Source organism: Lathamus discolor, chromosome 5 (assembly GCF_037157495.1).
Source record: "Lathamus discolor isolate bLatDis1 chromosome 5, bLatDis1.hap1, whole genome shotgun sequence".
Lineage (NCBI taxonomy): Eukaryota > Metazoa > Chordata > Aves > Psittaciformes > Psittacidae > Lathamus > Lathamus discolor.
In genome coordinates, this window is record NC_088888.1 from 72,847,358 (window position 1) to 72,919,446 (window position 72,089).

The 72,089-nt window shown below is 38.9% G+C and overlaps 1 long non-coding RNA gene across 1 annotated transcript; it reads right to left on the reverse strand.

Annotated features, from left to right (window-relative positions):
• Positions 1–21,555: 21,555 nt before the first annotated feature.
• On the reverse strand, positions 21,556–39,296 carry LOC136014377 (uncharacterized). Its single transcript, XR_010612670.1, has 3 exons — positions 39,235–39,296; positions 23,054–23,145; positions 21,556–21,636 (listed from the first exon to the last, which is right to left on the reverse strand). It is a non-coding gene; the product is annotated as an uncharacterized LOC136014377 (long non-coding RNA).
• Between the last annotated feature and the right edge of the window lie 32,793 nt (positions 39,297–72,089).

The following is a 72,089-nucleotide window of genomic DNA, read 5'->3' on the forward strand; positions in this document are numbered from 1 at the left end:
AATGGTTAGAATGGTGGTGCCCTAGTCAGGGGTTTGGGTGTCTTGAACACGGGACCCATGTTTGTAGGCCAGGTCTACTGGGAGCTGGTGGAGCTGGTCTAAGGGGAAGAGCAGTTTTGGTGGGAGGCTAGCCAGACTGGTCAAGGATATTTTAAACTAGACGTGTTGGGGGACGGAGGCATCATTCCATCCCAACAACCCCAGTCAGTTGCCAGCACCTATAATAAATGCTTGGAGCAATGTAGAGATGTTCCAGCCATTCCAGCCAATGAGCTGGCTTCATTTGGAGCTTGGCTCAGATGCTTCTATACAAACACCCGTAGCATGGGGAACAAACAAGAGGAATTAGAGATGTGTGCACGTCTACGGGGTATGATATAATAGGCATCACAGAAACATGGTGGCATGGCTCCTATGACTGGAGTGTTGGAATGGAAGGTTACAGGCTCTTTAGAAAAGAAAGACGGGGAGGGGGAGTTGCCCTTTATGTTAGGGATAGGCTGGAGAGTATGGAACTCTGTCTGGGAGCAGGTGAGCAGTCAGCAGAGAGTTTGTGGGTCAGGGCTAAAGGGAGAATAGCTATGGAGGCCATTATTACGGGGATCTGTTACAGGCCGCCTGATCAAGGAGAACCTGTGGATGAAGCACTCTACAGACAGATAGGAAAAGCCTCACGCTCGCAGGCCCTTGTTCTCATGGGGGATTTCAACCACCCTGACATCTGTTGGAACGATGGCACAGCACGGCACAAGCAATCCAGGAGGTTCCTCGATTGTGTGGAAGACAACTTCCTTCTGCAAGTAATAGAGGAGCTGACAAGGAGAGGTGCCATGCTTGACCTTGTGCTCACCGACAGGGAAGGGCTTGTTGAGAATGTGGTACTACAGGGAAGCCTTGGATGCAGCGATCATGAGATGGTTGAATTTGAGATCCCCAGGAGAGTGAGAAGAGCGTGTAGCAAGCTCACTGCCCTGGACTTCAAAAGAGCAGACTTTGGCCTCTTCAGGAGCCTGCTTAGTAAGGTACCATGGGATATAGCCCTGGAGGGCAGGGGGGCCCAAGACTGTTGGTTGATATTCAAGGATCCCCTGCTACAAGCTCAGGAGTGCTGCATCCCAACTAGCAGGAAGTGTGGCAGGAGGGCCAGGAGACCTCCTTGGATGAATAAGGAGCTGCTGAGGAAAATCCAAGTGGAAAAAGAGGCTTATAAAAAGTGGAAGCAAGGACAGGCATCCTGGGAAGAGTACAGGGATGTTGTCCGGGAAGCTAGGGACCAGGTTAGCAAAGCTAAGGCCCAGTTAGAATTAAACTTGGCTAGAAATGTTAAGGATAACAGGAAGGGATTCTATAGGTCCATAGCAAATAAAAGACAGACTAGGGACAACGCAGCCCCCCTCCAGAATCTATCAGGAGATCTGGCTACCCTGGATTTGGAGAACGCTGAGATTCTGAATGACTTCTTTGCCTCGGTCTTCACTGGCAAAGACTCTGACCACTCCACCCAAGTCTTGGAAGGTAGAAGCAGGGACTGCGAGAATGATGACCCTATGCCCACTGTAGATGATCTGGTTCAAGACCATCTTAAGAACCTGAACGTACACAAGTCCATGGGAACTCATGAAATCCATCTGCAGAACATGAAGGAGCTGGCAAATGAAGTTGCTAAGCCACTGGCCATCATATTTGAAAAATCATGGCAGTCAGGTGAAGTTCCTGGTGGCTGGAAAAAGGGAAATATAACCCCCATTTTCAAGAAAAGGAAATTGGATGATCCAGAGAATTACAGACCAATCAGTCTCACAGATCTTGGAGCAGATTCTCAGGGAAGGCATGCTAAGGCACAAGAAAAACAACAAGGTGCTTGGTGACAGCCAGCATTGCTTCACTAAGGGGAAATCCTGCCTGACCAATTTGGTGGCCTTCTATGATGGGGCTATGGAACTGATGGACAGGGGTAGAGCAGTTGACATCATCTACCTGGACTTGTGCAAAGCGTTCGACACTGTCCCACACGACATCCTTGTCTCTAAATGGGAGAGACATCAACTGATAGATGGACCACTCGGTGAATAAAGAACTGGCTGGATGGCCGCACGCAAAGAATTGTGGTCAATGGCACCAGTAACAAGTGGTGCCCCTCAGGGATCGGTGATGGGACCGGTCTTGTTCAACATATTTCTCAGTGACATGGAGAGCGGGATTGAGGACGCCCTCAGCAACTTTGCCGATGACATCAAACTGTGTGGTTCGGCTGATACGCTGGAGGGAAGGGATGCCATCCAGAGGGACCTCGACATATTTGTGAGGTGGGCTGATGTCAACCTCATGAATTTTAACCATGACAAGTGCAAAGTCCCACACCAGTGTTGGAGCAATCCCAGGCACAGCTACAGGTTGGGCAGAGAAGAGATTCAGAGTGGCCCTGCAGAGAAGGACTTGGGGGTGCTGGTCAATGAGAAAATGAACATGAGCTGGCTTCAGTGTGCGCTCGCAGCCCAGAAAGCCAACCGTATCCTGGGCTGCATCAAAAGGAGCGTGATCAGCAGGTCGAAGGAGGTGACCCTGCCCCTCTGCTCTGCTCTTGTGAGACCTTACCTGCAGTATTGTGTGCAGTTCTGGTGTCCTCAACATAAAAAGGACATGGAACTGTTGGAACAAGTCCAGAGGAGGGCCACGAGGATGATCAGGGGACTGGAGCACCTCCCGTATGAAGACAGGCTGAGGAAGTTGGGGCTGTTCAGCCTGAAGAAGAGAAGGCTGCGTGGAGACCTCATAGCAGCCTTCCAGTATCTGAAGGGGGCCTACGTGGATGCTGGAGAAGAACTCTTCACTAGGGACTGTAGTGATAGTTCAGGGGGTAATGGGTTAAAACTTAAACAAGGGAAGTTTAGATTGGATATAAGGAAATAATTCTTTCCTGTTAGGGTGGTGAGACACTGGAATGGATTACCCAGGGAAGTTGTGAATGCTCCATCCCTGGCAGTGCTCAAGGCCAGGTTGGATGAAGCCTTGTGCGGGATGGTTTAGTGTGAGGTGTCCCTGCCCATGGCAGGGGGGCTGGAACTAGATGATCTTAAGGTCCTTTCCAACCCTAACTATTCTATGATTCTATGCGTATGTGCCTGCACATATATACACTACGCAGCAGAATAAGGTAGAAACAGAACTAGATAGTCATTTTGAACATCCTTTCTTTCCTGAGCTCTGAGGTGGGGTTACCTAAAATTGCCATATGAAAATTTCACAACAATTTTAATTTCTTACACACCAAAAATCTGGTAGATCATATTTTCTCATGGTGACAATCATAATCAAAAAAGCTGGAGCTTTTTGGCATGATCAGCCAAGCAATTGCCTGGCCTTCGAAGGAAGGCGAATACAGTACGGCACCCTAATGTTCCTACTGTTCTTAGATATGTTTTTTGCTGAATTTCTTTCCTGCTAAAAAAGAGAGCCACATTTTAAAATAATCTGAACATTTGAGTAGGATTAATGAGGTTTTGTATTAGTATAATTTTATGGTAGCAATCTGTATCTTATAATAAATATTATTTTGCAGTTTGTCTTTAGATTCATGTAATTCCAGAATTATTCTTTTCACTTACCAGAAAAGCTCAGGATATGCTTTCATATAACTGTGAATAAAACCCTTAAAAGTCTTAAAAATATTGCTTGCTTTCTTCCAATTTACACACCAGGAATCAATCCAAAAAAAGTCCAGACCCTTGTTGTATTGACAAAGAAAAAATTACTTTTTTTTTTTTTTTTTTTTTGTAAGTGCATGTGGGATTGAGGATCTGAGTGTGAGTTTAACCGAAATTTTTCACATCATCGCTCAATAATGTGCACTTTTGCCTTTAGGGATCTTGGGAAAAAAAATAAATCAATGGAATTATTTCATTTAGAAAAGCACCAGCTGTGCAAAAAATAATTTTCATCAAAAATTTAATAATGCAATACCTAAGCACTGCAGTCTTATTGGCATGATACATTATGATGGCTCCAAAGGCTCATGCATTGGGTACAGCTTATCACGTCAGAATTGTTCATGCTAGGAAACACCTACGGAGGCTTCAACATGAAAGCATGAGGGCTGGCCCAGGGGATTGTTAATCGGCTATAATGCTTTTGCCATCCATACTGCCACTGTTAACCAGCCCAATGTGGTAACTACGGAAAGGTGTTGCCACCTACTGACTGCTCAATAGGGCGCATGAAAGCGTTTGGTCTTCCCAGACCAGATTCAGCTGTGTGGCCACCTCTGTAGCAAACAAGAATCAGGGCATCTACTGCCACCTTCAACCGTGTCAGAAAGGCCAAGGTCTGTATGGCCACCTGTGGTAACTCCAAAATAGGCACCTGCAGCAGTAGGCTGATAGGATGTCCATAATACGGTTGCTTGGCCTGGCTTTTGTCACCCTAGAGGAAGATCAAAATTCCTCTTTTTTCCAAGTGTTAATTAACACTCATGTCAGGAAGGAAGGAAAGAAGTGGGGAGTAAACAATAATCAGATTAATGGAAACAAAGATGTCATATTTGAGGTTTGCTGAGAACAGTAAATCAAGAAGTGCTAGGGCATAGTCCCAGGCATCATGACTTAGTTATCTATATGATTCTGTGATAGCTAAATTGCTAGAACAGACACTTGCATTCTTTTGGCTGGTAGCAAGCAGCTTTCTGCCACTAGGCACTGCTCAGTTGTTAGTATGATCCAGAGCCCATAACAGTTTGAATGTGAACGCTATATCATTGGAAATGAACACCATATCATTGGGTATGAACACCATGATTTTACGTTCTGAGGGAATATTTACTGGTATTGACACATTCAAACACTTCCTTCTGGTGTAAGGGCAACAATGTTCTATGGTATTCTCTAGCCTTGTAGGACATCAATACTCTTTGAATCCCTATAGATATTAGTAGTGACATAATCAATATCTGCAGCAAATTAGTGTAAACTTCTGTAGATTCCATTATATCCACCATAATGTTGTACAGACTAAAGGTCTCAAATATGTTTAAATGATAAAAAGAGTTCCAAAGGAATTTGTGTGGTCTTCTGGATAAGAAGTATGTGTTTCAAAAGCTTTCAAGCTAACAATGCAAGCCAAGCTTGTTAAAAAAAAAAAAAAAAGTCCCAGAAGGACTTGTTCACATTTCGTGTGACGTTTTTCACTTTTTTTCTGTTTTTTGTTGAATATACATGCTCACATTAAAATATATTTCAAAAGCATATTTATTATGGAATGAAAAGGTTAATTTTTCATGAATTTCCACAGAGGCATGCCTCTATATTTATCTCAAAGAAAGAAAGATACGTAGGATCTAATTATTAAATAATCTTTCAGGGGGTAGAAGGGATGAATACAGGGCACAAATATGCGTTGCTCACAGGACTGTAATGTGAGCAAAAAAAATGAAGCTATAATCTTAAATTACATGATTCACTGCACATCTGCTGCTCTGTATCTAACAAATATTACCTAGGTGTTCATGAAGTATAGCTTCTGTTACTGCAGTTCTCTGAGAGATTTCTGTCTAGTCATCTTTTTAAAATAACTCTAACAGAAAAGAGAATGAATTGAGAAAAGAGTTCATTTGTGCTGACACTAACTACCAGAACCATTCATCTCTAAATATCAAAATGGAATTGAATATTATTTGTGTGTGAACTGGGCTAGCTAAATAATGAGATCACGGTGAAATTACCAGGCATGCGCCTTTGCTCTGTTCAGGAATTGGAGCTTAATCAGTGTGCCTAATTAAGATGTCAATGCTTTGCATATACTGTGTAATGTAATTTTCCTTCCAGCTGCAATTTGAAAATAAACATTATCTCCGTGTTAGTGATCTCATCTGTACTTCGGAAAGAAGTGTAGAAACACTGGCTTGTGATGTAAGACATTGCTGTCCACAAAGAAACAGATGTTATTAGAGACTGATTTACCTTGAGATGGGATGATCTTTAACGAATGTCAAATTGTCTTCTGGAGGTGTCTATTTGTCCCTATTCCACCACAGAAGCAGAGACACCTAGGGATATAATCACTTACCTGATGTAGGCATTTAAAGTCCAAATCAATTGCTCACTCACATCTGATATCTAGTGCAATTGCACTCCAGTGTCCTATTTGCTCTAGTTTGTGTTCCTCGGGAAAGTCACAGATGTGCAACAGGTGCTGTACTATATGTGACAACCCTGGAAGGACATCCTAGACATCCAAAGACATTTTCAGATGACAATTGAGGTCTGTGTGTACACAAAGACCTACTCAATTCAGCTGATCAAATAGCTGTTTGTTTTAGGATAAGCTGAATAGCTTTCTGCATCTACTGACTGAGCTGATTATGAACTTGCTTCACTACCCTAAATGTGGACTTTAATCTTCCCAAGAAAAGAATTTGAACCTAGAGCTCTTTCTTCCTTTGCATTCAGTCCAAACTCTCGGATAAAGCAACCACCACCCCTTCCACCTCCTCAGGATACCTACATGAAACTTTTGAGGTCTTCTGGGTGATTCGGAAGAGAAGCTGTATGTGCTGTTCTTGGAAGAACCAGCTCCTCAGCACTGGTTGAAGTGAGGGAAATGTCAGGCTATCATAATCAGGGTATAAGGGGTTGCAGGCAGAAATATCTTTAATGCTCAATGTTTCACATGGGCCAGCTACCCGGGCCAGCTCCCCAGTCCAGTATGCAAATCTTTGATCCACTACTCTAAAACACCTAATTCTTCTCTCGAACTGCACAGCAAGTCTTAAAGCCTAACTCTGGGCATTGGATTCCTTTCTAGGACACTTGGACCGTATATGTCTTGTAGTTACATCACTTTCAGATTCAAATAGATGAGGCAGCTTCCTGATTTATTTGATTTTAACTGCAGAGTAATGTAGAAAATAAGCATTAACTCTTGTTACCAAAATGATACAGCTGCAATAGCAGTATTAGACATGTTTGGTTTTTTCATAATAATTTAGAAGAAAGTTTTCATTCTGAAAAAAAAAGAAGTAATGAGAAATTAGTCAAACCCTGATCTGTAACTAGCAAATATTTTGAAATACATAACTGATTATGACTTTAGTTGTCACAATATCCTTTGCATGCTTTCACCAATGTGAAACATTTTTTCACCTCAAACTCTAAGTAGACTTTTAAGAAATGATGTGTCTAATACATTGTTGAAAATGGATTGTGGTGATGCACTGGGTTGTCTGAAATGTTTAAAACTTAGCTAGATAAAGAACATGAAGTTCTCAAACATGATTAAACTTTCCCTTGTCTTTTTCATTGATTTTTTTTTTTTATATTTTCAAGTGCAGAAACATTGTAGAATCATAGAGTTTGTTTAATAAAAATGGCACTGGAAATGACCTCACTCCTGGCGAAATCTGCAGGCAGTTCTCCAGAGCAAGACAAATTCAGCAATAGATGGAAGGAAAGGAATTCTATTTTCTTTTGATTCGGAAGTGACTACGAATGGGTTGCTTGCCTCGTTATGCACAGAAAACTGTTCTGTTTCTTAATTAACAATATATTTCCCCATTACTCCTTCATTCAGTGGATAATTGGAAAAGTGAACAAAAGTTACTATGACCAACATATTAATGAAGTATCCAGTGATTTCACATAGTTCATCATATAATAATAATCAGGTTTTCATTACTCTTCTTTTAAAGTAGTTCAAGCTTCAAGCCTTGCTACTTTTATATAACATTTTTGTGAGGCAGGATGATGTGGCAGATATGCATGCTCTCTGTTGTATATACTGATGTTCTGATATATGCTGTGGCTCTATAAGAATCATGCCTCTCCTGATATGATTAGCTGCCCTTGAAATATAGTCTCTGCAACTGCATCTGTAATGTTACATAAAACTTAACAGCTCATCCAGCTGACATGGCACAGCTCACATTCATACATATAAATGCTTCCAATTTCCCAAGAGAGGCTGGCTTCCTGCGATTTGCTTACTGAGATCGACCCTGGCCCATGGTTAGTCCCAGTAGCCAGCAGCTTAACAGTATAAAAATATAAGTCCTAACAGCCAGGTGCCAGGCCTTGGTACTGTTTAGTTTACTGGGACAGCCATTCCAGAGGAAAAGTGGGAACTGGAATAAGAGGTGCTTTGCTGCATCAGACTGGCCCATGAGTATTATTTCTCTACCAGTGACAGCAGGAGATGTTATTGTAGGGAAGCGCAAAGCATTGGCCAGTTTCTGTACCCTAAAACCCTTAGATTCTCCAATATCCACAGCTATTTTATTTGCTTTTATCACCATTGTTCAACAGCTTCTAGACTGTTTGTAGACATCATTTTTGTAGGCATCTTGTTTGTAGACATGGAGAGGGACTTTTTATAAGATCATGTAGGGATAATACAAGGGGGAACGGCTTTAAATTGAAGGAGTGTAGATTTAGATTAGATTAGACATTAGGAAGAAGTTCTTTAGTGTGAAGGTGGTGAGGCACTGGAACAGGTTGCCCAGAGACATTATGAATGCCCCATCCCTCACAGTGTTCAAGGCCAGATTGGATGGGGCTTTGAGCAACCTGGTCTAGTGGGATGTGTCCTTGTCCATAGCAGGGGGCTGGAACTAGATGATCTTAAAAGGTCCCTTCCAACCTAAACCATCCACACAGCTCGTTCACTCACTCCACCCCCTTTTTTCTCCCTCTCTCTTTCCTCCCCCCTACCCCCACCCCTTCCTGCTCCCTGAGGGATGGGAAGGAGAATTGAGAGAATGCAACTCCCATGGGTTGAGATAAGAACAGCCCAGCAACTAAGGTATAACACAAATCACTGCTGCTGCCACCAATGATAATAATGATAAGAGAAAAAAATGAGAAGAGAATACAATACCACCGCCGAACGAGTTCGACCTCCCCTGGAGAGAGCCCGTGCCCTTCCAGGTAATACCTAGTTACCTCCCTGGGCATGACATACTGTGGTATGGAATACCTCTTTGGCTAGCTTGGGTCAGGTGACCTGCCTCTGCTTCTTCCCGGCCTCCCCTCGTTCCTGGCAGAGCATGAGGCTCACAAAGTCCTTAGCCAGAATGAACATTACTTAGCAACAATTAAAAACAATCAGTGTTATCAGCTCTGTTCCAAGGCTGGAAGTCAAAACACAGAGCTGCACCAGCTACTAAGAAGGAGCAAAACAGCTACTGGTGAACCCAGGACAGTATCCACCCCTTATTCCATACCATTCACGTCATGCTCAGATCCCACATTTTCAATATATACCATCTCTCTTACATATATACATATATATACATCTACATACAGACAGAGAGAAAGAAATCATTTCTTAGTGCATGAACCAATCCCTATAATGCTGTCGAGTCCATTCAGTCCATGATGTCAAATTCCATCCCTTGTAACAGTCTTTCAGGGCAGGAAAGGCTGTGTGCAGTATTGGATCGTTGCCTGCTGATGCTGATTGTTCCTTCGCTGCAGAACTCATCTGGTTCTATCAAAATTCATTCTCTGTTGGGATGATGTTTGGAGGGAAGTCAGGGCCAGTCGCTGGTGACCTGAAGACATCTAGTTGATGGGCTATAAAAGTATTATACAGCAGGCAACAGCATACAATTAAATTCGTTGGCTGTTTTCCCCTAAAATCAAATCCCCTTTAGGTATACATCGGACTCCCCCATCTTCTTGCCATTACTCACCAAGTATATCCGGGTCCCTGAGCAAAAGCAATCCCACAAGTGGGTTTACCTTTACCTGAAGCAGGAATAACCCAGACTGTTTTCCCCAGCAAATTCTTTGTGCGCACCAAACAGATCTTCCTTTTCAGAATACTGGTTTCTGTTGTTAAGTTACTTTGCTTCTTTTGTTGTTAATTGTTTCATTTTTATGTAGTTCTCTGTCTTCAGTACTCAGGTACCTTGTCAATATTTGTCTGCTAATTTTATTTAGTCCACTCTGTCCTGCTACAATGTTGAACCAAATTGCTTTGTGATCACTAGTACAGAGCAGCTCTCCCATCTATTCTTGAACCAGGTCCTGTGCCTCAAGATACAGAACAGCACCTTATGAGGGGTCTAAGTCAGGATGTTCCAGGAAACAGTAATTTATTGTCTTTAAGTAACTTAATCTCTGCATCTTGTCCTCATTAGGCTTTGATCCAGTCAATATGCGGGTAGATTAAATCACTGACTATCACCACCTATGCTAAAGCTGCAGCTTCTCTAAACTAAATAAGATATGTCCTGATCACTATTATCTCAAGTACAGGAGCAGCACTACATTTTTGTTGCTGGAGTATAGGATTTCCACCTGCAAGTATTTTTCTATTTTCTTATAATATTTTATGATATAATACTTTACATTATCCTTCACGTACTGTGCCTGTACCTTTCAGTCTGTTACCCTTGGAAAGTTAACACCAGCACCTTTCCACAAGGTCCCTGAGATACTTAAAATCAGTATTGTCATTTGATGTCAGGCACTTTTTCCCCTATCTTATTCTTGGGATTCCAGGCTGGTGTAGAAGCATTTAACAAGTTTTGCCCTTGCACTGTCACTCAATACCACATGTGGCAGTCAACTGGCACGGTAGGAGATCTCATTTGCCTTCCCTATCTGTTATGATTGTGCTGTTTATTTCCCTCCTCACCCTTTTAGAGAACACTGAACATTAACTATGTCCTCCTCATCCCTGTTTCACTGAAATAAAAACAAATAAATGAATCACAGAATCACAGAATCACAGAATCCCAAGGGTTGGAAGGGACCTAAAAAGATCATCTAGTCCAACCCCCCTGCAAGAGCAGGGTAACCTACAGTACATCACACAGGAACTTGTCCAGGCGGGCCTTGAATATCTCCAGTGTAGGAGACTCCACAACCCCCCTGGGCAACCTGTTCCAGTGCTCTGTCACTCTTACAGTAAAGAAGTTCTTCCTGATGTTAACGTGGAACTTCCTATGTTCCAGTTTACACCCATTGCCCCTTGTCCTATCACTGGATATCACTGAAAAAAAGCCTAGCTCCATCATCCTGACACCTACCCTTTACATATTTGTAAACATTGATGAGGTCACCCCTCAGTCTCCTCTTCTCCAAGCTAAAGAGACCCAGCTCCCTCAGCCTCTCCTCATAAGGGAGATGTTCCACTCCCTTAATCATCTTTGTGGCTCTGCGCTGGACTCCTTCAAGCAATTCCCTGTCCTTCTTGAACAGAGGGGCCCAGAACTGGACGCAATATTCCAGATGCGGCCTCACCAAGGCTGAGTAGAGGGGGAGGAGAACCTCTCTTGACCTACTAACCACTCCCTTTCTAATGCACCCTAAGATGCCATTTGCCTTCTTGGCCACAAGAGCACATTGCTGGCTCATGGTCATCCTCCTATCCACCAGGACCCCCAGGTCCCTTTCCCGTTCACTACTTTCCAGCAGGTCAACCCCCAACCTGTACTGGTACATGGGGTTGTTCTTCCCCAGATGCAAGACTCTACACTTGCCCTTGTTAAATTTCATCAAGTTTCTCCCCGCCCAACTCTCCAGCCTGTCCAGGTCTCGCTGAATGGCAGCACAGTCCTCTGGTGTGTCAGCCACTCCTCCCAGTTTTGTGTCATCAGCAAACTTGCTGAGGGTGCACTCAGTTCCCTCATCCAGGTCACTGATGAAAATATTAAACAGCACCGGTCCCAGCACCGACCCCTGAGGAACTCCACTAGTCACAGACCTCCAGCTAGATTCTGCGCCATTGACCACAACTCTCTGCCTTCTTCCTTTCAACCAGTTCTCGATCCACCTCACTACTTGATCGTCAAGCCCACACTTCTTTAGCTTATCTATGAGGATGCTGTGGGAGACAGTATCAAATGCTTTACTGAAATCAAGAAAAACTACATCTACCGCTCTACCATCATCCCTCCACCTAGTCACTTCCTCATAGAAGGCTATAAGGTTGGTCATACATGACTTCCCCCTCATAAAACCATGTTGGCTGTTCTTAATGACCCCCTCATCCTTGATATGCCTAGTGATGGAGTCAAGAATAAGTTGTTCCATCATCTTTCCAGGGATGGAGGTAAGGCTGACCGGTCTATAATTACCCGGGTCCTCCTTCTTGCCCTTCTTATAGATTGGTGTGACCTTTGCCATCCGCCAATCCTCAGGCACCTCGCCCGTTTCCCACGACTTACCAAAGATGATGGAAAGTGGCCTAGCAATGACCTCCGCCAGCTCCCTCAGCACCCGTGGGTGCATTCCATCCGGACCCATCGATTTACAGATGTCCAGTTTGCATAGCTGATCCCTAACCCAATCCTCATCTACCAAAGCAAACTCCTCCTTTGTCCTGACTCCTTCTGGGGCTATAGAAATCCGGGGCCCTCGGGGAGAGTCTGCAGGAGTAAAGACAGAGGCAAAGAAGGCATTCAGCACCTCTGCCTTCTTTATATCCTCTGTCTCCAGGGTACCCACTTCGTTCAGCAGTGGGCCTATATTGCCTCTTGTGTTAGTTTTATTTGCTATGTATTTGAAGAAGCCCTTTCTATTGTCTTTAACCCGACTAGCAAGATTGAGTTCCAAGGAGGCCTTAGCTGTCCTAATTGCCTCCCTACATCCTCTAACAACTGTCCTATATTCCTCCCAAGCGGCCAGCCCCTCCTTCCATAATCCATAGATTCTCCTTTTCCACTTGAGTTTGCCCAGCAGCTCCTTGTTTAACCACGCCGGTCTCCTAGATCCCTTACTTGATTTCCTACTCATTGGGACGCTCCGATCCTGAGCTTGGAAGAAGCGGTCCTTGAATGCTAACCAAATATCTTGAGCCCCTTTACCGCCTAGTACACTTTCCCATGAGACTTCCCTTAGCAGTTGACTGAAGAGGCCAAAGTTGGCCTTGAAATGTGCATTTGTACACAGATGTTTCCCTGCTGGATTCACGTATTTTGTACCTAGGTAGTACATTGGAATTAAAAGCCTAAGTCATCCTGACAAAAACAATTTATTAATTAAACAAATGTACTCTTCAGAGATATTTACAAATATTTTTTTCAAGTTTTATTTTATGAAGCAATCACCTTTTTTATTGGGGATTTCAGGTGGAGAATAAAGTTTATTCCTGAAGTTCCCCAAGAAAGTTATTTAACTTGAATATTATTTTAAAATTCTCAGTAAAATAAATTCAAAGAAAGCACTATGGTTCAATATTACTTGCATCTCTTAAAAAAAAAACCCAAAACCATCACACCCCCTCCCAATCCATAGAAATTCCACTTTTTTTTTTCAGCTTCAATTGAATTTGAAAGAAAAAGAACTGCAAGAATGAGGAATACCTGAATTTTGTCATTTCCGTTGAATGAGCTTTTCTGTTTATTACTAATATTGAAATCAGTAAGTCTACTCCCCCCCCAGTACACTTCAAATTACATATATATTTTTTGTTTAATTTCGCACCAGATAAGAAAAAAATTAAAAATAGGAACTGAAGGCAGAAATTTTCAATAGCAGCCACACAGCTCAGTGACAGAGAGTATAGTTCTTCAATTAGAATCTCTCTTTTGTCTAAAACATTTTCCCAAGTCCTCCAGCATATTAAGTACACTGGTCTCAGAACCTGTTAAAATTTTGAGTAGTGATTTCTCATAAGTGATGTGATGGGAGTTGAAAATGGACTATTTGATGTTCAAACACCTAAGAAAATTGACATGGGTGAACATTAGTTCTTGCATGCACAGAAATAGTTGCAATTTCTTTGTTTTCACTATTTTCCATAGTGACAGACATTTAGCCCTTGGGGTCCACTATTATGTGCAGAGTGAGCAGTTTAGCTTTGTTTCCATTAGTATGAGAAACAAGAGAGTGACACTTTGCAGAAAAGCAAGGCTATATTGAAGTGAATGTTCAAAACACATTCAGTTTCAAAGAAAGACCTATGCTGCTCAAATAGAAAAGCTTCTCTGTGTGTGTGCGTGCCAGCAAATGTGTGTTCCATTGCAATATGAGGTAAAAGCCATTTCAAGTGCTCCCTGAATGACAATGAAGTATTGGAAAGCAATGACATTCTAATCATTGCCACAAATGTCAGCACAAGGAGCCTGTGGGTTGTGGGTCCCCAGTGCACAAGTTAACAGCTTTACAGTAAAATCACCAGGGAGCAATTAAAAGGAAACTATTACTAACCTTCATACATCCTATTGCTGAAATGTCTAGAAAAAAGGTCTAATTATAGTCCTAACCTTTCCCAATGGGCCATGAATGAGCTTCCAAATATGGTGTGGAAAAAGGAAAAAAAAAAAGCCATGGTGTGCTATTTTCACATGGTTAGGGTTTCTTATGCAAGGCACTCAATAACACAGCCAGTGATCAAGTACGCTGAGCTTTACCCTGAAAATCAATACACTGTAATGTTAACTATTGAGTTAAGAAGAGCTTCAAAATAAAAATAAAACCAAAAATGGAGTGAGATAGGAATTCAGTCTTGTTAATGCAGAGAGACAGAAACCAAAGTCAACCTGAAAAGCAAGGTCAACCATCAGAAGTAAAAGGACCAATCACATAGAACTATTGTGCTTATAAAGTTTATGGTACTTTCTGTATATTAGATTTCCTTGGTTTCATGTTTAATTTTGGCAACATTTAGAGCCAGTGTGAAAAAAAAGGAAGAGGGGAGTGACTGAAGACTTTTCCAGCAAATGAGGCTGTTACTGGATTTTTACCCAGTGAATTGTCTGGAGAAGTGCAAATAAAGATTTCTCTAATTTGCTTTCAGCTTTCACAGCCACAAAAAAAATTTTGCAGTCTTGAGAGACCACAGAAAAGGAAGGGCCTAGTGAGAAGACTCTCTTTCCTTTAGCCAAATGTGGCAATAGCTTTTCATGCAGACTAAGCTTTTCCCATTCCAGAGGGATGCATGTGGCTGGATCTATCAGCCTTGTAAAACCACGTGGAAATGAACTGATGCAAAGCAGACACAGTAATGAAATGCATAATGACAATAAACCAAAAAAGCTGTCAACATATAAGACCTACCTCAATTGTCCTTCAGTTATGTCTTTTCCCCTGCGTTGGTGAAACCCTGGACTGTCTCTTTCACATCTGAGTACCAAGCAGTGCAGGGTTACAAGAGGGACAAGGTTCTAATCCTTTGTTCAAGGAGGGCTGGGAATTGAGAAGAGCAACTTCCATATGTAGGTTTAAGCTCCAGTCCTTCTCTGTTACTATCATGAGGCAATGTGCAGATATGATACGGGAGAGGGTAAAAAAAAAAAAGAGAAGACTATATGCTCTTGGGATCTCAAAGACTTTTACCTCAGGTGTTGGCACATTGACTTGTTTTTGTGAAGCTATGAGCTTATTCTTAAACAATATCGACAGGAAACAGCAGATGGCCAAATTGCTTGCAAATGCTTTTATATTACAGTTTATATTCACCAAGACACTTCCACGCTGACATGAGCAATGTCATTTTCTAGTAATGTTTGGAATTAGTCCCTTGGGTCACCAATTCCCAGGTATTATCAGATGATAACTCTGAAACTGTGATTACTTAAATATTTTTCAAATCCTGAAGTACTCTTAAAAGGATACAATTTGCAGCCATGGGAGCCTTGTTACTGTGTTGCTATCCATACAAATATCACTATAGCTGTGTTTTGAGTCTCCATCATATACCCCCTGGTAAAAGAGTTGACAACTGGAAAACAAAAAGATTGCTTTAGGCCGAAGCATGTTTCATCAGATCTTCATCAAATGTAGTTTCTCATTTTCCTTTAAAAGAAAAAGACACTTCTTTTTTAAAAGAAACTTGGTATATTTAAACTAAAATAAATCAACAGATTAATTTATTTTCAATTGTTTAAAAATATTTTTGGCCTTGCAAAATGAAAGAATACACCATTTGACACTACATTGTTATCAAAATATACATAAGGGAAATAGATATTCAAAACTTGTTAGCGTTCAATTGGCTTAAAATCTTCCATAAAACTTCGTGGCAGTTAATACCACAGATTGTATAGATTCATGCAGAGTGTTTTATTTGCAAATCACAAACTATTTTCACTTGTCTTCCAATGTAACTCTTAACTAAATCTAAATATTATCCTATTCATACTTGTCTGAAAATATGTAAGTTATTCAGTAAGTCCTGACTGTGCAAGGCAACATGCAAATAAATAAACACAAGTATATACTACTTTGTAAGATTTTTCCTTAAATATTTTACATTCATGATAGTATTAATTCTCCAGTTTTGGTGCATTTATTAGTTTGGATTATTTTTAAGTAATATTGCAAGCAAGTTTTAATCTGTTAGAAGAAAGAAATATGTTAGATGGAAAAATGTATACCTATTTTTTATATATTTTATTAAGAACACAAAAAAATTAAAACCAACTACATTTTAAAAGGTTTTAATAAGTGATCTTGACACCTATTCAGTAATGTTTTTGAAATCCTGATGGCTTCAGTGCTTTGTACTTACATGTACAGAGTGATAAAGGTACTGAATCGAGGCCCATATAAGAACATTTCAAGTAAACAGAAGGAAGAGAAGCATGTAATGACAAAAGGAATCATACATTAAGTATGATGTTAGCTGCATAGTAGCTGTAATAGCACAAATACTGCTGTCAGAATATATGATAGAGTATATTGGACACCAAAATGTCAAAGTCTGAACATGGAAAATATGTATAAACAAAAATTAAAGCTGCTTGTACCCCCTTATACTATAAAAAAAAAAAAAAAAAAAAAGAACCAGACAGAATAACATCACTGAAAAAGGTATTTAAAAGCATTCCTAACTTCCTGCTGTAAAATTCTGGTGTATTGCCAACAGCCATATGAATAAACTAGCTGTGATGTATTAAATAACATCTAGATATCAAACTGGAGTGGCTATTCATCATATTTTCTCTAGAAATGCCAATGCTGGTGCATCTGAAAAGACTCTAGATTACAAATGTTAATAACGTTCTCCTAAGAGTTTATCAGTTTAATTCCAGCTAAATGAGAGTCTGTCATAATAGCTCATTTTAACAAATCCAAAACACTGTGTAGAGATATATCATTTTCAACAACCATTTCACCAAGAGATATTTTGACCATGTCTTCTATGGTGGGTGTAAGAGTAGCATTTTTTGTCTATGCTTCGTATCAAGCCTTCCTGTGCCAGCCTCTGTACCACGATACAACATAAACAAACCATAACCTATAGGGAAGGATCTAGCTAAGTAATATTAAACTTAAAAGAAATTTCAGCATAATTCCCTCCTGATACAGGATGTCCTTGACTGTATTTATCTGTTCTGGAAATGAGCAGTACAGAAAATAATACATTAAAAAGTGATAAACTGCATTATCCTTCAGCAGTTGATAAATTCCATGACTCCCAGCTGATTGTAGCATTTCTATAATGGAGTGTGTTTGGCGTGGGCTGTGAATATCTTTGTTATTCATTCTGAGGTTTATAAAATGCCTACAGCCACAATAGTGAAGCTTTATATACAAAAATTAAAGACATAAATTTCATACACAGCCCACAGTGGGATGTGCTATGTAAAATGACTGCTCCTACTGCTACTAGAAATTCATTGACGATCCAAGCAGGGGTGTAATGTAAGCTGGAAAGGGATCAATTGACTAGAAACCAGAATCAAGTGTCTATATTTCCTCTCAAAGAGAATTATCCATGGTAGCATAATTTTATCTCTGCACGAGGCTATGGAGCTGGATAAGTTGAATCCCAGGTTTAGCATGACAGAAGGAGATTAGGGTGACTAAACATGGCTCCAGCTGGTTCTGTACAATGGGAAGTTTACACTAGCCATACTCCATCACTGATTAATCACTGTATCACAACACTACTCCATAGCTTCTACCATTGAAGAATAGATCAGATACACATGAAGGCCTCTGGAAGGCGAGTCAGGAAGGAAAATGGGACAGCAGGAGTACAAGATGTTACAGGTGACAAACAAGAACATCCATAAAAAGAGAATCTTATAAAGTATGTGAGAGAAGTGAGGCAGAACATGATGAGAAATTGAGTGTCAGTTAAAATACAGAAAATGGGTGACATAATAATACAGAGAATGGGTGGCATAAACACACTGACTGGTGAGCAGACAAACTTACCCAAGTCCTTCCTGCTTCAATGAGGATTACTGAAAAGCAGGGAGGTGGGCAGTCAAAAACAAACATAAGAAAAGATAAGGATTGGAATGGAGAAATGCTAAGATAGAACTATCAGATTTCCTGTGAATGTAATTAGAAGGAGAAGTAGGTATCGAAAAGGAATTTCCTCCTACCTTTGATAATGAAAGAAGGCTATTGTTTTCAGGAGAGACTTCTAGAAAATATCAGATTCTATATATGTAAAAGGCCTAACAACCCATAGATGCCTCATGAGCATAACTGAGGGTATTTCATCTGGGTGGATTTTATTTTAGTTTCTTATCCTGATATTTTAAGGACTCTACAGGTAACTTCAGCGAGCTAATAATCTCATCAGAGAAACTGAAACCTGCTTATGGACAAAGGACAAGTACAGAAACACCAAATAAATTTGTTACAGTGCTGCAAACTATTTAATTTTCCTTAGATAAAATTTTAAAGTTTTCATAGATGTGCAATAACTTGCACGTCACATATTTGGGAGAATCACCTTATAAGAAGCCTTTGCAAGATCTACCCAAAGCCTTTGGATTCAAAATAACCTACATGGTCTTAATGCTGAAAAATAAAAGGCAACAAAAGAGGTTGATTTAGACAGGAACTCTTGCACAAACTCATGTCTTAATAGGAATAATTTGTCTAATATATTCCTATCTGCCTGTCACCTGACTCAAAGTGAACAATTAGCAGTACCCCTCAGAAAACAGAAAACAACATTTAAAACTAAAGAATTCACATCCTTCTTTATAGAAATGACAACTATCTAAATTTAAATTTTATAACAATGCATGTTGTAAAATGCATTGTCTGTGAAGCAAGGAATCAATGAAACCTTATTTCCAATGGATTTGTGTCAAGCATTTCATGCGTCACCTATTCCTTATTGCAAACCACATCCTATGTAACACCCTGATTGTATTACTTCCAGATCCTTCTTATATCACCAGACAATATCTTCTGTTTTCTCCTACGCCCTCTCTTTCTCTTTACCTGCCCGACCCACCCCCCCACCCCCCAACTACTTTGCCTGTTTCCTCCCTTGTGCATTGCCTGTGGTTTTGTCTGCTATTTGGAGAAGAAAGAACATGCACTACAGCTAATCAGGAGCTATGTGTATCCCAAAAGATGAGCTAATGCATGCATGCTAACTGCAAGGGATTTACTGGGGTATAATGGACAATGGTTGAGTTCACTCTGCCTTTTCCACAGAGAGGTATATTAAAAGAACATAACATATTTTTCAGGTATTTAACACAGGATTCACTTTCATAAAAAGACATCTAAATTTAGATATCCACATTTAGGTATGTAAGGAAACACTATACCCCTCAGTCCCAATTTCAGTCAATGGAGAAACTGTTAAAACAGACAGCCTAGCCTAGAGAATAATCCATCTGATAAATTTACATTTAGGGACACCAACCCTCTCCTTGGGCTTCGTCAACGAAATTGCCTGGGAGCATGACTGTGGTTCGGTTGATACGCTGGAGGGAAGGGATGCCATTCCAGAGGGACCTCGACCCGCTTGTAAGGTGGGCTGATACCAGCCTCATGAAGTTTAACCATGACAAGTGCAAGGTCCTATACCTGGGTTGGAGCAATCCCAGGCACAGCTACAGGTTGGGCAGAGAAGAGATTCAGAGTGGCCCTGCAGAGAAGGACTTGGGGGTGCTGGTCAATGAGAAAATGAACACGAGCTGGCTTCAGTGTGAGCTCGCAGCCCAGAAAGCCAACCGTATCCTGGGCTGCATCAAAAGGAGCATGACCAGCAGGTTGAAGGAGGTGACCCTGCCCCTCTGCTCTGCTCTTGTGAGACCTCACCTGCAGTATTGTGTGCAGTTCTGGTGTCCTCAACATAAAAAGGACATGGAACTGTTGGAACAAGTCCAGAGGAGGGCCACAAGGGTGATCAGGGGACTGGAGCACCTCCCGTATGAAGACAGGCTGAGGAAGTTGGGGCTGTTCAGCCTGAAGAAGAGAAGGCTGAGTGGAGACCTCATAGCAGCCTTCCAGTATCTGAAGGGGGCCTACGTGGATGCTGGAGAGGAACTCTTCACTAGGGTCTGTAGTGATAGGACAGGGGGTAATGGGTTAAAACTTAAACAAGGGAAGTTTAGATTGGATATAAGGAAATAATTCTTTCCTGTTAGGGTGGTGAGGCACTGGAATGGATTGCCCAGGGAAGTTGTGAATGCTCCATCCCTGGCAGTGCTCAAGGCCAGGTTGGAGGGAGCCTTGAGTGACATGGCTTAGTGTGGGGTGTCCCTGCCCATGGCAGGGGGGTTGGAACTAGATTATCTTAAGGTCCTTTCCAACCCTAACTCTTCTATGATTCTATGATTCTGTGGTCAGGAGTCCACCACTTTTGAGATGCATTTGGTCACCATGTGGATCAGGAAACTTGGACACAGAACCTGCAAAAGACTTTTCTTCAGTGGCAGGAGGAAACCACACTGGATATATAAGTTTGTATCAAATGCACTGGACAATTTTGCAAGCAATTGAACTGAGACTAGGTCTCCACTGACTGTATCAGGTATTTAGACGCCTACTCTCTGTAGATACCTACTATCTTAAGACAGCTGCATTTACATATTTGACCTCAAACTGAATGCTCCTGAATGGGTGAAACTGTTGAAAGAGATCAAAAGTTCCTGTGGAGAATGTGTGATGACATAAACCAGACTAGAGTTTTGGTTTCTGAGGCCTGCCTGCAAAATAATCTGCATAAAAAGCACTTAAAATTAGAAAATGTTAGAATTTGAGTTGCCTTAATCTGGCTCCCTCATGTGAAAACATAGTGATATATATTTTTAATTACATAATCACATACTTTTTTCCCCAGAGGACCTCTACTTCTTTCACTACACAGAAAAGACAGCGCTCATTTAATGATCAGCAGTTCAGTATATTGTTTTCTCCTTATTCTTCACTGTGCAGCTCTAGGCCTCATTTATTGCACACAGTTATAACACTGCTCAGAAGACAGAATTATTAATTTCTTCATGGGCTTTTCAGTGTAACTCATCTCTATCATGCATTCATTTTCACAGAACCCTTTCGAAACATATCCTCTATTTGCAGCTGAGATGCTAAGGCTTGGAGAGATTAAAGTCCACAGTATCCATAAATTTGAAGTGGCCAATTTAAGTCACTGAGGAAATTATTTTTTCAAGGACTTAATACTGCTTCATGCTTTATGAACTCTGCACATAGCCCCTGCTGGTATCATTCTTGCACAGAGTGCTCATCATTCCGGCAAATCAGATGCCATGAGTTAGATAGGTACTTAAAAAGAGTAATTAGCGAACCATCGTAAAAAGAATTGGCTTATATGCCTTGATTGGCATTATAGGATTCTTGACAAACCTGTCTTCATTTTCGATTGATCTTCTTTACCTACTTGCTTATCCCATGTTCCATTTCCCTTGTGGAGTTCATCTTAGTTTTCCTCCTGACTTTGCACTGAAATTCAGTCTTCTATATTTAGTCTCTTAAAGGAAACACAAAGAATCAGAAGTCACTAAAGACTTCTTAGTCTTAATAAAACTTAAGTTTGTCATGCTCAATGACTAGAAAAGGCTGATTGAGCCTTCTGCCAGTGGCAGAACTGGGACATAAAGCCAGGAAAATCCTCAGAAATACAGGGTTAATAGTGCTGTTTCTGGGACATTGAAGGGGTAGTGTGTGTGTGCATGTGCAAACAGATGAAGAGTTCTTAATTCTTCCCTCACTCTCACATTCTTTAAACCTTCACATCAGCCCCAATAGATGCCATATGAATTTGGCAAATAAAGGAAGGTGGCAATAACTTTGCTGTCTCCAGCTGTGTAATTCCCTAAGCAAATCTGCATTTTGTCTATGCACATAAATGGCTTTGAGTAGCCCTATCCAACCTTTCTTTTCACCAGCTCTTCACTTCTTTCTGTCTTTTCCACTCTCTTCACAGAAGGATAGCTCTATTGCTGTCACCAAGGTAACTGAACACAAGCCCAGCCTCTGCACCGTACCATCTGCATCTATCATGTGCCTCCCATGGCATTTCAACTGAGTGATATTTAAATGATGCTAAGAAATCAAGAACCATTTGGTGTCATTCCTGTGAAGCTGGTGTAAAAGGATATTGATTTTGCAATTTGATACTGATAACCCTCAGTGCTTTCCATCCCTACCAGCCATGGCTATTGGCCCTGCATCTTGAACAGCTGCTTCTCATTTCAAGCTCCTTCACAAAGAACTGTCTGTTTCCTTTGGCACCATCCTTTCTCCAGCTTTGGCAACATCCATTAAATATAGAGTTTAATATTATGAACATAGCAATGATTCATATCAATGGCAGCGCACTTAGGTCTCCTCCAAAATGATAGGAATATACTCAAAAAATACAAATCCTGACAGTTTTCTATAAAGTATCTCTAGGGACACTTACAAATAGTTGAGCAATTGAACAATTTTTCTTCAAGAAAATAAGAAGGAAAGCTTTTCTTCAAAAAGGCAATGCTGACAGGATTGCAAAGATAGCACTTTAGCATAGTAATAATAGCTGAAATGCAAAAATATTGTAAATGATAATATAGTATGAAATTTTAGTAGAAGTGAAAATGAATAACAATTTCCATGACTCTGTGTTGGCTAAAGCCTAGTAGATAAAGTCTCAAAAGTAAGAAGTCTCAAACTGAGAGGAACTTCCATTGAAAGGAAACTTTCACATAGTGAATATAAATAATGAATGGTTATTAATGAACATACTAAAAATAATGAGCAAATGTAAAAGAAGACATCAGTTTTATGAATCATGGGAAACATTTAATTTAGAAGTTCAGAAACTTCTGCAATCAACAGAAAAGGTTACAGCATGAGACTTAAATAAAAGCTCTGGAAGAATAAATATCTATTGACAAAGGAGTTACCAAGTTCATTTCATCCCAGTGGTGTTCATTTCATCCTGCTGGTGTTGAGCTGTGTTAATACCTTGTGAGAACAGATTCCTTGTGAGCTTTTGCTAGAAAAAAAATGAGAAAAGCCTGATTGAGTTAACAACTGGGAGATAATGTCTATAGTCTAAAAGAAAAAGGATCAAAGAGGAGGCAAAAAGGTGAAAAGGGATATAAAAGAATGATAAAAAAGGAGGGGAAAGGAAGGGAAAAGAAGGAAAGGGAAAATGATAAACAGTGAAAAGAAAAAATGGAAAAAAGGAAAAATGAAAGAGAAAGAAAGAAGATCTAACCTTTAAAATGTATATAACAAAGAAAAACACTGTAACAACAAAATTATCAAATGGAGTGCAGTCCAATAGCCATTGAAATCAGTAGAAAAACTTCTATTGGTTTTCCCAGGCCTTGGATCAGTCCTGAGGACAAAGGCCTAAAGAACTACAACACACCAAAAGTAGAGGTCCTGGGAAGGGAACTGGAAGGCAACTTAGAATCATAGAATAGTTAGGGTTGGAAAGGACCTCAAGATCATCTAGTTCCAACTCCCCTGCCATGGGCAGGGACACCTCACACTAAACCATCCCGCACAAGGCTTCATCCAACCTGGCCTTGAACACTGCCAGGGATGGAGCACTCACAACCCCCCTGGGCAACCGATTCCAGTGCCTCACCACCCTAACAGGAAAGAATTTCCTCCTTATATCCAATCTAAACTTCCCCTGTTTAAGTTTTAACCCGTTACCCCTTGTCCTGTCACTACAGTCCCTAGTGAAGAGACCCTCCCCAGCATCCCTATAAGCCCCCTTCAGGTACTCGAAGGCTGATATGAGGTCTCCATGCAGCCTTCTCTTCTCCAGGCTGAATAGCCCCAACTTCCTCAGCCTGTCTTCATACGGGGAGGTGCTCCAGTCCCCTGATCACCCTTGTGGCCCTCCTCTGGACTTGTTCCAACAGTTCCATGTCCTTTTTATGTTGAGGACACCAGAACTGCACACAATACTCCAAGTGAGGTCTCACAAGAGCAGAGTAGAGGGGCAGGATCACCTCCTTCGAGCTGCTGGTCATGCTCCTTTTGATGCAGCCCAGGATACGGTTGGCTTTCTGGGCTGCGAGCGCACACTGCCGGCTCATGTTCATTTTCTCATTGACCAGCACCCCCAAGTCCTTCTCTGCAGGGCCACTCTGAATCTCTTCTTTGCCCAATCTGTAGCCGTGCCTGGGATTGCTCCGACCCAGGTGTAGGACCTTGCACTTGTCATGGTTGAACTTCATCAGGTTGGTATCAGCCCACCTCACAAGCTTTTCAAGGTCCCACTGGATGGCATCCTTTCCCTCCAGCATATCAGCCGGACCACACAGCTTGGTGTCATCAGCAAACTTGCTGAGGGCGCACTCAATCCCACTGTCCATGTCAGCAATGAAGATGTTAAACAAGATCAGTCCCAACACCGACCCCTGAGGGACACCACTCGTTACTGGTGTCCAGCTGGACATTAAGCCATTGACCACAACTCTTTGCATGCAGCCATCCAGCCAGTTCTTTATCCACCGAGTGGTCCATCCATCAAATTGATATCTCTCCAATTTAGAGAGAAGGATGTCGTGTGGGACAGTGTCAAACACTTTGCACAAGTCCAGGTAGATGACATCAACTGCTTTACCCTTGTCCATCAGTTCTGTAGCCCCATCATACAAGGCCACCAAACTGGAGTTGCACTTGGTGGAGTAGAACCTCTAAAAGGATTTCCCAGTTTCGTGTCCATTGTTTGTTAAAGGATTGATATTCCATAAGTAAAATATTTGCAGAATAAGAATTAAACCCTCTGGGTTCTATGACCAAGCACGTGGCAACAGGTCACAGATTTGAACACAGTAAGGCTGCTTTCTCACCCAGCTGTGCATAGAGTCAATATGATGCATACTTCCAGTTCTGATTACACCAACTCACCCTTTTGTGAGATGAAAGGATTATTTTCTAATTGATCTACACCAACTTTTCAAAAAGGCCAGTAGTCAATGAATTGTCCATTACAACCAAATAAAGGAAGCTTAATGTCTTCAACAAATTGCCTTATACAACTGAAAAATATTGACACTGAAACTGAATCTTTTGGCTGTCTACCAAGCATCCTCACTATTGATAACGGCAAAAACATGGTTACTTTCTCTGTGCATTATTTCGCTTGCTGTTTTAAAGCATTTTGACCTTGATTGATTCTCAGCTGCTACTGGAAAAAGATACTTCAGTATAAGCATTAATTTCATACTGCAAATTTTCAAACAGCACTGAAGTTATTTGTTAATTTACATAATGCTTTTAGTGTGCTGCTGAAAGAAGATAACTTAAGAGAGTGCCTCTGAAAATGCGACCACTCTACCCAGCTGTCATAAAATTCATTAGCTTAGCACAGAAGGCAGGGAGAAGTTGCCCCTTCTGCTTGTTATAGAACCTAGTTATTGTCTTAACCACTGATGGCACACACGGTAGCACAAAATTGTTAGGGAAAGACAAATTGGTTGGGATAAATTGCAAGCAATCGTGTCTTTAAAATTTCAATATGTCAAAAACATATTGGAAAAAAAGACAAATCAAATAATTTTATTTCACCATATGTCCTGCTGTGAAGTCCAGAGTAAACCAGAATGGATATAATACTGTAAATAATAATAGTATACCTCATATGACTTCTGTTGTGCTTGAAGATATTTAACACCTCTATGGCCCTCACATTTTATGGTATATCTGGACCAAAGTATCATAATCTCTTATATCTGATTCAGAAAATGGTAATTTATCACAAAGATTCATGCTAAGAAAACAAAAATGAACCCAAGCAGTTTTACAGAATTAAAAAAGCACTAATTAGCTTAGTATTACCTGAGCCGCAGCCTTGACCTGAATTCTGACATGGATTCTTGGTGTGGCCTTGGATATTTCATTTCCTTTTGCTTCCTCATGTTCACATTTTCATGATTTAAGGAAAACAACATTTAATCAACTCCAGCATATGTTAATGCTTAACCAATCTACTCTGAAGCACAAGGTTTTTCATATTTTTTTGAAGATCCTCTGTCCTAGTGATACCATGATTCTTTAGCCTTCTTACAACTGATTTCAAAGGAAAAGTACAAGGGACTTGTAGATTCACCATCTGAATGTACCTGTTCTTGAAATCATGGGCCTGCTTAGCACTTGAATGAAAGACCACTCAGAAATCCCTCAGGCACAAATCAATGAGCCACGTTAAATTACAGAAACTGAATTAGTTCAAAGACTCTATTAGGTTTTGACTTCATGACTGAGCTGTTGAAAAACAGGAGGAGGTGAGCAGTTGGATGGCTTACTATCATCTCTGCCTTTGCAAAATTACTGATATTTAACTCCTTCCTTTCTTATTATTTCTATCCCTTTGCTGTTTCCTTCTGGCTTGTGAGGCCCTGCACTTGCTCTGAGAAGGAGCAGCAGGGACTCAGCAGCAGTCTCTCTCTGCCACAGGTGAGGGGAGAGAGTGAAAAGGAGCTCCTACTGTCATGCTTCTCAGCCCAGCGAAATGTTCACAAGCCTGTAATTTTATCAGGCAAGCTGGAAATTTTGAAAGTCAGGTGGGTTAGTGGAAGGAGCCCCTGCCATCAGAAAGAAGATAAATGGTGTCTCCTTGTCTACATTTCCTTGCTTCACAGTAACTTACTTAAAACTAAGTAAGCATTAATTTTCTTTAGGCACATTGCTCCAAATCTCACTTCAATATCATGCTTAAACGTTCCAGTAAAATTCTTAGTCTTTCAGCAGTTCCCTCTCATGATACCATATTACTGATGGATTTTGGCAGTGACAAATGACGAAGAATGCCTGTCTCTGAAGCCATTCTCATTTGCATTCTTTCCAGCTATTTATCTGTCCCATTGGAATAAAAAAAATAAAATTAAGATAAAATTTCTGCGAATAATATTTAAGTAATACAAACTGTAGCAGTGTCAGCATGACATTAAATTCAGTACAAAGAACTTTCTGATTCCTCTGGTTAAACAGATATCTGGTTTAGACAGAGCTGAAAATGTTTTTGATTCAAACCATTGTTTCCTCCGAATAAAAATATTTTTTAAGGCAAACAGTGTGGCCTACAAAATATGAAAACAACTGACAAGGTTTTCCTTTAATTTTTTTGGCTTGGTTTGACTGGTTTAGTGTTTTGAGATGAATCTAAAAAGGATAGTATTTGATATGAAAACAAATTGGTGTACTGATTTAATAAACTCTTAAGCATGTTTCACTCAAACACTTCAGCAGAAAAATGAAAGTTAGGAATGTTTGTTTGATTTACCAAATTGAGGCTTGCTTTTCCTTTTGATATACCTACAAAAGAGGTAAAGCAGTAAGGAATCTTCCTTTGATGATTACGTATATAAGGCCTTTCTTTTCTTATTGTAAACATAATTGCATACAAAATATTAGCAATGGTAATATTTTTTGATTTTTTTTGCAGCAGATATTGTACATTTCTTGCACATTTTGCAAAAAAAGAAAGCATTTTCTTATCTCACTTCATCCAATTTTTTTCTTAAATTCAGGGTTTTTTTCTGAATCTCTTCTACCTGTCTAACTGTTATCCTTAACAAACTCTTTTCAGGCTCTTCTATTCACTACTTCTGTTATGTTGATGTGCTGCTGATGCATACATAATCACGCATATGCCTGTATCTGAGAACTGAATCCAGTCGTAAGCACGACAGTGAGCATGACAAATTGCTTAGGAAAAATTAAACAAAACCATGCTTAAACAAAAGAGAACCCAATGTTCTATAAAAGTTTTCCATTTTCCAGTTGTGCAAAGTGACGAATAAAGAAGGTGAGAGTAAGAATGAAGATGGTACTTTCAATGCAAATTCTAACAAATTCTGAAAGCACATGATGGGCTTTGGGCAGGACCTTAGGGCAGGGCCTGCAGAAGCACAATGAGGAGTTTAAAATTAATACATATAGATGAGAAATGCTCTCTAAGGCAAGGTATATACATATTGTAGAAGCCTTGGAAAAAAATGAATAGAGCTCTAGGAGCCTTGAGGAACTATACCTGCAGTAATTAAGAGAAGCCTGTTGGGACTTGGGCCTTTGCTAGTGTGAAAATGAAGATAGAATAAAATAGTTCAAGGTCATTATATGAGAAAAATACACAGCACTGACTAACAGTGTTAGAGAACAGGAAAAATAGAAGAAATAGGTTGCTGATACAAAGAATTAAAAGTTCACAAGAGAGATGAAATAAAGTTTTCATGGAGGGAACTAGATATGGAGTAGGAGGAGAGTTAGAAAGATGAATAGTTGAATCTATGCAATTTTATTAGGTATAGAACAGAAAGTTTTAAGAAACAGTAACAAAATATGGGAAAGGAGAAGGTGTAATTGCTACCAGTAGCTGAGCTGCAACAAAAGACCTCAGATACCACAATGTCAAAGCTGATGTGAATAGTACTCTGGACTGGAAATCACTGTCAGTGAGAGTAGATGGTGGAAAAAGAAGAGGGTGAAGAAGACATATGCTGGCCAAGGAAACATAAGTGGTGACTGTCAAGGACAGATCAGGAGCACAGTAGAGCAGATGCTAACAATAAAGAAATTGCTGAATACAGTGAGCCCTTTTTCTATAATAAACGTCATATTAGCCAGAAATAATCTACTTTGGGGGGGTTGGGGGGGGGGGGCGGGGCTTTGGGGGGTTGGGGTTTTTTTTACATGTGATTGATTGTCTCAATTAAAGAATCCTTACATTTTCTTTGCTAAGAGTTCTTTAAGTAGGAAATACCTTAGAAGGATCATTTCTTAGTATCCTTTCGACAGGTACATGTGTAAAAGAGTGGAAAAAGGCTGAACATTTTATGTGCTCCATAGCAGATGCCTATTATTTATGCTGATCAACAAACCCCTTATACAGTTGAGACACCATGAAGGAAGAATATTTGATTTCAAATATTTTCAAAAGAATGCAACTTAAGGGTCATGGAAATGCATTATGCAGAGGAATATGTAGATGAAAAAGAAAACAATAAATCATCCTGTTGACAGTAAGCTATATTAAACTGTTGAAAAGTCTTCTAGAGGAAGTGCAGATGCCCTATCCCTTGAGGCTTTTAAAATTAGGCTGAACAAACAGTAGAAAACTAGACTGTGGGATATAATCTTGCAATGCTAGTAGGATAACCTAATTGATCTCTTCCAGCTCTACCTTTTACAATTCAAAACCCACAGCTTGGGTGTTTTGCTGCCTCAGCTCACTGTGGGAATACAATGATTGTGGGTTTGAAAGAGTGGTCAGCAGGAAAAGAGAAAAAGAGTTAATGAAAGGAAAAAAAAGTGCCTCCCACTAGAGAGGTAACTGGCGGTGCTAACAAATATCTCAGCAAGTATGATTTCCCATGAGCCCACCTCTGATATCCAGACCCAGGCAGCCAAACCTGAATAGAAGGTAATAATAATTAGATTCTGATGAGTGAAGGACTCACAGGAGGATCAGCTTTTTAGAAGGACTTAATGAAAGGAGAAGAAAATACCCAAATTTTCCAAAATATCTAAAACTGAATTTAACTATGGAATAGTCTTTTAAGTGGATAGATCTTCCTCACCAGCCTATGCATGTATATTCCTATAAGGAAAGGGAGCGAAAGAATCAGAGATGGAGAAAATGCTTTGGACTTTAACAAAATTGATCACAGCTGGGTGTTATTAATATATGTGCATTTCCAGTACAGTAAGATTCAGGGTGACCCATAGCTATTATTCAAAGTCAGTATTAGACCATTTAATTTTCTGCTTCAGTTCCTTTTCTGTTCCTCTCTCCAACTTGAGTGTTATGGCCATTCACCATCTTCTTTTCTGCTATTCTTCCTCCTCATTTGCTTGTGCTCCCAATGACATTTTAGGAGACTAAAGTCCCCCAGTGCAAAATCCATCTTCTTGAGCTACTCTGAACTTGGATCAAGTGCTAATAGCTCAATAAACGGTTTATGACCCATCTCCATGAACAAAACTTGCCACAGATGTGAATGTATTCACTGCTCAAAATTGCTGCACACTGAACAGGATTAATATTTGTGCTGCTGGTGTGGTGTCTCTGCATCAGGACTCAGTCACCAAATTAACATTTAGAGAAACACACAGAACCCATTTCAGGGAAGAAAAATATCAAGTCACCATTAAATTATTTTTCAGAGATTGCATTTTTGCTGGAAAAATGCGCATCCACTAAAATGAAATGGTTTGTTTATTTAGGAACACACATTTCAGTCCATGTTGTCTCTTTCTCTGCTTCTTCATAGCACCAAGCTTTTCTTTAGCAATCACAAAAAAAAAAAAAAAGTGCTACATTTAATTCATGCATACCCTGCAAGGTACTGTCTCTCATATTTCGGTTGCTGAATGTGAGCTTGTCTCAAGGCTCTACCTGTGTATTCACAGGTACAGATGCCATACTAATCACTATTATGTCAGTAACACACTGTATACTGCTGCATACATTACTGTAACTGGCTGATCCAACAATTGTCCCAGGCAGGCTGGCTTTTCCTTCCAAGAAGCAGAACTTGTAGATTTGAACAGCATAGGTAATTAAATATATATATATATATATATAAAGAAAAAAAAAGAAGAAAGAAGACAGAACTGCTTCTGCAATATGAGGAAACAATTCTGAATAAAAATATTGTCTTCATCAACTGACTATCCTTTAACTTATTAAGTCAAAGTTAATTATGTTAATTATGCAGATTCTTAGCACTGAGCTGCATGAGTTCAGTACCTGGACAGTTGACAAATAAATTGCATGCAAGAAAGTTGTAGTAATATATTTGCAATGTAAGATAAATAAGTCTTCACATAAAGATTTAACGTGGCATTTCTCTTTCCTGGTGGTGGAATATTGCTCGTGAAACAGACACTAATTGTCGTATGTCAGCAATGATGACTTCAAACATTAAAACAAACTGATGCTTATTGCTAACTCACACAAGTCCTTACTGAACCTTAAGTCATTCCTTACACTGATCAGTCCATGAATAAGATGGGTTGGTTTGTTGTATGTTTCTTTGTTTTGAAGTTGAAGCGTGTGCAAAAAACTTCTGTGCTGTACAGAATCCAGCAATAGTGCTTAAAAATCTAAATTCACTTGCAAGTTATTTTATTTACCCACAAATAGTGAGGTAACAAAATGTCAGGCATCATTCACACCTGTAGGATAAAATACTGTTTATAGCTTTATACAACCTCATACTAAAAGCCATATAATTTATGGTGCATTTACAATGCTGCAAAGGCCATATTTGTTCTTCATATGTCATAATTCTCATTTCTTGGCTCCTGGGCTTGCAAAGGGATTTATTGTGTCATCTCAAGTGTAGTTTCCTAGGAAGAATGAACAGCTCAGGCCACTAGATTTACCATTTACAACTGTCCTGTGTGGAGTTGCTATACGAACTGCAATATCACACTAGGATCAATATGATAATACCACAGGCTGCTGTTTCTATATGGTAAAAGTGACACCAGTGTCTTTTACTATAGCTTTAACCTAGAAACATAAAACTTGAGGCAGATCTTGAAGTGGCGGGGCCTAGGCCAGTAGAAATACAGAAATTAAGCACAGGAAAGATTAATTCAGAAATTATAATTAAGCCTTTTTTCCTGGTAGAGCAGAACAGTTCAAAAGAACATATTTTTGAACCATATTGTTTTCATATGGTTGGATGTTTATGTTTTCCAACTGTAATTTAAGAATTTTCTCCCATAAGTTCTTTACATTCATATTAAATATTAGATTTTTTAAATGGAATAGTGCTATTTCAAGACCCTTACCAAGTTTAGTCATGAATGAAAACAGGACTTGGGAAATATCCTTGAGCAGAATGTGTTGTTTTATTGTACCAGTGCCTGAAGGAGGATATAAGCAAGCCCTCTATATTTCCTCTGTAGTCAGTGATATTTTAAAATCTATAACATTTACTGTCCTCTGAAGATATTTACTGGTTCATGTATCAGAGGGAGTTTAAAAGAGAAGCTAGATTAGATACCAAAGGCAGCTGAGTCTCAGTCTGAGACTGAGACACCTTGCAATCATTTATGCATGACTATACATTAGAAAGAAAGACTCAGAATCATCATTACCTCCTAAAAGGGTCCTTTGCAGCTATGTTGCCTTCACAACCATACAGAGGAGACTGCCAGAATACAACTGTACTTTTCCTCCCGAACCACATAGGAATGATTTAAAAGTGTAGTTTAATGTTCTTTCTTCCTCATGTTCATTTCTTCCTCATACACAAATGAGTATATTATTATCTTCAAAAAGGAATTACGAATTTGCTCTCAGAAAGATCATCAAACTCTAAGGGCTTTTTTTTTCTCTCTGGTTTAGGTATATTTCCTAAACTGTTGCTTATACCATGAGGATGTTGCTTTGTATCCTTGCCAAAATAAGTATTGTAACTACTGACAAATCTTAGCCATATACAGTTTCTTTCAATGAGTTTTATGATTCAGTAGCTTTTATCTCAAATAGCTACACTGTCAAAACCAGGCATTTGGGTCTTGGATATTTGGTCCCCATTTATAAGATGCAACTGGAATGAAAGCACAAATCAAATGGCAGCAAACTTCACTCTTGACATGTCTGCAGAGTGCTACATGATGAGACCAGAGAATTAAGACTACTGGAATTTTCACTTTAATGATACATAAAATGTTCTAGTTTTGCCTCTACAAGGCAACTGGGAGAAAAGTTTACAGGTGGTGACGAGCTTATAAATGCATAATTTATTAGAAATATCACAATTAATTCAATAAATGAGGTTTATTTATGAAGTGCTTTATGAAGCAAGTGCTAAATTAAATGGGCCCCAGAAGTGCAGTAGAGTTAGCAATGTCATTTATAACAGAAAGACTGTAAATCTTGTAGGAGTTTACAGATGTTTTTATTTAATTTCTCTAATCCAAAAGATCTGACAAGATGAGGCCACCCCAGTGTTCTTCAATGGCAAAGCCTCTAGGGCTTCTACACTTTGCAACAAGTAAGAAATCCTTATTAATCGCTTTAGCATTTGTTGTAATGACATTAATCGCGATGAATTCTTCCAGTGTTAATTCAGATGTCACATAATTCCAAAAGAATCCCACTGAAATTTGAACAGAGCAAACCTCAGCTAATTGGAATAGGAATCATAAAATAACTCAGTGTTTCAATTTTACTGAAAAAAAAACCCAACTCTAGCCACAACTGCTTTTTAAAGCCTGGCCAAGTTAAGTGAATCTGTTAGCCTTTGGAATAGCATTGATTACATTCAGGTTTTTTGTGGAAGTCACATTTTTGTGGGCCATATTTTGCCATGCAATTAAACATCTGTTAATGGATTTGAAGACATGAAATGACTGAGAAGTTAATCACTGACTTGAACTTGCTATTTTATATACCAGATTTTGTGTCATTATATATTATGCTTACTGCATCTGTAACATCTTAATGCGTTCTCAAAAACAGTTCCACAGAGCCTGTTTGTGCTATTGCATCTGTGCATAGGGATAGTTCAAGGTTTTCAGAGGAACTCTGCAGAACCTTAGTGCTGACTTCCATCTTCTGTTGCACCTTTTTTTTGCAAAACATGCTAAAGAAACCTTTCCGTGTATTCTTCACCCACAAACATTATATACCTCTACTGCACTCATAGCAAAACGTTCAAAAGTTCAATTCAGATGCTTTAAATTAAATGCACAAGAGAACCAAAAGCTAGTAAAGTACAGTAGCAAGTAATCGTGCTACACATGCTCCCACCAGAGCCCCACCTATTAGTAGGAAGTTCAGTCTATACCCTACTTGGTTAGCATTTGAGCTATCAATAGCTTGCAGTGGAAGAAATAGTTAACATCCCTTGTTGTGGTTTAAACCGATCTACACAGCTCATTCACTCATTCCCCTCACTTTTTCTCCCTTTCTTTCCTCCACCCCACCCCTCCCCACTCCCAGAGGGGTGGGGAGGAGAACTGAGAGAATGTAACTCCCACAGGTTGAGATAAGAACAGCCCAGTAACTAAGGTATAACACAAACCACTGCTGCTACCACCAATGACAATAATGATAAGAGAAAATAACAAGGGAAGATAATATGTTACCACTTGCCGAACGAATTCGACCCCCCCCTGGAGAGAGCCCGTGCCCTTCCGAGTAACACCTAGTTACCTCCCTGGGCATGATGTGCTGTGGTATAGAATACCTCTTTGGCTAGTTTGTGTCAGGTGTCCTGTCTCTGCTTCCTCACGGCTTTCCCTCCTCCCTGGCAGAGCATGAAGCTCAGAAAGTCCTTGGTCAGACTAAAACATTTGTGTTCAGCTCTGTTCCCAGGCCAAAAGTCAAAACACAGCGCTGCACCAGCTACTAAGAAGGAGAAAAATGACTGCTACTGCTGAACCCAGGACATCCCTTCATTTCTGTTTAGAGTTGGCAGTTTAGCTGAGGAAAGAGTACCATGGCAGCCAAACAAGAGAAAGGAGTCCTGCTCTGCAAAACAGGAATTCTTCAGTTTGAGAAAAGTAAGGGAAGATTTGTTCTTACTTAAATTTACACTCAGGGCAGAATAGAACTTTCATGAAATGGTCTTGAACTGATGACCTCAAATCAAAGCATTGTCATTTGCTTCATTAGATGCAGATCAGATCACCAATTAGACATAGAGCCTGGAGTAGACCAAGCTCTTTTTTGTAAGACAAAATTGTATTTTGTTTCTGTAGCATAATAACTTGTATTTTGCTGTTTGAAAATAACATTTAATGGGTCCCGAATGTTTTACCAGGACATTTAACTTAATAAAATTACTTTTTATTGATATGACAATAAATAAATGTTAGGCTAATGACTAAGTTCAATGTTTTTTCCACTTTACTGTAAATTTTCCTTGTAATCTTGGGCAAACAATTTATGACTACATGCTTTGAGATATTTCATGCGTTACAGTGTAGTGCATGAGGGTTTATCATTTGAGGATGTGACTGCTATAGACAAGAGGGTTCCCACACATAACCACCTTAGAATGGGCCTTTGGAAACCAGATGAATGAGGTTGCAAAAAAAGTAGGGAACAAAATGCATGAAAAAGAGTTAGGAATTATGTGTATAAGTACTGGCCTGATCACACTCAGGTTCTCTATCCTGCTTTGTTATTTATGCAGTGTATAACCTTCTATGGAAGGAGATGGAAAGACACACACACGGTCCATGATTACTGGGCAAACGCAGTACTTGTGCTTTGACAAACTCACTTTCTTCCATTAAACCAAACTCAGAAAATCAGCCCAGCTCCTGAATTTCAGGCAAGCAGTTACCTTCTGTCTGGACAAGGCATGCAGGTATACACTCAATTTCACATGTTTGAAGGTTCAAAATTTGCACGATTTGATAATCTGGAGGTCTAGAAAGTCTCATTTTTGAGATACCACAGACTACTCTTACCTCTGCATTGTTGAAGGCATGTGATCATCAAATTTCTTCAGTTTGTTTTATTTTTAACAGATTAAAAGATTGTTATATCTGATTTCTAACAACTCCATCTCTTTCCTAAGCACCTTGATGAAGGTAGAGTTCTGTTTTCAGATTTGTGAAATCAGCAACTTCTAGGAAGCCTGGAGAAAGAAACCGAACATAACCAAACATAGCCTATGTCCCCAGATGATGTCAATTTTACTGCAAGACAGTTACTGTAACTTAAACCGCATGAGAGAAAATTGATTAATATCTCTTACCTTCCATCCCCTGTAGCATATACCTTCTCCCACTGTCATTTGCAGATCACTTTGCAATCACTATTTAAGCCAACCAATAGTTTAAGATTTTTGTGTATGAAAGTTGCCTCCTTCCCTAGCACCTGCTACTGCTTACTGGAAGCTCACACAGAAATATCCAAAGAGGTCCTTCAAGCACATTAGTTTTTCACCCCTTCCGTCTCTCTTGTCAGCCACACCACTCACTTCATCCACTTCTCCCAATGTGTCCAGGGAGTGTATAACTGTCATTTTTGTTTGTTTTTCATTTCCTGTTTTGTAGAGCCCTTTAATCTCAGAGAAAAAAAGAAAAAAAAAAAAAAAGGCAGACAAATAAAACCAAAAGGAACCAAAACAAAAACAAATTCCACAGCCACCCCAAAAAATACAGAAAAAGAACCTGTCAATATATTAGCCTTCTCTCTTTCACTTCAAAGGAAAACAATCAGTTTAAAAATCAGTATAATAAATAATGACAGAATCATTCAGCTGTAAAAGAACTCCCATTTCTATAGGACCAGTTAAAACTTGGCAGAAATAAATTTAAGTCACCAGTCTCCTTTGCACTCATACAGCTAATATTATGGTTTCTCAAGTAAACTAGTGGATTTTGGAGCATTAAGACTAAAATAAGCATAAGCACATGGGATTTTTAGGACAGTTACAAATTGGTTTTGCAACTACTTGCATGGGTCTCAACCAAGCATCTAATGGTAGAGGAGCGAAAAGCTCACTGCAAGTAGCTTACTTGTTATCACCCAAAGAGTACATTGACACAGACCTCCCAGAGTCTGGGTATCCTGATGAAATCTCTTCTGTCCCTCCGTAAAAACTTCTTCCCAGGCTTTGTCCCATACCTTCACCTGTGTCCCATTTTCTTTCCTTATTTAACCTTCCCATTTTATCTTTGTTCCTTTTGTCTACTAAACTCCAAGCTTCCTGGTATGGAAAGCTCAAGATCAAACACTTTATGCAACAATCTTTAGGCAACTTAATACGTAAAAAAATATTGGATGATGGTGCTTAAATCTCATGTGTAAAATAAAACATCTCAAAGTTTTTGGTGTTCTAAGAAAAATCACAGAGAGGCTAGTACGCTTTCGGGGTTTTTTTTTATTTATTAGGATGGGTTTTCCCAATGTCTTTTTAAGTAGTTGGGCAGTATGGTACGGAGGTGCTGAGGAGTGCTGGCAGGCAGAAACTAGGGCTGCTAGTGCCATATCATCACTGATATCCTGTGCTACTTTAGGGTGTCATCTAAGGGCCCACTTCAGTTTTCAAGTTCCCACTGCTCAGTACTTGTGTCCTGATTTACGAAACTGCCAATCTTCCACAGTTCCTTCTGACTTCTCATTGTTAATGGCAGTAGGAGCAATACCATATGAATCATTTCACAATCTTCAGATTAAAAGCTCTTTGGAGCCTACTTCTCATTTACACTAAGAACCTTTACATTGCTGTGGAAGTATAAGGGAGACTTAATGTATATGTAAATGACACTTCGACTTACCTGCAAATCTCTTTTTCATTATCAGTGTCTTTGATAAATGAAAAATATTTGTACATATAGAATAAAACCTCTTTTTGTTGGTACACAGGCCTCTGTATAATTGTGTTACTCCCCTTGAATAGCATTTCTCAGATCATTTCTTGCTCATGGAAAAAGCCTGTGATAATCATGGATCATAGGCACAACAACATCTTGAACAGAATTATTAGAGACAAAATTCCTCAGAATGATTGTCTCTTCTACCCTCTTTCACTACAAAATGTGGAATCGAAGTAATTTCGACTTAGTTTATACAACTGAAAAGCTAGTTGACTGGATTAGCCTTTCTAAGGGTAATTACAGAAGGAGGTTCATCTGAATGTGTTAAGATATTTGGGAGAAATTGCTTTGTAGAATTTTCTATCCCAGACAACTAGATAAAACTGTTGTTTATCAGTAAAGGTTATTGATCTGCAACTCATACAATATGGACAAAAGGTATTTTTGGAAGTAGGCAGTAACAAAGTTCTTTGTTATATGTGATTTAATGAACTAGCTTCAGAAAAATTCCTTAAAAAAAGTTTGAGAAATGCTATTCTTTGCTTTATAAGGAAAACTAGCAATTTTCCTATCTGGCCACAGTTCTGTGTCAAAGTTATTGAGAGCAAAGACAGGCATCTGCGGGTAAAATTACTTGTAACCTTTAACAAGGAAAACTTCAGTTTGAACACCGTGAGACTGCAAGTTTACAAACCATTTGATTGGAAGGAAAGAAATGAGAATAAACAAAATACCTACCCTGTCATTCCATGAAATAGAAAAGAGAAAAGATTAAAACTGACAAGTATAAAATCTTTAAATACCATAAAATATTCTACCAGAGAATTTTCTTACAAAGATTATAGAATGGAAATTGAAAAACAACAAATCAGAACCAAACATTTTTCATGCAGGAAATGTATGCAAGAAGACTGCTGGTGCAAGCATACTAACTTAACTAAAGAAACAAATTCCACTCTAAGTCAGGAACAGTGATATGTTTGTGTAATTTTGGTATGCTACACACTCAAAGAACAGGCTGAGCATCTAAATGAGAAAGATATTCTCTCAGAAAGTTTAATATCTGGCAAAAAAAAAAAAATAAGCATATCAGCATCTTCCAGGAGTCTAGAACATTTATTTTTTATTTTTAATAATCGTGTTTGCAAGTTCTTATACTTTCTAGAAGTCTTACAGATTCTTTTTCTGAATCTAAGCTTTCAAAAAGTCACTTTCCACTCTGATGGTTACAGGCAATTCAGTGAGCAATACTAGAAAAAAAAAATTATAAATACACCAAAAAGAACTTTTATAAAACAGCAGCTGCTCACAACTGCTTTTCCAGTGTTATTATTATAAATATGGCTGCACGGTCTTTTGTTATTTCATATTTAACAGTTTCACAAAAGTAATTGTAGGAACTCAGAAATATAATACATCAGAGCTGGAGGCGCTATGAAGTTCGAACTCCCTGTAATAAGAGCTTCTAAAATTCTACTAGGACTTGAAAAAATCTGCTTTATAATCATTAGCTGTGAAGCAAGATCTAAGAGCACACATTGCAGTTCTCACTGAGTCAGTATGCTATTTGGTACTCTATTGATAGACAATAATCTAAGTCAAGATAGTTTCAAAGTAGTGGACCATGTCCTACAGACGTCATTTTGCAGTCCTACAGTATCTTAAGCCTGTCACATTACCAATTTCATTCTTTTAAAATAAAGCAATATAAAGGAACAGAATCACCACTGAGTAACTCTAACATTTATGTAATGTACAAGATGGATAAAACAGTGTATTGGAAAGTATATGAATCTTGTTTGCTGCTGTAGATACACACCTTCATACAAGGAAAATATTTTCTAAATGCAGTTCTTCATACTCTATCCTGTACGTTGCACACCTGAAATAGAAGTATTTAATAGTATATGTTACACTTCACAAAGCAATTTATTTTGCATATGAAATGCCATGTGCAATCATCCAAAAACTGCGCTTCTCATCAATTCATATTTTGTCATGATCATAGTAAAATTTGGTGAAGACTAAAGGAAAGAGAAGGATATATTCACGTTGTCAATTTTAGACAATTAAAAGCATAGGAAATTAGGACCCTAAGTTCTATAAACAGTCCCTGAGTAGTGATAGGATGCTTGATGTTAGGCAGTGTTGAATAGTTAGGCTGACCATATATGCCCTAGAGACACTCAGTGTCCTTTGCAATCGTGTAAGCAGCAGTTGTTCCCAGGTTTGTGAAATATAAATGGAAGAGCTTACACAGCCTTGCTTTCTACATGCATTTTGGTAGAACATCAAGACTATATTGCAACTGTACAGTGTTTCCACAGACACCGGAAACAGAAAAAGTTAATTAATAATTTTTTATAAGACTTTCTGGACTTTTTTGATTAAGATAGCATAATGGCTGAATAAGATTTAACATGTACTTTCCCGGCACCCCAAGTGCTTGATTTACATCGTCATACAGAATTACTTGGTATTCTGTGTTAAACATTATTTCTTTCTTTCTTTTCCTCTTCACACAACCAGCCACTGGGAAATTATTGTCAAAGACTTAAAATGATTTCTTAATGATTGCTTGTTAGGAAAATAAAATGTTTTTCTTGGTCTCTTTTTTCCTCTTTCTCTCTCTTTTGAGGATGGATGAATCCTCATACTCTTGTAACATTGGCTGTTCACGCTATAACACAGTGAGCCATAATGTTGCATAGATTATTTTCTCCCTCTCAGGACCAGTAGCAGCATCATCTAGTAGGGAATGACTGAGTTTATTTCAGGAATGGTGTAGGGAAGAATAAGAGCTTTGAAAGCTAAATAGACACTTGAGGAAACTAGTATATGGGAGAAAAATCTGTCTGCACAAATAAGCAGTGGAGAAGAAACTTAAGTAAAATCAGGGGAGGAGAAAGATGAAAGATAAAAAATAAAAAGGAAAATAGAAATAAAGACGAATCAGACAAAAAAAAAAAAAATGAAGACCACAAAGACCATCAGCAAAATGAACTTTGGGAAATAATCCTAAGAAGTTACTGAAATTTGTTTGTTTCCTCTTCCATACTACTTTTTGTATGTATTTTTTGCATGTCTCTTAGTATCAAGATACACAAAATATTGTTTAGTGATAATTTCTAAGGTTCTACGTTCATCGGGAATGAGCTAGAACCAAGTTACTACATTCAAATCAAACCCCAGATTACAAAGATGTTCAGTATAATTCATCTGACCTACCCAAAAAAGATCAGTAGGTTGGATAGCATAATTTCTTAACCCAAAGGGATTTTAAAATTTGCTTTGGATATCTCATCAAGCTTTCATTGCATCTTTAAGTACTTCAGTATTACAGAAAGAATAGATGTTACTTCTCCCCTTGCCAGGTATATGCTACCGAATTTCCTTTTCTTTTGCTGTAACTGTTGCTCAGTTAATTCTCTTTTCAAACTAAATTGAGATCACCAATGTTCCTCAAAGAAAACAGGTCAGTATATAGCCTCTTGAAAGTAACCTAATCCGTTTACCAGTGATTGACTTTATGACTTAACAAGTAAGACACTCCAGTTCTACCATGATATTCCATTTTTCAAAGCACAGAGAATTCTCTTAGTTCTAAATTCCTCATGCCAGAACTTTACCTGACAGAATCTGCCTGGAGGCTGTTTAATATTTTCATCAATGACCTGGATGAGGGAACTGAGTGCACCCTCAGCAAGTTTGCTGATGACACAAAACTGGGAGGAGTGGCTGACACACCAGAGGACTGTGCTGCCATTCAGCGAGACCTGGACAGGCTGGAGAGTTGGGCGGGGAGAAACTTGATGAAATTTAACAAGGGCAAGTGTAGAGTCTTGCATCTGGGGAAGAACAACCCCATGTACCAGTACAGGTTGGGGGTTGACCTGCTGGAAAGTAGTGAACGGGAAAGGGACCTGGGGGTCCTGGTGGATAGGAGGATGACCATGAGCCAGCAATGTGCTCTTGTGGCCAAGAAGGCAAATGGCATCTTAGGGTGCATTAGAAAGGGAGTGGTTAGTAGGTCAAGAGAGGTTCTCCTCCCCCTCTACTCAGCCTTGGTGAGGCCGCATCTGGAATATTGTGTCCAGTTCTGGGCCCCTCAATTCAAGAAGGACAGGGAATTGCTTGAAGGAGTCCAGCGCAGAGCCACAAAGATGATTAAGGGAGTGGAACATCTCCCTTATGAGGAGAGGCTGAGGGAGCTGGGTCTCTTTAGCTTGGAGAAGAGGAGACTGAGGGGTGACCTCATCAATGTTTACAAATATGTAAAGGGTAGGTGTCAGGATGATGGAGCTAGGCTTTTTTCAGTGATATCCAGTGATAGGACAAGGGGCAATGGGTGTAAACTGGAGCATAGGAAGTTCCACGTTAACATCAGGAAGAACTTCTTTACTGTAAGAGTGACAGAGCACTGGAACAGGTTGCCCAGGGGGGTTGTGGAGTCTCCTACACTGGAGATATTCAAGGCCCGCCTGGACAAGTTCCTGTGTGATGTACTGTAGGTTACCCTGCTCTTGCAGGGGGGTTGGACTAGATGATCTTTTTAGGTCCCTTCCAACCCTTGGGATTCTGTGATTCTGTGATTCTGTGAGGCTCCAGTGGAGAGTCACTGGTTTCTGCTACCTCAGGACCCCAAGCAGATAGTGTTTCGATGTGTAAGTCCACACAATGACACTACCATAAAAAAATGTAGCTTTGACTTGTCTGTAAAGTTCAGTGAATTGAAAAAAATAATCAATTTCAGAAGTTATTAAAACACATATACAGTCATTTATTTTAAGCTAATATATCAAATGTATCCATATTCAAATATAAAGGTATGTTAGACAAACACAGACACATGCAAATACACACACATATATGAAAAATCACAAAAATCTCTGAAAATTAGATGTGTATACACTATATGTACACATATACTATGGCATACATACTATTTTCTATTTGGTTGAATTATCATTTAAAAAATTATTTATTGAATAAAATTGTTCTTATTCCTGATGACATGGCCTGTTAAATGGCTTTTAGATGGGTACAGGAGAGAAAAATGTCAAAAAGAAAAGCTTGTGATTCATTTTTCTTACTTGTGTGTTGTTGCCAGATTCATACCAGGTGAAGTGTGTTTTAAATAGTTTGCCTTAAGCACTGACATACGAGCTAGGATGAAAGATTACTGTCCAAAAGGCAAATTCATTTATTACTAGTCATGGTAGTATTTGTCACTTTATTCACTTGGGTAGCAAATATGTCACCCAGACTTTCACAGGGAATTAAACCATTGTGCAACCTGGCAATAGCAAGAATATTTTTAGCAACACTGACAGGTATCAGGTATTTCTGTGTCTACATATCTTTAGTCACAATGCCCTTAACAGGTACTTTGGAAATAATCCCTTGGTAACACCTCTATCAGATCTTCTTACTACTTGACAAACAAACAGTTTTACACAGTGAGAGCTACACACCTCTCTACTCTCCCTGTTATGCTACAATAGAATTATAGCAAACTGATGCAGCAAATTGTTATAATAACTTTCCATACAGAAGAGTACTCTACAGTAATCTACTTGTAGAATGACAACCTCATGCATTGTTCATGCTATATCTGAAAGAAAATGTTGCAATCTTGAATGTAAATGATGGAAAAATGCTCTCTGTCATCATGATGCGAGAGGACCTATAGATTCAATAAGTGCCTAAATTTTGGATTCAAGTAATAGAAGTGAAGGGAAGATTTGCAAATGACATTCTCCTCTCTATTTCTTTTTCCCAGTGTACAACTTTGATTTTTCTCAGGGTTAGTAGTGCAAATAAATAAAACTTCAGTATTTGTGAGTTTACAAGCAAACCTCTTAATATTTAAAAAAGTGGACCAAGTAAAGCCAGAAACATTAAGTTCAAAATGAAAACAGGTCTGGCTTTTTGGTTTTTTGTTTTTTTTTTTTTAATTAAAAGAAACCCTGAAAATTTATTTACACTTAAACATTTTTAAAAATGCAACTTTCATCAAGGCACTTTCTCATCAGTTCTTTTTGAATATCCAATGAGTTTCCTATAGGCTTTGATTGTACTGGCTGCTGTATGGGCCATTATCTTCAGACAACATAAGGTGAAATTTATCATTTGCTTCTTCTGTCCACCTGCTGGAGCATCCTTAAGTTTCATCTGGGACTCCAAACAGGGATATCCCTAGTTCACTTAATGCTTTGGGACATGCATGCATGCCAAAACGATTGCATGCCACTGCAACTCTAACCTATTCCTATGGCAATGTAACCTGACAAGTGCTGAGCAGGCAGGACAGCCCAAAATACGTCTTAGAATAGCTTCAACCTGTCCCTAATTAAGCGTAAAAAGACTGGAGTTCAAGGTGCCTACAAAGCAAACATGTAGTTCTAGGTCTTTAGAGAACTGAGGGTTTCAGTACACTCTTGGCATCCCAGAACACCAATAAGCAATCCATCCAATAGTGAAGGAGCTTGAAACATTCCCAAGTAAATGTGTAACTATTAATGAAGACCCAAAATAAGAGAGGCAGAAAGACATGCCAACCATTAACTGCAGACAAAGCTGTCGTTGGAGAGAGGAAGGGGGCAAAGATCACAGGAGCCTCCCAGCAGGGACTTACTGAGTAAATATCCAAGTGTCCTCAAGAGAAAAAAGAACTATGCTAATGTTAAAAGTCTCTATTTTAGGAATATCCTAAGGCTTGAAGCGTCAATGTCAGCTAATGATCCAGAAATGCTGACACTGATACGTGAGTGCTACCTTTCACTGAGGATCCAAGCAATTAGTGCAGTGCCCACATCAAATTCAGAATGGTGGAAAATCAAAGATGCTTCTGGACTTCAGGCAATTTTAAAACTGCATTAAAGGTTTCTTCTTTGTGACCTTCTACCAGAAAGTGTACTACAGCCTTTGAGGTCTGAGACCCTGGGTGTGAATGCACATAGATTCGCATCCTTTACAAAGCTAATCCTTTGTAAAAGATCGGTGCTTCTCTTCCCATGTATCTACACATTCTGCAGCACTTTACATAAACTGATAAATTAAATACCACAAAACTCATACAAAATAGGGACAACCTATTTATTTTCTTGTCTTCTCAGGATTAGAAAATTTGTTGCTCTTAGATATGTGTGGGAAGGGTAGTCTATAAGGGGATTGCTGTCTACTTCCTTGAGTTAGCTGCCCTTGCTAAAGCAGTACAGGGCTCATGGCAGGCTAACATCTAATATTTACCCCAGTTTTGAAGGAGAATTTTGTAGTCCACAGCAAGTTCCAGGCTGTTGCAAACATGTTGCTGCTAATAAAACAAGAAAGTTATGCTGACATGATCTGTGCCTGCACCTTTGTTTGTGCTACAGGTATATTGCTGGGCTCCTAGATTTAAAACCTGGCCTCAGTAATGTCAATAGACACTTTTCCTTCAGACTTCAATTTTGATGTGGATTGAGATTTCATCACCAGAATCCAAATCCCACTGACTTCAGAGGCTTAAGCTCCTATATGTGGTTCTTAGCTTTTGATGTGTATAAATTCATCTTCAGAACCTCAGTCAGTCACTCCAGAGGGAAGCTTGTCCTATCCCTCTCCTGGAGTGAGAGTAATTGCCCTCTGCCTATGCCTTTTTATTGGTCAAAAAAAGTATCCTAGGGTTATCAGTTTAGACTTTCTGAACCAGGACAAGAATTAACCATTTCAGTAGTCAAGTTGAGTGAAGTTCATTCTACCCTGCAGGTGTAGGTGCCCAAGAAGGATTTAAGGTACATATGTCAAAAGCACTGCCTCAGCTGAGCAGTACCAAGGGCTTACATATCCACAAGTTTGTTTATGCCTGAAGTTATGTTTCTGTTACTGGAAATGACCATAGTTCTACACATCTCTCATATGAGTATGCTTGGGGCAAGAATGGGAGACACCTGAAAAGAAAGCAATATCTAAAGGAAGTCGGGCTATTCAACCTGATGAAGGACAGACATAAGGCTGATGGTCTAAGGTTAACTGGAAGCCCCTTCTTAATCTCAGAAGGTTTCACAAACTGGGCTGGCCAAGGCAATTCTCTCCTGAATCTGCCTTTTCGGTGCACAGAAAATTGTGAAAACCAGCTTGAGCACTTATATTTTCCGGCATCTTACAGAGCACTATGATTTGAATGAAAGCCTACACATCAGCAAACTAAGCTTTTAAATTCATTAAATTTTTGTTGCATATTTAGTTTTTGGCACCTAAACATTTGAATGTGGATATTAATTCATACTAGTGTTTCCAGAATTTATAAAATTACTCCAAATGGAGAAAATGGGCATCTGTTCTCAGGATACTGGACTCATTCAATGAAACAGTGGGTTTACACAGTGCGCTTGTGGCTATACTGTGGTAAGCAGGTGTAATACCATCAAAAAATTAGATCTTGACATTCCACTTCAAAATCAGCCTGATTGTTTTCTCTGATGGATTCATAGCTAAGTGCTCTATACACCACTGAATTTTGTCCAGGCCAAGATTTCATTTTGAGTGAGGTTATAAATACCTGTTATTAATTCCCTCACATATATCCTACCAGGTTTTTTTGGACAGAGGATTTTTTTCTGGTACACTGATAAAGTCTGCACAGTAATCAAGCCAGTTTTTAGTGTATGCCAGTGTTTCTGCATTTTGCCTCCCTTCCATTTGGCAGAGGTCAGAGGTCTCTGTTAAAATGCTTTTCTATCTACAGTAGCTCTTAAACTACAGGCACAGGCTTGATTTAATTTGCTGCTAGCGCTGCTTTGTAGCTCCATAAATGTTAAAACTTGATCTGATTTTTTATTGTAAATACAGGTGGCAGGAGCCAGAGAGGAAGACACGGAGTAAGAGGGCAAAGATTTTGGAATGTCACCAGAGAAGGAGGTAATGTGTGCTGAAGAGGCCCCACCATATAATAAACTGTCAGAAAGCGAGAAGCAATATGCCTTGTTTACTGATGGGTCCTGCTGTATTGTGGGAAAGCATCAGGAGAGGGAGAGGGAGAGGGAGAGGGAGAGGGAGAGGGAGAGGGAGAGGGAGAGGGAGAGGGAGAGGGAGAGGGAGAAAACTTTTTGCAGAGCAGCCTCTTGCACAAAGCAGCTACATCTTTGGGCAATAAAGGTCAGTACATCATTATCTGGGGCAATTCTGTTAAAGTATGAAATAGCATATGCATTTTCTTAAATTTGGAGCCTGTTACTGTGTGGTGGTGTTTACTTGTTCTTAAAGCAAATACCCACTGCACTTCTGAATATCAAAAATTTGTGCACGGGTGTGGCTTCTCTAAGAGTCATGGGCACAAGGCAAAATGCATATTCGTGCTCAGATATACTCAGTTTACTTTAGTAATACCAGTTATTTTTATAGTGGAACAAGTTTTTATTTCCACAAAATACACTCCAAGATATCCCTTATTAAAAGCCTGCATTTCTAAAAGTGCTTAACATAGTATTTGGAAACTATAGGAGGCAGGATAATGCAATATGCCCTGCAAAGAAAATATGAATCTGACTAGTAAAATTCTGCATGACTTTTTCTCAATGAAATTTTTCAACTGAAAAATAAGTTATTTGCTCTATGAGAAAATAAATGAATGTTTTCAGAGAAGAACTGATATATGAACCATAAAACTTGATTTTGCTTTCATGCTTCTGAATATCATGCCTATGTATCCAACAGGTCTTTCTGGAATTGATAAAAAGTATTCCAGATTGTTCTTGCCCTTTACAGGAACCACTTTCTTTGTAATTTAGCAAGGAACATAAATGTGGCATAATGAGAAAACAACAACAAAATGGAAAAAGGAACAACAAACCCAAACACAAACTTCTAACAATAAATCACAAGCAAGCACAAACTTCTAACTAAAATCCAGTGTTTTATTGAAAAAGCATTTCCAAAAGTCTTTGGCATCCCTTTCCACTATTTCTCAGTATATAATCATATTGCACACATTGAAACGTACGCCATTAAGTGAAAGATCCTCTGACAGGTGAGCGAAGACAGAGGTATAACACAGAACCATAAGAACACAATGTTCACTAACATTGTGCAAATACCAGAAAAAGCACCTGAAGCAGAGAACAGTGACACAAGAAACAGCAGCAGCCAAATAAACTGCAAGTGCCAGCTCTACAAGGTACAGTCAGGTGCAATGATTTCACTTTGCAAGTGTTAAAAGACATAGCTTACGTTTTTTCCCAAGTGCTTCCAGAAATGCTAAATACTTTTTTTCTTCTTTCACCCTTCATCCCTTGAAATCAGAAAAGCCCTGACCTAAGACACAGAATAAGATGTTTTCAGACCAATTCACCATTCCAGTTAGGCATGTTTCAAGAATTCTTGACTCGCTAGTACATTTCTGGAGTGATGTGGAATATCCTTTAATGTATCAATCTCCTTAAAGTAGTCATTAGGGCTTAGACGTGCCACCCAGGGCCAGCTACAACATGTTCAAGCAAGACTTGGTTAAGAGGACTTTATTCAGAAAGTAAGAGGAAGCAGTAGTTGAACTGAAATGTACCGAACAGTAGGCAGATTATCAAATGCTGGGATTATACTGAGGTCTTCCCCTACCTTTCAGCTAAGGACAGAATAATGTAGTTAGGTGGGCCATAGTGGTCTGTTGAAAATGACACTAAAAAAAAAAATTAATGTGCTGTTTTTCCCACAATATATTTGTCCAAAACTAGGATGGGGATTAAAGTCCATTTTACAAATTGCAAGGAGGAAAGGGGTTGTATTGTAGCAAGTTTAAACAATTTAGCCAAATCCAAGAAGAGGTAGAAGGCAATTTCCACCTCACAAAGAAGGTTAATTGCGTTTGCCAAGGCATAGATCATGGATAGGACTTTGTCATGCAGTATGACTTTCCCCCAGAACAAGAAAATCTGCAAAGACCAGAGACCAAAAATGTTGGCTTTCAAACATGTCTTTGTTTGAGAAATAGCATTTGCAAAATGGATATTGTGCTAAATAATTTAGCATTGAATAACTCTAGAAACTAGTCTGAAGAATCCCAGTTTTGTGCAGCCTAGGAGCTACAGGAGATCCCTACCACATCTAGTAGTCCAAACCAGCAATTCCCAGGGTATTTTTCAGTTCAATAGATTTCTTTTTCTCATTATTTAGGTAGTGAAAAGGGGGAATAAATTGAGTAGAAAACACTTAGGGGAAACACCTCTGCCAGAAAAAACAGAGATACTGTATCAGGTTCATATTGGTCTTCATAATGCATGGAAGAAGAATTTGCCAGGAAAAAAAAGTTTGCAGAGAAGCCTCTGAATTATTCTGAGGCTTTAACCATTGTTAGCTGTGTAATGAACCTCCAGCAGGGCTGTTGCACTGACTTATATGAAAGAAATTAGTGGCTAGTGGACTAGTCCTTATCAGAGCTGAAAATTGTGGAAAGTGAGGAAATAACTTCAAGCAATCCTCTTTCCCCCCACCTTGTAAATATGTCCATTTCCTATACCAAGAACAGGCATTAGAGGTGGGAAGTTGCACTATATTTAAACAACACATTTTAATTTCTTGCACCCAATTTTATCTGTATATTCCTACTCATTTATTTGGAACTTCATAACCAAGAGGAAGGTTTATTTTTCTTGGACAAAGAGACCTTATAATCTAAAGGAAAAGTTAAGAAAAAAATCCCCTATTCCTTAATAAAACCAGCTTGCTATAGGAAGGCACATATTCCCTACTGTACACAAGGAAAAATATAGCTGACTTAATGCACAGAGCTCTGTATCTCCTTAGTGCTATCTGTAAAACTATGCCCTCATTACACAATGAATTCTTCATTAAATGAAGCCACCACTTTATTATCAATCAGATTTCAAAGTGAGTTTGGGCTACTATGGCTATGTTTTCCCTGAGTGTTAGAAACTGACAGTTTGTGATATTAATCCAATATCTGTTCACTTCACCCCAGATCCCCAATCTAATGTTTTGTTCAACAGAAACAAATTGAAGCCTTAGAGATGGAGATACTTCAGCTGGAAACTTACAAAGGTATGACCTCAAAAATCTGCAGCTCCAAGGGACTGCCTAGAATCAGTGGTAAATCTTATGTCTACAGCTGGGAACTGAAGGTCACCTAAGGAGAGAGACAACCAAGTCTTAATTTGGGACAAGGTATGAAAGGGGTTCAAGATATGAGGGGTTAGGTAAAGAGGTCACAATACAGAAAAAAGTCCACAAGATCAAGCCGATACAATGAAGTAAGTAAATAAAAAACTGGACAAGAAAGAATCCACAGATGACTGTGGGAAGCCTGCTGATGGCACTGCTGATGCTAGTAGGAAGCAGTGAAGGACAGGATGGTGAGTGATGAAAGGTGGGGAGGGAAAAGATAGGAGCACAACAGTGAGGGTTACCGACCTAAAGCTTAAGGAAATTTTTACAGCTAGAAAGGGTATGCTTTGTCACAAAGTAGGAGCATCACTTAAAAACTCTGTCTAACATGGGCACTCATAATTAACAAGCTTCTCTTGCTTGTCAGCATCACGAAAATGTGCTGCAGGGAAAGTTTTTAGCAGAGCCTTTTAACATTAAACTTTATCCATACACCACAGTTATTTTTGCACCGCTAGACAGTTAAATTTCTTTTTCCTCCTCTTTTCTGCTGCTTTCCAGATGCATTTTCTCTCCCAAGCATCTTACAACCCATTAATGCAATGAGGCTTATGGAGCCTGATATTCGTTCTATAACAAAGCAAAGACATCAGTACTGTCCCATACAATGCAGCTCAGCAGTATCCTCAACTTCTGCCTGCTCCTCATGTCTTTCTTTTCACCTGCTTTGTAAGTCAGGCAGTCAGTTCTTTAAAACAAGTATTTCACCTACAGGGGTAAAAAAAAGTGAGAGTCCTATATAGAAAAGGAGTATTTTAAACCAAAAGCCATTATAGCCAAACAAGTAACAAAGTGCAAAATAGGTAACCTAAGTCAAAAGTGCCTCCAGACCTTCAGTTCTTCATGCAGAGGATTACCCAATGGAAGTCAAAGTTTGCTGTGGAGGAAAGTACCCAGGTATCGCTGCTGTCCATGGACAAGTACAGGGTCAACAGAGACCTTACAGAAAGCTTAGGTGTCTTCTATTTACTGGGTCTGCTGGCCGAAGAGAAAGTGTCTAAGGAAGAGCTTTGCTCTTGCTGATTTAGTTTTTCAGGTCTGTTCTAATTTAGTGGTGATCTACAGCACTAGCAGTGTGTGGTGTAATTTGTGCAGTCCGTGGCAGTTGCTGTTTCTTTTTTTTCCCTATCAAGTTACAGTTTCCTTTTCTTCAAGCTCACCCAAACCTACAACTAAGCCAGCACATATAATTTTACATGTATGTATAACACATCTCTACTCAGTAAAGGGACATGTGGGTCATTTTTAGCATTAGTGTCAAATATATGGTAAGTGATACAAGTTTGAGACTGATGATCCATTTTTCTATTTTTACTTTTTGCCTTCTTTCCCTTCAGACCCACAGCTAGAGAGATAGCCCCTAACGCAGGAGTGAACATTATGCAGCATACAAAACAGTCATCATGATGTTTATGTAAATAGTAAAGGTATGAGGTGCCAGAAAGAAGTATGAGGAGACGTGAAAAGATAAGAAAAGGACAAAGACTCGCGCTATTTCAGTTTATGCTCATTCCATATACCCGAAACCTTTTGTTTTATGCTTCCCAGATTTGTCACAAGGTAAATATATACTAGGGAACAAGAAAGCAATCAATATCATTAAATATTAATAAAAGATAACGGAGTAGAAGATTATGAAAATTAGCTATATTTCAAAGAAACAACAGCAGAAATAGAACAGGGTATGTCCATCACTTTTTTCCATGTGGGCAACTTGCCAGCCAACATGTCCATGACTAAAACTTATCTTTTTTAGTGCGCCATAAATGTTAGTGCAATGCTTTGCTAAAGAGGCAGAAAAAAATAAATGTAATTTTGATTTATTTAGTTGAAGGCTATATTCAGTGTATCTCTTCCTCTAGTGATAACTTCCTCTGTCTAATACAGATACCTTATTTTTATTATCTTCTATTGCTAAGATTAAAAAAAAATGCCCACAGATTAAAACTGACCATGTGAACTCTTACTCTCTGTATATCGCAATTAATTTTGCAGCTGCTAAAGTGTACTTTAATCCTTCTCTTCCTCCAGCCAGCAGTTCCTCATTTTTCTCCATATTTACTGGTGGTTCTTCTGTTCTTTCTTTCATGGGAAATAAACAGAATTCATTGATTTCTGGAGGAGATGTTACAATAGTTTTTACAAGCATTAGTGGCACCTGATCAGACACATAGAATTCCTTTAATAATACTGAAGTTAGCACTTCTAAAATCTTAGATGGCAGAAAACAACTTAGCTATTATTTTTATTTCTGAATATTTAGGAGGTGCTCATGTGCTACAGTGCAGAGAACTACTTAAGAATTCCATGTCCTGGTTTCAGCTGGGATAATTTTCTTCCTAGTAGCTGCTGCAGTGCTGTGTTTTGGCTTTAGTCTGAGAACAATGCTGATAATACATCGATGTTCTTAGTTGTTGCTAAGTAGCACTTACCCTGACCAAGGACTTTTCAGTCTTGTGCTCTGACAGTGAGGAGGTTCCCAAGAAGCCGGGAGGAAGCAGAGACAGGACACCTGACCCAAACTAGCCAAAGGGGTATTCCATACCACAGCACGTCATGCCCAGTATATAAACTGGTGGGAGACACCCAGAAGGAACAGACTGCTTCTCAGGTCTGGCTGAGTACCGGTCAGTGGGTGGTGAGAAATTCTATTGTGCATCACTTGTCTTTCTAGGGTTTTATTCGTCCCTCTCTTTTACCTTTTCTTATTAAAATTTTATTTGACTTTATTTCAATTATTGAACTGTTCTTATCTTAAACCATGGGTTTTACCTGTTTACAACTGTTCTACTTAATCCAACAGTGGTGGGTGGGTTGGAGAATGAGCAAGCCGCTGTTTTGGTACTTAGCTGCCAGCTGGGGTTAAACCATGACACCTAGGCTTAGAGATGATCCCATCAGCCTTTTCAACAATTGAAACCTCTCCCCCACTGGTGAATAATAACACCAGTTAAGTACAGTACATGAAAATGAGATTTATTCGTTCCTCCATGTTCATGATTACAGTAGTAGGTTGGTTGGTTTTCTTTCCTTAAGACCATTAGTTCTACCCTTTTCCCCCGCAAGCCACATTTCTAAGGCAATTACTTATTGACACGTAAGCTTAAATCCTAAATATACCTTCTACTCATAGCCTCTGTGACCCTCCACACAAACTGCAGAATATTGCTATGTATTAAGAAACTCCGAGTCTGAATAGAGAAAATAAATAAGTTCCTCCATCCTTTATCCCCTCTACAGCTACGTTTTTGTGTCTATTAAAAGGCCTCTGTTGCATCTTAAATCTGATTCTTTTTTCTTCAAGAATTTTGATCAAATACCTAGTTGTCATCTTTTTTCTTTCTAAGTTTTTCTTTTTTTTTTTTTCTTTTTTTTTTCTTTTTTCTTCTTTTTTTTTTTTTTTAATTAAATGCTTATGTACAGTTTTGGTTTGGCTTTTTTTCTGGAAATTACCCAGGACTGTAATGTATGCCCAATATATGGAAGAAAGAAATGTGCAGTCCATAAATGTTTCAAAGAAAGACATGACCTAGCATCCCTCTTTAGTGAAAAAGGAGCTGTTAATGTTCTTATGACTAGATAAAAACTGAGGATGTTTAAGAAAGAAGAAAAGCTGAAATACTGCCAAAAGTACTCATCTTCTCTAGATCTTCTCTTGATCTTCTGTACAATAACCATTGATATTTTCTCACAGTTAGGGAAAAGATCCAAAGGGTGGCATTCATGTGAGGGAGATGGGATAGTGTATTTCTACAGAAAAAAATAGAATTATTTTCTCAAAAGTTGCTAACTCCCACGTGAATTAAAAAAAAAATAAATAAATAAAAAAGTTTGATATAGCATTTTAGACAAAATATTCAGAAGAGCAATGAATATGCACAACATTTCAGAGGAAAAGGCTGAGCAAGCAAACACTAGTGTACACTGCTTCACAGTAAATGGGTTCCAGACACTGCTGTGCTTTTTGCATTCATTCAGTGACAGATCAGTCTAAGATAATGGTAGCATCTGGATGAGGGCAGATGGCTAAACTGTCAAATAATGACATTTTTCAAAATTTCAGCAGTCTAAGCTCAATATGGTTCCAGTCCCAAAGGCAGACAGGTAAACAATGGTGCAGAAGTTATATCGCTAGCATATAAGATTATTGATTATAATTATTCTAGGGGAAAGAACTCTTCTCAGAAGATTAGGCTGACAGGAAGATTGAGAGCTCTCTCAAAAAGAATTAGATGACTGCTCCCTGGTTTTGTTCAGGCATCTATTTTTCTACATTTTCACCTCAGAGGAGCTTGTTGTGATGAGCTATGATAAAATTAAACTTCTCGTGGTAAAGATGTTCACATCCACCATTTTTCTGTGATTCATCTTTCAATGCAAAACTTTGCATTGGGCTCCAGAAATTCACCACCGAGTCAGGGATAGATGCTAAAAGAAGACTTTGACCTTACACCTGGAAGCCAAAAATTCTTATTGTCTGTATAGTTCAAAGGAAGAAATTAATTTGTGAAGATACCAGATAATAGTGGCTTATTTTGTGGAGACAAATTGGAACATTTTTCCACTCAGTTAAATTTACATGGAGGCAAAGTATAGAGTTTTGAATAGTCACTCCTAAATCTATACAAATTCAGAAACAGGTTTCAGAAACTGACTTTGTCTGATGTATAAACAGCTCAGAGCAAATGGAAAGATATTCACTCCACCAAAAAAATTGCTGCTAGGTTCCTAAATCTCCTAAATATGTATAAAATCTAGCTTCTGTAAAGAATAAGGAAAAAACTTCTTTCTTGTGGTAACTGGCAAGTGTTTGAAAGTGAAGTCAGAAAATAGATAAGAGAGATTATTTCAACTATTTCCATTTCTCCTGTTGCAGCAAGGTATTTTAGTGGTGAAAAGTAAACTGTAACCTGTAGTTTGCAGAGCCATTCTTGAAAAGAAAGTGAAGAGTCCTAGCTGAATTTTTACAGCTGTCAATTACCACTGATGCCATTAGCTACGCAGTTACCTGAGTGACAGTAGAGCCTTACAGAAATGACCGAGGGATCCTTCTCTCTCTTTGCTCCCTGCTCCTGGATATTAAAGTGCAGTTGTTTCCCAGCCCAGTACATGCTGGTATGCATAGTTCTGCACATTGATAATCTGTCACCTACCTTGTTAAGCTTATGTCTACCATGCTCATACAAAGCATCTTCCCAGAGAATGGATAGATAGACCTGTGAAAGGCAGATAGGCAGACAGACAAGCCTATCAAAACATAAAGAAAAAGAAATAAAAGAGCCATTCTGCTGGAAATATTAAGAATATCAAAAATATAATATTTTTTTCATCTTTTTATTAATCTCATATATATAAATTTCTGTGCTTTACAGTCCTTGACAGATGTGAAAAATTATGTGGATGGTGTGAATTAGCTGAATTTGAACCTAAATAAAATCATAGTAATACTCATTGGCAAGGGAAAGACTTCAAAAGTGTAAGTGAAGGATTAAGAAATACTGATTTTTTTAAATTGTATATTATCGCTGGTATGGCTCTGAATGTGCCTTTCATATTAGATTCACATTATTTTCCTGAGTTCATTCTTGGCAACAATAACTCAGAAGTTTTTACTATTCCTTTCAGATACTTATTTTACCATTTTTATTGACACAGTGATAATATTGAGGATTTCTTTAAAAATGTCCATTCTGCTTGGATATATTACAGCAATATCCATAGCTTTACCATCTGCAGAACAGAATAAACTAACCTTGGTATGCATTGACCCTATAGCTGAATGATGTCAATGCATATGCTATTAATTATGTAATAGTTTAGAGCAGGCATGGTAGTTGTGAATTAAGTGACATTAAACAGTGCGAAGTCTTTCTTTCCTCCATTTATACTCTCACTCTTGACACATGGAATAAAACTTCCAATGTTAGAGCTACAGTTTTCTTAAGAAAACCTTATTCCTCTGGAATTCTACTTTCTCAGGAGAATCACTGTTGCCTAAAATGGGACGTGAACTTTCCGACTTACTTTGATAGCAGAGATTACCAGAGGGCAGGTGCTTAGAGCGTATAACTCTACCTCAGCTGTGTACAGGGGAGTGAATTCACGTATTGTCTCTCTCTCGCAGAAGAGAATCGTTGCTAACTTTCAGGTACACAAATTCAGATGCAACTTTCTGTAAATGACTGATTTAATAAGAGGTAATTCTTTCTTCAAAAGAACCAGGGTAAGATTCCACAATATATATCCAGCTGTCTTTGCTCATTTTAACAAGAAGTCACTTGGTGTGCATAGTTTTTATGGCATAGAGTAAATGTGGTTCTTAACAGTGATAGTAAGGACAGCAGAATCTGGCTTATACTTACACAATATCATTGGTTTTGAGAAGAACTATATTGATTACTCATGGAAAAATGTTGTTGGGCATGTTCATAGAGTGCTTGTTTTCATAAAGAATTTTATTATTAATTACAGAATCTCATGCTCTCCTCTGGTTAGTATTAACATGTTAAACCCATCTTCCTAAGTTCAGAATTCACATTTATTATGGTTTATATGCTCTGTGTGTAATCACACTCATAAGATAAAGTTACAGCTTGTTACACTTTACATGCTTGCTACATTTTACTGATCATCATGATCTAAAATCTCTATATTTTGTTTCTTATTTCTAAATTAATTAGCACTCCCACTTAGGAATAGCAAATAAGCAATTTCTTTCATATGAGCTGAAAGAAAACAAGACTGGAAAAGATACTGAAGGGCTGATTTAATCCATCTCTTTGCTGAAAAGAGAGTAAACTATAGCTAAAATACTCCACACAAACATTTGTCTAACCTTTTGTTAAAGCCCTGCATGCTAGAAATTCCACAGCTTGCCTTAGGTAATATATTTCTGCAATCAAATACCCTTACTGCTTTTACCTGTCCTAAATGTCACTAGCTGCAATATAAGCCCTCAAGGACCTCATACTTCAATTAGGAGTGGGATTCAACTATCTCTACAGGTAGACCTCAGTTTCATAAACTTCTTGAATCAGCTTTAAAATCCCTTGCAGAATACGGAGAGATTGAAAATAAAAATGTATACATACAATAGCTTAAGGTCCTGCCTTTCATAGTTTCACATAGCAAACCTGGGACAAGCGCCACGGTGGACAACAGCAGAGAAACTTATCTTTTATGTTACTCTGCCTTAAATTAGGAAAAGATTAAGCTGGTAGTGTATAAGTATTTAGGTAAATAAACTGTCAGCAACCTAACAAAGTGAGAAAGATGGGATAAATCCAAAATTACATAGGCATAAGCTAATTCATATTCATAAGCTAAAACTTTCCATATACAAAGGCATTTTGAATATATAAACTTCCTGGGAAAAAAAAAAAAAAAAAAAAAGAAAGTAATATATCCTAAATAAGCATACTGATCTGTAACATCACAGCAACTAACTGGCTAATGGGTACATATATTTTGGGAGATTTCAATAAATTAACTAAGTAAAGTTAGTTATACATGATACTGAATAATTATATGTCCATATTTGGAGAATTTCATCATCAAAAAATACAAAAACCTCTTATGAGATCTATTTTCTCTGTATCATCTACACTATACAAAGGAATCAAATCCGAGTTGCAGTTGCACGTTCAAATGTGAAAATTATCCTAGCAAAGATAAATTTGTTCCCATTCCTCCCTGTATTAGCTCAGTGTGTAAACTTCTGGTTTCTCCCTTCAATAAGACCTGTGGTATTGTGGATTGTAAGGCATCTATTCCAGAGTGAGTTGAATTGCACTCAGGGTTTCAGTGATCAAACTGATCAGCTTTCCTTTGACCACAAAGATGGTTCAGGTATCTGTGGTCATATGCATACCCCTGTGTGTAAATACCTAACTTTTGTGCCTTAATCTGAAGCTGAACCTCTCCACACAGTGCGACTCTGTTGCCCGAAAAGTGCCATCAAGTGCTATTTCATATAGCTTGGAGTACCTCACCCAGCTTCCAGATGCTACCTCAAAGGTTTGAGGGTACTCTGTAGGTCACTTCTGCCAACTCTGCAAAGGTTTCAGATACATTAGATCATTTGAAATGGTGTTAGAAGCCTGTGTTTTGATTACTAAATCTCTTTAAATATGTTCAAAGATTAGTAGTTTCAGACTAAGCTAGCCCCTCTTGACTCCTATATTAAATGAGGAGGAGCAGGTAACCAACTTCAGCAATTTAATCAACTGAGCAAGATAAAAACTGGCTTCTGGACACGCTTATTTTTCTCCAACAGCTATAAAGAGCATGAAGATTGTTTCACTTAGGCTGAAGAGAATTCAATTTTAGGTGCTTAAATTATGACCTTATGAGTCATTACCAAGAATCATGTAGTCAGTTCATTTTTTTACTTACTTTTGCGTAGTACCCTAGAGTTGTGTTAGAGAACCTAGAGTGTCATACCTGGATTCCAGGACACAAGTCTCCTGTTTCATGAGCCTCCCACCCACGCAGATGTGGCAAGTATCCCCAAAAGCAAGAGACACCAAAGTTTATGCACCTGAATCCTGCTTTATGGGTTTATAGGTACGGATATAGGGGTAGGGGTAGAGGTAGATAGAAGTGTATAAATAGTGATGGTAAAAATCTGCCATGTTCATTTGAGCACCAAGAGGATATAATCGTCCTGACCAAACTATAATCATCCTTCCTTGTAGTCATGCTCTGGTGGAGAATTACTGCACCCCAGCTTGCTGACTCACACCTGCTGAAAGGTGGAAACAGAAGCCAGGATGGTTTCTACAGTTTAGGCAGAGCACCAGAACCCATGTCGTTGATGACCTTAATTTTCATTGTGCTCAGTGTTAGAAACATGATCTGCTACATCTGTTAACAGTGTTGGGGTACACAACGCAACCAGCAGACAGCATCATGCCAATGGACAGGTCCTTATACATATCTGCGTCATGCTTCAGAATGAAGATATTTTTGTGGATATCGCAGAAAGTAGGAGAAGGAGAGATCTTGTAAAGGATGATTACAGAAAATATGTTTACAGACTTGTCAGGGCAATTTGAGCCTGGCAGTGCACTCAGGACCCTGAGAAAGTCAGGGTGGTTTAGTTTATGAAAGGCTATCACAGAAAGAGAGCTACCTAAGATATGCAGGTGAATTATATGCACAGTTCATCCTCACTTATTTTTTCACCTTGAAGCATATCAAGAAAAGGCTGTCAATCAACTAAACTCATGGCCAGCATATATGAAAGCAGTAAAACAAATATAAAAGAACTATTTCAAATATTTCAGAATCAACTGCTGAAATTTATGGACACAGAAAGTCATCACCAAATACTGTGGCTGGAGCCTTAAAAGGGATAAATAATTTTGCCAGCAATTACAGAATCTTTTATTATAAAAAGCAAAGACAAGAATGTATCCAGATCTCATGTCTAAGGGCACAGGTGTGGATCACCTACCATCAAGACAGGCTTTTTCCTACAATGTATATCACTCTGAGATCAGCAGAGTGCACTGTGGTAAATTTTACTTTCCCATAATGCGTCACTTAACAGGCAATTACCAGAGGCTTGAGGCTTGTTTGGAAGGAACAATGGTCCATTCTCAAACAGCTCTAATGAATATATCAGGGGGAAAAGTCCATTAAAACAATCAAGTACAGAATTGTTTACCAACTATATCATAAGAGAAAATAAATTGAAATTATGTTCATGATCAAAACCCCAAACAGCAAATCTAATTCCTTCAACTCACTTATTGAATTTGTAGTGGTAAAGCCTGTGTCAGTAAAGGAGTCTGAACTGTTAGGGAGGGAGACAAGAAGCTATTGATTTAAACTGCGCACCATGTAGAACCGGTATGAAGGTGTAAATCAAGGACCGTGCTTCGATAATAATAAATGTTTACTCTAATTCAGTATCTTTGTAAGAATGAGAAGCAAAGAAGCTTATACATTTCAGTAATATCTGTCTTTAGACAAGGTGGTTTATAAAACTGAGTTAACATGTTAAGAGTATTTAAAAGGAAATAAAAATGTTGAATACTTAATGTGAGTGGGGACTGCTGAAAGCCACTGGGTTTGATGCTTAGAGTAGTGACTCTATAAACTGCTTTTAAAAAAGATTTTTAAAAGAGAATAAATAAGCCGACATAAAAAAATGAGGAAAAGCAACAGTAGAATTAAAAAGATAATCTTTTTCTTTTTTAAAAAAAGAAGTGTCTAAATGAAGAAAATAGAAGAAAAATACCATAAAATTTGGCAAATTGAATGTAAAACCATCACACAACAGTCAAGAAAAAATACTGGGAAACTCCTCATAAAGGCATGGATATAATACTAAATATTTTCTTTAAACATATTTAAAATGGAAAGCCTGTCAGCAAAATGATAGATGTGGCCAAGGTGCAAAAAAAAACCCCAAAACCCCAAACAAACAAACAAACAAACAAATGAAAAATCCCCAAACCAAAAGCAAAACAAAGCACAAAAAAAAAACAAGGAAGATAAAGCTGAAGCAGAAATACTAAATAAATTCTTAGTATTCATCCTCACATTGGAGGAGTAATCTATATTTTGAGGGGATACTATATTAAACTAAATGCCAATAAGAGAAGTTTTAGAAGAGAGTATTAAAACAGTAACAATTCTCCTAGACCATCAATATTAACTCCAGTTCCAAAAGAATACTGCATTGGTGGATTATAAACTGTGCTTGCTAAATTAAAACTGACTTGCTACCAGAGGAATGAAAAATACTGTAAGGATGAATGTGGAAGTCTGCGTACCAGTCTGAGTTTTTCAGTTGGCAAATTTGTTGAAATTTAGGTGAAGAGTAAAATGAGTGGACATATGGATAAATGCAATATATTTGGGAACTGGGAGCACAGCTCCTGCAGCAGGAAGCCATTCCTCAAAAATTTATTAGACAACATGAACAATTACATGGAGAAGGATGTCCCAATAGTTCAGGACAGTATTGTGAGAGATCCAACCATAAACCAGAAACTTGAGCTCAGCAGTGGGCAGAGATATGAAGTTGCTTTTCAGAAGTACAAATTAGCCCAAGTGCAGAGCCATGCTGATGCACCTATTGAGCCTCATAATTTGGCAAGAGGCTATTCAGCAAAACTTGAAGTGATTGGAAGCATATTTTATTGCCATTGTAAACAAGATAACTGTGAAACTCAGGCAGCTGTAAGGAAATACAGCAAAGCACTAGGAATATGTAGGTCTTGTCTGGGGAACTATGCACAGAAAAGCTGGTGCCTGTACTCACAAGACCTGACCTGTGTAAAGTTCATGTAAATCACACAGACATTCTTAACCACTTCACTTTTCAAGGGTCCTTGAAGAAACACACTTGTCTTTGAAGAAACACACTTGTCCTTGGAAGAAACACACTAACATTATAGACAAGTGTGTTATTGGCTACATCTATCCTACCTTGCTTAGCTAATACAAGAAATATGGGAGGTCAGAAGATTATCAAAATAGGAAGCCTTTAGAATAACAGCAGAGTGCACAGGTAAGCCCAGTGGTTCTGCTCCCTACCAATAATAAACTGGTTCATTTTTACAATGGTCAAACTGGGTTTTTGCTTCTGTCAGGGATAACGGCAGACTGCTCAGCTGGGCATGCAAAGACCCACATCCCCAAAACCTCCATGGAACATTTTTTAATCATCTTTAGAAAAGGATTCAGAAATTCATTTTGTCTGGTGAATAAACAGGTCAGAGCAAATGGAAAGATACCTGCTCTATCAAAAAAGAGCTACTAAGCTTCAGTTATGTTTGCTTGCTGCCTTTTCACCCTTCTTTGCTTCTGCAGTGTTTGGTAAGCCTCTGTCTATCAAATTGGCAAAGCAGAGTAAAATTGAGATAACACACAGTGGTCAACGAGCCGTCCTTTAAAGAAAAACACTGCTGATAAGATAAACAGCTTGTGATGTACTTAATTATAATATTTCATACTCATTTAGCCATCTCCACATCACAGCACTAACAAAGTGGATTTCAAACAGGAAATAAGGCTTCTTCCCACAAGTCCAGAGGGCTAATTATAAAACAGCAACCTACCTTTTTTTTTTTTTTTTGATAGTGAGCATATTTTTTTTCCAGTAGAATTTATTGAGCTCATTACCAAGTGGCTTATGAAGTGATTTGAAATGAGGCAACATTAAAGTGTTCTGAAAATCCCTTGTACTTAGTCATCTTGACACTTTGTTTGAACTTGAAGAATTAATATGAAATAACCACAGCAGCCCAATATTTCTGATTCTATTGTTTGACAGCACATTTAAAAGCTAAAAGATGATATGATCAAGGAGTTTTAATCAGCACAGTAATTTGTAGGAGTGTCTTAAGTATTCATAACTTTGAAAAGACCAAAGGGACATGCCTGTGAGAAACAAGACAGGTACAGTGCATGTCAGCCTAGAATAACATGGCAATGTGAAGAAGTACAAGCACTGCTGGAACTGAAGGGGGGTTTATTGCTTTTTAGAGGCAAGACTGAAAATTGAAAGATACACATCAAAGCCACGGCAGAACTCCACACAATGTGCCTTATTAGCCTGGTTTTACCTTCTGTAATCACATTATATAACATGCATTGCCAGATTAACCTGCTTGGGGTCAGCAGAGGGGCCACCATAAATATATTTGAAGTGAAGCCTGTGAAGGTTTTCAAAGTGGTGGAAAAAAAAAAAAATGGATAGAGAGAAGTAGTAAAAACTATAGCATATTAAAGTGAAATCTGAATAGCGTTGCTTTTCATTGTTATACACACATGCACATTAGTGTTTGAACTAATAATTAGAGCCAATGGAAATGCTTCTGTTGAAAGGCAGGGTTTAACATCATCTTTCACTCTAACTGCAGTCTACTGTTCTGCCTACCTTATTACAAATCCTTTAAAGGAAAGAAAAAATCATTTGTAAGAGAACTAACGGGCACTAGTAGTACAAACACTGAATGTATCACAGTGTGGCCTCTCCCCCAAAAGGGCAAGTGTCCCCAAATGTGATTTACAACAAAGAGGGAGTAGATGCCAGACAAATGCATGCATCAAGGGTACAAGAAGGTCCCTCCTCCCTCTACACCTATTCGGACCTTTTATGGATGCAATCTGAAACGAGATCTCTAGCAGAACAGCTTGGAACTTGTGATCATCTGTAGCTTTCTTAGTATGCTTGATGGCATTTTATGCACAGTCTTAAACTAATCAGGAAACACTGAGATAGATGTGTTGGGCTGTAATCTGGAAAGAATTCATTAGTTAAGCAGGATCTAGCCAAGTCATTACTTAGGAGAGCCTCTGAGGAATTCCCATGCAGTTTAGAGAAGCAGTATCAGGTCCATGCTTCCCAAGCCTGCACAGTTCTGTTAATAAAAGCTGATGCCTAAAAAACACATACTCCCTAAAAAGCCAATATATTGCAACAAAACAAGATGAACAAAACAGAGAGGAAAGGAATCGGAAACAAATAAGTACAATGGCTGGCCAGCTGCAGCATTTGCATCTCTCCACCTGTTTAGCTGTTACATGGATGGAGAATTCAGTACTTGATCTGGAAGGTGACTTGAGAAAGGATTTCGATAATAATGAGATGTTGCTTTTTCCATCATAATTCAGAGCTTTGAAGATGTTTTCACCAATAAAAAGAGCAGCTTTCCCTCTAGATTTCTTGTAGTAATGGCGCACCATCATGCAGATCAACTTACAATGACATTTACTGTCTTAATGAGGATTTCAATGAAACTTTGAAACACTAATAGAACGTCAGAGTATGGTCTGCATTTTTTAAATTGCTTCCTGCTTACTTAAGAGATGAGACATCTCTGCCAGAGGACTGTGCTGCCATTCAGCGAGACCTGGACAGGCTGGAGAGTTGGGCGGGGAGAAACTTGATGAAATTTAACAAGGGCAAGTGTAGAGTCTTGCATCTGGGGAAGAACAACCCCATGTACCAGTACAGGTTGGGGGTTGACCTGCTGGAAAGTAGTGAAGGGGAAAGGGACCTGGGGGTCCTGGTGGATAGGAGGATGACCATGAGCCAGCAATGTGCTCTTGTGGCCAAGAAGGCAAATGGCATCTTAGGGTGCATTAGAAAGGGAGTGGTTAGTAGGTCAAGAGAGGTTCTCCTCCCCCTCTACTCAGCCTTGGTGAGGCCGCATCTGGAATATTGCGTCCAGTTCTGGGCCCCTCTGTTCAAGAAGGACAGGGAATTGCTTGAAGGAGTCCAGCGCAGAGCCACAAAGATGATTAAGGGAGTGGAACATCTCCCTTATGAGGAGAGGCTGAGGGAGCTGGGTCTCTTTAGCTTGCAAAAGAGGAGACTGAGGGGTGACCTCATCAATGTTTACAAATATGTGAAGGGTAGGTGTCAGGATGATGGAGCTAGGCTTTTTTCAGTGATATCCAGTGATAGGACAAGGGGCAATGGGTGTAAACTGGAACATAGGAAGTTCCACGTTAACATCAGGAAGAACTTCTTTACTGTAAGAGTGACAGAGCACTGGAACAGGCTGCCCAGGGGGGTTGTGGAGTCTCCTGCACTGGAGATATTCAAGGCCCGCCTGGACAAGTTCCTGTGTGATGTACTGTAGGTTACCCTGCTCTTGCAGGGGGGTTGGACTAGATGATCTTTTTAGGTCCCTTCCAACCCTTGGGATTCTGTGATTCTGTGATTCTGTGATTATGTCAAAGAAACAAGCATAGAGAAAAAAAATAATCAGAAGAATTCATTAAAATATGTATTTTGTATATTGTCATGATAAATTCATACCTTTTTGCTACTATTCCATTAATTTGAATCCATGTGAACTGGCAGTGCCTAAAGGCTGTGACCATTTTTAGTTCAGTAGCTGGAAAAAAGAAGCTTGCCAGGTTTCTCCTCATGTCAGTCACAAAATGATGAGGCAGTATTGGAAGACACACAGTGCTGTCAAATATATTTTCCTGTAGTATGAAAAAACAAAGGTGTTCAGAAGTCTTGTGTTGTCAGTTCAGCTTCTTATGCTCTTCTCAATAGTATTTAAAGATATGGACTTTTATTTCATCATTCAGGAAAAAAATTACCCTTATTTTGAGCAATGTTATATTGTTTTTGCCCTCAAAGTAAATATTTGTTTAATAATTTCTCATTTTATATATGTTTTCTGCTTTTAAAACAACAAATAGAGTTACCTATTCTATATCTATTTATTTGTAGGGCAAAAGCAATACAATGTTACTCAAAGTTAAAATGGTTCCACAATGTACACAGAACAAAGAATTATTTTTATTCTATGGCATAATTTTAATTGGCTGTTTTCCTTTGTGAAAGGTATAGCTGGTTTTATTTGTACTCTTTTGTGTGTTTTCTGCACTTCAACATCATATTTAGGACAATTTTGGACATGCTTTAGTTCTGCTTAAAGGGAGAATGAGGCCAGTTCTTTTCAGCACTGGCATACACCATAGAGGTAATTGGCTCAATCTGCAAAATATCTTATCCTGAAAAAAAAAATCCCAAATGAGCTACTGCCCAAGTCTAATTCAGCATGGCAATATTTATGCTCCTTTTATTGCTTCCTTAATATAGGAAAAGCTAAGTTTTCTATTGCTCTTGTTTGTAAGTTTATCTTGTTGAACTGGTTGAAAACATAACATTGGAGTTTATATATAGAAGTGAAATTGTGGTGAGTTTCATGCAAGGGTAGCAAGAAAATTCTCTGGAGTGCAAAGTACCAGTAGGAGCATAACTATAGACAGCATGAAGCAAGGGCTGCTGCCACTCCCGTGTTTCTTGGACAGAGATGTCAAATGGGGGTAGCTCCAAGAACTACAACTTCTGCCAGTCAATATGAAGAAGGATAGTGAGCAGCAGCATCAGAAAAGTTCATGCTTTCCAATCAGATTGGGGCATTGTGACAGTTGGAAAGATTGTGAATGTGACCGACAGGTGAGAGAGAAGGGAGGTCAAAGTTTCACTATGGCTGCAGATGAAAGTATAATAACAAATTGCTAATGTCTGAGAGTATATAATAATCCATACTATCTTTTCATTTTTCAGATCAGCGAGACCTCACATTTTTTCACCAGCCTCATGATCATCTGTTTTCACTTCTGACTTTTATGAACTACAGCTCAGACACTTTAATGAAATTTAGGCATAGCTGTGCTCAGCCTACGACAACAGACTGACCGGGGAGCCAAGGCTCTTTTTTCTGTTTTAAGAGAGTCATCTTAAACTGAGGCCAACAGTGAGTTGGGTCTCCTGCTTCCTAGTAAAATGCTCCACCCACATAAATACTACATAAAAGCCAGTCAACAGCACCACCACCAGCCTGTGAGGTTTGGACAGAAGTGAACTCTGTTAGCTTGCATTCAGACTGCCCACAGATAGCTGCAAAAGGAGTCCCAGAGCATTCCTTTCTAAGGGGCATTATCCAGATATGTGCACCCAAATGCTTAATTAAACAGCAGTACATCTCAATGGGCACAGTAATAGAATTTCTGTCATTTAAGCTAACTTTCTGACAAAAACTTAGTTGCCTTTACCTGTAGCTTTGCAAGTGTTTGATTAGATTGAACAGATGTTTCGGGGAACATTTGTTCTGTCTTATGTGCCAATCTTTAATGTTCAGGCAAGTGCACTTTTTACTATCTTAGCCAAGGTGCTTTGCAAAATCCCTACATGAATGTGTCCCTGAGCACCATTTTAAAACTGAACCGCAGTTCAGGTATCAGTCTGAGATCTTTAAGAGATTTAATCCTTACTTATTTACCTTTAAGAATCTGTACCTTAAAAAACACAAGTCAAAAATTTTTGATACTAAAATTTCTGATTTTTTTTATTTTTATTTTTTATTTAAAGGATTTTCCCAACAAAAGGGTACTAACACGACACCATTGATGTGCTAGCCAAATGGGAAAAGATTAAATTTATAGCAAAATAGTTAAAACATTAATGAAGGGTAAAAGACAGTATATTGGTACAATAGCTTTTAAATTTGTTGGTTTATTTTAAATTTTGACTCTGTATTGACCCTGTATTCTCTTTCTTGCACATCTTCAGCAGGGGGAGACCACATGACTGCATATTCTAACGTAAGATACTTAAGCTAGTGATTCTGTATCCTTGACAAGAAGTCAACTAGGTGTTGCAACATCTACTGGAACAACAGCCCAGCTTAGGCATCTGAACATAACTGACTATGACCACAGTAAGCTGTCTGGCAGTCATCCGTGTAACCAGTGTGCCAAGACACTGAGTTGCAGAATAAGCAGAGCTACAAAGGAAAGTTTTGAAGAAGTGATGAAAGGCACCACAAGTCTGGTTGATTTAAAATCGTCTGATCTTCCTTCTAGTTAAACATTATATAAAACCTTGTTCAACTCAGAAAGACTCAGAAAAAAGGCTCAGGAAAATAACTTTCCAGCTGTTGTTTGCTGATAACTAGACGCACTAGGAGAAAGCTGTAAATGCATTCTACAGGAATTCCTGACTACTAGCCAAAGCAACACTCTATATTATATGACTGTAACAAGATTCCTCCTAATAATATTGTAATTCATGCATGAAGATACTTTCACATATGTTTCATAACTAAGCTTGTTTAAAATGTATATCTGTTTAAAACTCTTACAGACCTTTGATATGAATCTAGAGAAGCACATAATCTTCAGTTTAAGCCACCTAAAGGGCAGATATTCAAAACTGTTGAAAGCAAATAAAAATTATATTACATCTTCCTCAAACCCACTTAGTACAATAGATTGTAAAAATTAGAATTGGGCTAACATAATTGAATTTTTGTCTACAAGTGGCTCCACAAACTCCTGTACAGAAATTACCCTTGAAAGCAGAAGTTTTACACATAAGTTTAGTCATGTCATATTCACCAAGTTGACCATGCTTTCGGACTATGGCCTAGTAATCTCTCTCTGCATTAAGAGAAAAGACTTTGCTATAAACTTTACTGGTAAGAGAAAAGATAGGCTAGGATAAGATAGGACAGGACAGAAGAGGATAGATTTCAGTTAGAAGGAGCCTACAATAATTGCCTGTCCCAGCTGCCTGACCAGTTCAAGGCTGACCAAGCTAAATCATGTTATTAAGGTCATTGTCCACTCACAGGCTTGGAGTATCAACCATGTCTCTAGGAAGTCTCTTCCAGTGCTTAACCACCCTCTTGGTAAGGAAATACTGCCCCATGTCCAGTATACCTCCCCTGATTCAGCTTTGAACCGCTTCCACATGTCTCATCACTGGATACCAGAGAGTATAGCTCAACATCTCCCTCTCCTCTCTCCTCAGAAAGCTGTACAGAGCAATGAGGTCACCCCTCATTCTCCTGTTCTCCAAACTAGACAAGCCCAAAGTCCTCAGCTGCTCCTCATAAGGCATTCCTTCCAGCCCTTTCATCAGCTTTGTTGCATTCTTCTGGATGCGTTCAAGGACCTTCGCGCCTTTCTTAAATTGTGGAGCCCAGAACAGCACGCTGTAGTCTAGGTGAGCCCGCAACAATGCTGAAAACAGCGGAATAATCACCTTATTTGATCAGCTGGCTATACTGTTTGAATCATTCCAGGATGTGGTTTGCCCTCCTGGCTGCAGGGCACACTGATGACTCCTATTGTGCCTGCTGCCAACCAGCACCCCTGGATCCCTTTTTTTCAGGACTGCTCCCCAGCCACTCCACTCCCAATTTATACTTGTGCCTGGCATTACTCCATCCTAGGTGCAGAATCCAACATTTGACCTAATTAACTTTCATCCTATTAGTCACTGCCCAATGCTTCAATCTGTCTGTATCACTCTGCAAGGCAGCTTGTGCCTCAAAAGAGTCAACAGCACCTCACACTTTGGTTTCCCCAGCAAACTTCCTAATGGTGGATTCAACTCCTGAATCCATGTTATTATTACATAAATTGAACGAGACTGGCCCTAGAATCAAACCCCAAGGAATAACACTGATGGCAGGTCACCAGCCCCATTCACGACAACCCTATGAGCCCTGCCCTTCAGCCAGTTCTTCACCCAGCGCATCATGAACCTGCTCATCCCACAGCTGGACAGCTAATCCAGAAGGATGCTGTGAGGGACAGTATCAAAAGCCTTACCAAAATCCAGAAAAAATACATCCTCCACCTTCCTTTCCTCTACTGGGCTATGAGAACAAACCAGAAAAGACTGGAAAAAAGGTCTAACATCATAGAAGTGTCTTCCAAAGAAAAATGTTACTGAAATGTGTCCTAGTTTCAGCTGGGATAGAGTTAATTAAACAGGTTGGATGGGGAGGAGAAGCAAAGGAACGTAAAACCCACAGGTTGAGATAAGAATAGTTTAATAAATAAAGTACTAACTAAATAAAGGGTACTAACAAGGAGGAGGATATAACGCTAAAAGGAAAAAAAAAAAATAACAACACAAAAACACAAAACCCAGAAGTGATGCACAATGCTATTGCTCATCACCCACCAATTGGTACCCATCCGACCTAAGCAGTGATCTGCCATTCCGGGTGACTACCCTCAGTTTATATACTGGGCTTAATGTGCTGTGGTATGGAATACCCCTTTGGCTAGTTTGGGTCAGGTGTCCTGTCTCTGCTGCTTCTTGATTTCTTCTCTCCTCACTGGCAGAGCATGAGAGACTGAAAAGTCCTTGATCAGGGTAAGCATTACTGAGCAACAACTAAAACATTGGTGTGTTATCAGCATTGTTCTCAGACTAAAGCTAAAACACAGCACTGAGCCAGCTACTAGGAAGAAAATTAACTCTATCCCAGCCAAAACCAGGAGACAGAAGCAAGTTGTCCACCACAGGATGAACATCATGTGCTAAAAAGAAGGTCTTTATGGTTAATCTTCAGTGCTCAACAAGTCACAAGAAGTGTCAAAGAATAGTACACAACAAATAGTAAATGTCTGAAAAAAAGTATAGTTAAGATTAAGTGGGAAAACCCTAGATTTTTTTTACAAAGTATACACTAGCAACCACTTGATTAGGTCTGACACTTAGCCGGTTCTAAAAATCACATTCAACTTTTCGCAAAAGCTACGATCATTCTAAGTATTGAAGTTAATTTTTGTCTACTGTGTACTAGTTCAGGACTTACGCATTTTATAATCACTATAATAAGCACATCTGTGCTTGTAGGTCATATAATACCTGCTTATAAGGAGAAATATACGAGAGGACTGTGTTTTTACTACCCTGCCTTTCACTAATACTTTACAACTCATCTATTATGTTTTCCTTGTTTCTTTTGGAACTAATTTATCTTTCAAAGCCATTTCTCCAGCTGCTTAATTAGCAACCAGGTAGAGCTAATTAATTAGCTAGTTAGAAGTGAGACATCAGGGGAAACCAGAATTAAAAAAGGCTTTACTGTTATTTCACTTTCAAAAGAACAAAACCTGTTCCTAAAACTTCTTTCAAATACTTTTTCCCTTCCTTTAGAAGTGTCTATGTGCACTGCTGAAGCTAAGGATCTACCAGCTTTTCCATTATAAACCCATTTTGGAGCTCCTGTATCTTCTGAGTAGCTGAACCAGTTCACCTCAACTTGAAACAGACTGCAAAGTTGCAGCTCAAAGGAATTCTTTTTCCCCCGGAGAATATAGTGCAAGTAAAAAATTACTTCTGTAGGTATGGGTTTAGATTTTTTTTCTTTGTTTTTCTGGTCATTCTATAACTCAAAACCACTCTTACATTGTTCTTTTCAAAGGTGACATTTTACCATCTCATAACATAAAGAAGCTTAGCATTTTATACCCTATTTGCAAAAAAAGAAGAGAAAATGCCATGGCTGTGCGGCTGGTGATACACATTGAAATTCAGTAATACTTTGTGAGCAGTAACTGTTCCTTTGCACATCTGATTGCACTGAAGGAGCCATAGGGATCCATGAAGCACACACTTTGTGTACCACAGGAATGGGTGACACTAATGAAGTTATCCTGAGATAACACTTTTCAAGCAGATACCAAGACAAATGAATACTGTAGGTGCACTCACTCTCCACCACACAGTAGCTTCTACAAGAGATGATTATTTTTTTCAAAACTAGTAAATAAAATGAAGCACTTCTATAATGAAAAAGTGACCCACAAAGCGTAACTGATTCTGGTTAAAACAGTCTGAACTTCCCTCTACCGATTTATGGTTCCGGTTCAGACAAGCTTGGAATCCAGACTACATTTGTTATTCTTTACGGGTACTCACTCTATAAATGCAGTTTTATGTCCCAGTGATTTTTCTTCTGGTTCATCAGAATTCTGTTGAATTTCAGTCTTCTCTGCTTTTGATTCTCTTCTGTATATTCATGACCTTCCTCCCATCTGGCTAGTCCCATTCAATTCATAAACAGAGGAAGAACAGGTCACATTGTCATTTTAGGAGCTGGACTCCAAGTATGCATTTTCTGAGACTGTTTGCTTTTGTGTCAGTGCCAAATGTAGGGTTTCCAAAAAAAGTAAGCAAATATTTTTGTGGTTATCTCATATGAAGATACACACTGTGCTTTATTTCCTCCTTTTCCCACAAAAGCAACCACAAAGTTCGTTGACATCTCAGAATGAGAAGAGGGAGCAGGGTGCATCAGCATAGCCCAGGAAAGAGTTTCTAACAGTATTTCTGTCTTACTATTGTCTTGCATGTGCTCCAGGGCAGATCATCTGCCCACTCAATAGCTGGGGTTTTCTCTGTAGCAAAAGAACAATATTCTCATTCCTGATAAATGACTCCAAGAGCTCCAAGGCAATATTCTGGGTTAATAACAAATGTTGCTATTTCTACTAAACTGGGTATATTTTTAAATATATTGATGTATTTGCACATGATAAGGAAGTGTTAAGGATGCAAAACATTTGACTGCGGATGTGCTACTTGAGTGTTGCTTTTTCTGGAAAAAATTCTGATTTCCTGTCTAGTGTTTTATCCACAGGGATGAAATGCAGTGTTAGAAAAGATGTCATGGGAAACAGAAATTCTCCAGTTTATGCAATCAATCAGAGTCACTGGTTGTCATACAGTAAGAGGATTACCAGAGTCTGATTTCAATAAGAATAACATGTATCCATTTATTTCACCAGAATCACGCCAGGATTATGCTTACAAAAAGTAGAATTTGTTGATAGAACTTGAACTCTCCATAGGCAAGAAAAGCAGGTTAGATAGGTTGATAAAATATTGCTTAGATGTATGAGCTCTCATAAAAACAGGAACTGTTACTCTCTATATGGGTGTGATCCTTTGCAGATCTGACCTTATTCCCTGTCCCAGTAGTCTGATGTAGACGAGGCTGCATACATGTAGTTGCATTTTTCCACCTTGCTCATATAACATCCTCTGTGAGAATCAAGCACATTATCTATTCATCTGTAGAGAGTTACAGAATCAGAATAATTTAGGTTAGAAAAGACCCTAGCTCCCTCCCTACCCTTGGAACCCATCCAGCTCCAGTGACTTGTGTGTGTTTAAGTGCTGCAGCAGGTCACTGACCATTTCCCCTTGCATTATGGGTGCTT